Below are 72,089 nucleotides of genomic sequence, written 5' to 3'. Positions count from 1 at the left end.
AAGAGAGAAATTTGATAAGAGTATTTAAATATTTATTATGAGATCTAAGCTTAAAGTAATTATTTTCTTAAATCTAATGAATATGAGAGTGATGTGATCATTTTTTATTTATTTAAAATAAATAGAGTTTTGTTATTAAGAAACTATCTTATTTTATAGAATTAGTTTATACATGGAATACATACTCCAATCAAATTAATTGTAGAAGTAGCATAAGGGAGAAGGGAGGAATCTAATATCTTTTGTTGTAGCTCATAGGTTTATCTTTTTAATTTTGTGGTTTTAATAGAATTTGATATATTTAAATCTCATATGGATCTTGGATAACAAAACCTTTAGATTTGCAACTTTTATTTGGATGAGAGAAGTGGTGAATAATAACTCACTTTATGAGGATTATTTATTACATGGTTATTCTTATATTACATTTCATGGAGTATTGAATCTCAAAACTCATTTGGAGAATAAGAGTAAAAATCACATACAACCATAATATTTGGACAACTTTGAGTAGTATATGTTACAACTCTCTTAAGAATATTTAAGCTATATGACAATCAACAAATAAGTTCTCACTTCTCCTACTTATATGATTAAATTTCAACATATTTTCTATATGCATTCTTTTAAAAATGATATGAATCATATAAAAAGTAAAATAAATGAATTATATATATATTAGAGTATATTAAATTCAATAGAGTTACCATTTTGTGATTCTTAAGAATAACCTATTATTTATAAATGCTAGGTATATTATAATCAAATGCTTTGAGTTAACTCATTGTGTCATGAGCTTTATTGTGTAACAAGATAGAATGAAATTTGTATTAAAATATAATGCATTTAGTTGTTTGTGTTGAAATTTTATTTATTATCTATTGATTATTTTTAACCAAATATATATGATTGCATATATTGTGAAAACTAGAGTCATCTTATTGGCAAATAATGTGTAGTTATGTAGTCATCTTATACATGTAACTATGATATATATATATATATATATAGAGAGAGAGAGAGAGAGAGAGAGGAAAACTCAATTTGATTTTGAGTTTGTGCATGATGTATTTTACAAAGATTTTTATTCTCTTACTATGAAATATCAAAGATATTTCATTTTATAGATGCAATCATAATATATATTATGACGGAGATATGTGAAACATTGGTATTTTGGATGTGTTGATTCATATTTTATAATATCCTCTTATATGCAAACATTATGATGGATACTATGAAAATATGCCTAAAATAGTATGTGTGAGGTGTAAAAAATAAAATATATATTTTTTATGATACTCCCTCTAAAATCATATTTTAATCTTACAAAAAGCTTAATTTTGCAATTCTGTCTACATTTCCTTGTCGACCAGGTATGTTCCGGTCAATTTGAGTATCCATATGTCTATATTTTAAATTCATGGGAGAAAGTTGTAATGAAAATAAGTTGCAAATACTTCAAGCCAATTTAGACTACAAAAATACAAGGAGTTCATGTATATTACTTCTTTTCTTTTAGAGTTATGTATGATTATTTTCTCTTATATTGTTGAGTTTAATTATGAGATTTGAAATTGAATGTAGGATTAAGAGTCATGCGTACACATCTAATCTCATATATCACATAGATTAGAACAAGCTTTTCTTGAGAAATACATTGTTTGAGAAGACATGCAATTTACGGATTCATATAGAAGACAAGTTAATTGAGGTAATTCTTATTCTTCATTTTTATCCGATAATTTGAGATTGTGATTGTGAATGAGAGTGAGTGAGAGTGAGATTCGAATCCCTTATCATATAGATGATATAAGCTTGGGGGTGGTCGGGAGGTTCAAGCGCCATATTGGAGTGCATGTTGTGATCTTTCATTGTTCCTAATCAATAGGCTTGATCAGATATTATATCAATTTCTCTTTTTCTCTACTTTCTCTACATATATATTTATTTATTTATTCAGTTTGATTGGCTATATGTGATTTATCATGATTATGAAGGAGGCATGTTACATTGTTGTATACACTCTATGTTTCCCCCCCAAACCCTATTGTCTCTCTGGTTTGCTTTCACAGTAGTCATATTGTGAAATGACATTAGAGCTAGAGACACTCAAAGAACCAAGAAGATCCTCTGCATCAAAAAGGGAAAAGAGAGGTTATAGGAGAGGCAACATTTTCTGATCCCCCCCCTCCCCAACATTCCATTGCATCGTCGAGAGTTATCTTTATCTTCTTCTCCCTCCCACCCTTTCTTTTATAATCATCAAATGCCACAACCTCGTGAAGACCATTGCAATGTCCTATGGAGGTTTTCTCGACCTATTTTCAGATCCAATGGCTTCCACATCCACAACTTGTGGTTTTGTAGTCCACTCCACTATGAGAGAGTGATTGTCAAATACCATCTTTTCATTAGTCCACTCGTTTGAGAGACAAAGGATGTTCAACTCCTTTTTCCTTTTTAGTTTTGTAGTTCACTCTATTGAGAGGGTGTGTGACTCTTGTCCACCCTTGGCTCCCTAGAAGCTATCCATTTCCTCACCTCCCTTGTCTTGCTCCACAAGCATTGACTCCTATGTCGGTATTGAGGAGATTTTGTGTGATACCCCTCCCTTTAATCCCTCCTCTCTTCAAATTCAAGAGGCCACCACCTAACCTTTATTCCATTAGAGCCCAAGTTGCCTTTTTCAACACCATCAATGGCATTTTCTTTGGTTTTAGATGATTTGGAGGACCTAATTCATGAGTTTCTTGATTCTCTATCTCTCTTGAAGGGGTCACCCATTTCCTCATATTTCCTCCTCCTCTTTTTACCATTGACACCTAGGACATACAAGTTCTTCCTAGTTTGAGGCTTTGGATGTTTCAAACATTGCTTGGTGGCTAGCCCTTTATATACCTTTGAGCATGGAGTAACGAGAGCTTGTGGCTTCTCTCCCAAGGTTCAGTTTCCAATTCTATCAACTCGCTACTTACTTCTCTCATTCTTCATCCTACATATTCATTCCTTCTAACACTCTATCACTCTCTTCCATATTCTTCTCTCCTTTCTCCATCCTCTCTACTATTGTTCACACCCCCCAAAGAGGACATTAAAATCGGTGGCTTGTACATCCCTCTCCACTGGGTGTTTTGTAACCTACATCATCTAGCATCAGCCCTCCTCTCACTAGAGTCCTCATCACGCTTCGTTTGTAGCAGATTCAAGCCGTTTACAATAGGTTACACCCTCTTTATCAGCCCTACATCAAATACCTATGTTCAAAGTTGCATTGGGAAGGCTTGGATAATCTTTCTCCCCTTCATCACTCTAAGGGATTAGTGATAAATGATTAGAAAGGACATGGAAACGACTAGGTTTAGTGACCACCTCAAAATCAAACTCTTGGAACATAAGGAGCCATCTCATCATTCTATCTTTAACATCTACCTTATTCATCAAGAAAGACAGAGCTTCATGATCCACATAAAACTTGAAGTGCATCGAGATAGCAAGTAGTATCGAAACTTCTTCATGGCAAACACCATCACCAAGTACTCAATATCTTTCACTATATAGTTCCACTTTCTATGAATTTTTAGCTTGCAAAATAAATTGGTTGATCCATCTTTGAGAAGCCTTTTTGACAAATAATTGTGCCTAGCCCTTTGATTGATGCATTAGTGTACATATGGAATTCCTTTGTCCAATCAAGAGGTTATAAGATAGGTGCTTTGATGAGGTACTGCTTCAAGGCACTCAAGGCTTCTTTGCAAAATCGTCTATCCAAATGACCTCTGCATCTTCCCTTAGGAGCTTGTGCAAGGGGGTTGCCTTTGTTACAAAATGTGCTATGAACCTCCTATAGTAGCCCACATGGCTAAGAAATCCTCTCAATTGTTTTAAATTGGTTGGTGCAGTTAGAGCCACAATCTTCGCAATCTTGGCACGGTCTATTCATTATGTAGGGACAATGTGGCCCAACAGAATACCTAAAGAGACTCGAAAGTTGCATTTGTCAGGGTTTAGGGAGATCCCATACTCCCACCATACACTGCTCTAGGTGTACCCAATGCTTACAGAGCGGATTGGAGACACAAAAATCATATAGATATACCTCAATGAAATCATGTTAGTGATTTTGAAATGTGACCATCATCACTCGTTAAAAGGTAATAGGGGTGTTACAAAGACCAAATGGCATTACCATGCAGGCATAAATACTCCATTCTATTGTGAAAGTTGTCTTTGGACTGTGGTCTTCTTTTGCAATCTGCACGTCATTGTATCCACAAAAACTATCCAATAAGGAGTAGAGTTCATGACTTGCCATTATGTCTAACAGTCGAATGAGGGAATATAGTTCATGACCTACCAATGTTTCTAATAATTGGTCGATGAAAGGGAATAGGAAAATGATATTTCTTTGTTTTGGAATTCAGCTTTTGGAAGTTCACACAGATCTTTCAATTGTTCTTAGGTGTATGACCACGATGGCAAAATCCACTCACTATTGGCCACTATATAGATGAACTCAACTGCTAAGAGCTTCAACAACTTGAAGGAAGTGAGCCCTAAAGTGGAAGCATAGAGCAGAAGTAAGAGCTATGGTAGAGAGAGAGAGAGAGAGAGAGAGAGAGAGAGAGAGAGAGAGAGAGAGAGAGAGAGAGAGAGAGAGAGAGAGAGAGAGAGAGAGAGAGAGAGAGAGAGATATACAAGATGTGGAAACTCCAACAGTCACAATGTGTGACTGGCCTTCTTTTTATTTAAATGTCACTGAAAGAATAAATAATAAAGTGATAATGAAGGCATTTGCCACTTGTAGTGTACACATATGATGGATAATTAATATACAGTGGTGGTAGTACTGTCAATGTAACTAATACATGGGTGACATACGCTTTAACCCCCAATAAGCTCCCACTAAAAGGAAAATGTGCCCCTAATGAGGCAAGAAAAAGAAAAAAAGTGACAAAGTACAAATATACATAACTACAATAGAATGAGAAAATACATTATATCATGCAATGCCCATCAAATTCCTAAGGAAGGCAAAATGTTCTGCTCAAAGACTTTTAGTGAGTAGATCTGCAAGATTTTGTTTAGTTGATATCTTGACCAGCTCAATGGACTTGTCCTCAATGACCTCTCTAATAAGGTGCTAATACACCTCAATGTGCTTCATCTTCACATGGAAGACTCGATTCTTGGCCAACTAGATATCACTCATAGAATCCAAATGGAGTGTAGAAACCTCATTAGAAATGCTAAGGTTGACCTACCCAAAAAGCCTCCTTGCAAACCTCAGTGAACTGCAATATACTCTACCTCTATAGTAGATAGGGCCATGCATTTTTGCACCCTGGACATCCAAGAAACAACACCTCTAATAAAGGTGAAGATATAACTAGAGGTGGACTTTCTACTATCTGCATGTCTCTTGCATAATTAGAGTTAGTGTATTCCATGACTCATGTATTGTGGCCACCGTAACAAATACACATAGGTATTGTGCCCTTCAAGTATTGCATGATACCCTTGATGGTATCCTTATACCATCGACCAAGTGTAGCCATATATCATGTCACAACTCCCACTACAAATGCTATGTCAGGGCAAGTGGCTATTGTGGCATACATCAAAGTGCCTACTATAGATGCATAAGGGATCTTGGCCATCTCATCCTTCTTCTCATCATCAAATGGACAATCGGCCTGACTAACCAATAGGCTTAACATCATGTAGATAAAACCGCTCAAGGATCTTCTAGATGTACTCCTATGACAAGTAATGGAACCCCTTAGAGTGATCGTGCGTAATGCGCATCCCAAGAATATGCAAGGCTTGTCCATGTCCTTCATCCACAAACTCTTTTTGAGCTGAGCTTTCAAGGCATCCAACTCATCATGAGCATCCCTAGCAACAATCAATATATTATCCACATAGAGGATCAAAATCATAAGGCTGCCATCACGAGCCTTCTTCCTGTATAAATACGAATCCATATCACAATGGGAATATCCATGTGAATGCATAAAGGCATCAAACTTGTGATACCATTCCCCTAGGTACCTGCTCCATGTCAATCTCATCATGCAAGTCCCCATAAAGAAAATCCATCTTGATATCCATTTGATAAAGATCCAAGTCAAGCTAAGTAACCAAAGCTAGTACCAAGCATAGAGTAGCCATCTTTGGAACAAGAGAAAAGACTTCATCAAAGTCCACACCATGTTCCTACTTGAAGCCCTTAGCAACCAATCTGGCCTTGTATCCCAGCTTAGGAAATCTAGGGGTACTTTTGAACTTGTACATCCACTTGCATGGCAAGGCATGCTTTCCACTAGGAAAAGGAACCAAATCCCACATATAATTTTTCTACAATAAGTCATACTTTGACTACATGGCCCTCTTCCAAGTGTGAATATCACCTCTATACATGGCCTCATCATAGATAAGAGGCTCACTAGTATCTATCACCATAACATAATCTATAGAGGGCTCAAACCATGTAAGCTAGCATCTATCTCTAGTAGACCTCCTCAAAATAGGCTGTGGGGCTTGTATATCTTGTGGAGCATCAGGGACCTGGCCCACTAGATCATTAGTTTTGCTACTATTACAAGCTATACAATACCAGGAGGCTCCTCTTGAAATATCACCATGCATACCTCAATGACATGCTCAGGATGCTTATGCATTTTTTTCTCATGAAAAACAACATCATGGTTGTGGATAACCTTTCGGGCATGTGGATCGGTAGCCCATCTCACTTGCATCTCCATAACCAAGAAAGATGCATTTTCTAGACTTAGAATCTAGCCTATTGTGCTTGTCCTTGGGAACATGGCAGAATGCCTCACAACCCACGAAAATGAGCATATGAGGGAGGTTTTCTAGGCCATATCTCCTTTGAAACCTGATAGTCAAGAGCAGTACATGGGGACCGATTTATCAAGTGTACAGCAGTAGTAATTGCCTCAACCCAAAAATGCTATGGTAAGCTTGCCTTGATAAGCATATAGTGGACTCACTCCTGAATTGTTGTATTCATGTGCTTAGCCATACCATTCTAGAGTGGATGTATGGAGTGGTCAACTGATGCTTAATACCCCTTTCATCACAAAATTGCTCAAAGGCTTTGGTGACATACTCACCCTCATTATCGAACCTAAGGCATTTCAGCCTATACCTAGACTAGTTCTCAACCAAAGCAAACCAAAGCTAAAATGTAGCCAAGACTTCTAATTTCTACTTAGTAGGATATGCCCAGACCTTATGCATATAGTCATCAATGAAGATAATGAAATACTTCGTGCCACTTAACGGCTTGCAAGGCATGGAACCATATACATTTGGATGAACAAGAACTAAAGGTCCACCCATGCTTGTCATGCTAAACTTTTTATGTGTATTACATATCTACCTACCATATAAACAATCATCACAAGACTCAAAGCACTTATAGTCAAGGGGTGGAAGATATTGCAAATGGGTAAGCATTTTCATTCCTTTCAAGGAAATATGCCCAAGGTGATGATGCCAAAGAGATACACATGGAACTATATCCACTACCAAAACATAGTCAACTAACCCAGACACAAGTAAGGGGTAGAGAGTATTGGACTTAGCACCTTGTGCAATGACAAGATTTCTACATGTAAATTTCCATGAGGAATCACCAAAAGAGATAGGGCTCTTCGTGAGAGTTGGTACATGATGTACATCATGAAGAGTAAATGTAGTACTTGAACTAATGGACATCACCACTACCAACAATTGCCAATGCCAGGTCATTACCCAAACAGTCAGATCTAGTCAAACTACGATAGGGGTGGAGCCACTCTCTATGAGGGGTTACATGAAAGAAAGCCCCTGAATCTATCACAGCCAATACTAAGTATAGCATGTCAATCAGCTATGAAGTGTCAAGAGAATAAGTTGCAAATAAGAAATAATCATCAAAGTCAGTTTGCATGACATTAATCTCTTGAATCTCAATGCTAGACTTGTTAGGAACAATGTTGCGATCATCATTTTTATCATGTACTTTACCCTTGCACTTTTCTTTGTGCTTATCCTTGCATATTTCATGGTACTATGGCCGAATATGTCCTGCTTTCCAACAGTAATCATAAGCCAATGAGGACTTATAGCCATGGGACTTACTGTGATATTGTCCACATGACTAAGAACGAGACTATTGAGAGTCTCTCCTAATCATTACTACTCCTATCATTATTACCTCTAACTATCAAAGCATGAGAAGTACAGGAAGCATCAACATTCTTTTTGTTAACCTCTTCATTCAAGCATGCATCCTCTACATCCTATAACTTTAGCCCATCAGTAGGCATGTTTACACACATAGCAATATGAAATATATCTCATGATTTAGGCAGTGTAATCACAAGAAGGAACAAAGGGGGAAGATTATCCCTGAATTCAATCCTGATAATAATAGAATGAAACTTAATTAAGTGGGTTGATATGGAACTGTCCTCCTTCATGTGAAGTTTCATGAGTTGCTTCATCCCCAATATATTTAAGAAATGGGGCTTTGCTTGTCATAGACATTGAGAATCTTATCTCATAACTCCCATGTGGACTGCCCACATCAAAGACAACATTATAGAACACCTGCTTAGAGAGGGACAAAATGATTGTTGACTTACATAGCTCATCCTGTTCAACCCACTCTTCTACATCAATATGTTTAGGCTCAACATCCTCATGTTTCAGATGCTTAACTTGCATTTTCTACACTAAAACTTGCTAGATTTGGGCCTTCCAATAGCTGTAGTTAGTGCCATCCAACTTGTCAATATTAAAGATAGCACTATCATTGGAACCAATAGCCATACTGAGACCAAGCAAATGCACAAAAGGGTAGAACAGGATGTTGTAATATTTTTAAGGGCATTCACACATAGTAAGACATAAGACTAATGTACTAATGTCAATCCAAGCCCCAAAAGGAACTCTTAAGTACCTAAACATCTCCTCATGTTGGACTGCTTTAAAGCCTCTATGTGGATAATATGTTGATTGCTGGGAATGCTCATGATGAGTTGGATGCCTTGAAAAGTCATCTCAAGAAGAGATTTGAGATGAAGGATATGGGACAAGCCTCCCATATTCTTGGGATGTGTATTACACACAATCACTCTAAGGGGCTCCTTTACTTATCATAGGAGTACATCGAAATGGTCCTTGATGAGCGACTTCATCTACATGATGTTAAGCCTATTGCCTGTCCTTTATCTTCTCACATGAAGATTAGTTAGGCCAATTTTCCACAGCCGAATGAATAGAAGGACGAGATGGCCAAGATCCCTTATTTATCTAGAGTGGGCAATTTGATACATGCAATGATAGCTACTTATCCTGGCATAGCATTTGTAGTGGGAGTTGTGGCATGATATATGGCTACACCTGGCATATAGCATTGGAATGCTATCAAGGGTATCATGAGGTACCTCAAGGGCACTGTAGCTATGTGCATATGTTATGGTAGCCAGGATACAGGAGTCATGGGATACACTCACTCTGATTATACAAGACATGCAGATAGTAGGAAGTCCGTCTCTAGCTATGTCTTCACCTTTGCTAGAGGTAATGTTTCTTTGTCCAAGGTGTAGAAATGCACGGCCATGTCTACTATAGAGGCAGAGTATGTTGCAGCCCCACGGAGGCTTGCAAGGAGGCTCTCTGGTTAGGCCGAGACCTTGATATTCATGATGTGGTCCCTACACTGCATTCGGATTCTATGAGTGCTATTCAATTGGCCAAGAATCTGGTCTTCCATGCAAAGATGAAGCACATTGAGATGTGCTACCACTTTAGACGAGAGGTTATTGAGAACAAGTCCATTAAGCTTGTCAAGATCTCTCAACTAACCAAAATCCTGTAGATCTACTCACTAAAAGACTCTCAACTGAGCGTTTTGTCTTCCTTAGAAAGTTGATGGGCATTGGATGAGATGGCGTCTTTCCTCATCCTATTGTACTTATATACATTTGTACTTTGTCACTTTTTTTCCTTATTCTCTCCTCAGTAGGTGCACATTCTTCTTTAAGTGGGAGGTTGTTGGTGGTAAAGGCACCTGTGTCGAGCCACCCATGTATTAGTTATACTGACAATACCCACACACATGTACACTACAGGTGGTAGGCACCCATCATTGTCACTTCATTTTTTATCTTACACTGACATTTGAATAAAGGGGAGGTCGATTACACATTGTGACTGTTGGAGTTCCCACATCTTCTCTCTCTCTCTCTCTCTCTCTCTCTCTCTCTCTCTCTCTCTCTCTCTCTCTCTCTCTCTCTCTCTCTCTCTCTCTCTCTCTCTCTCTCTCTCCCCTACCATAGCTCTTGCTTTTGCTCCATGCTTCCACTTCACAACTCACCTCCCTTCATATTTGTTACAATTGAATGAATATAGTTTGTAATATTATCTTTTTTGGAATAGTGTTCTCCTTATGCACTAAACACATGATTATGTCTTAGTGCAAAACTATTGTACTCACCTAAAAATATGAATTAAGTTTTTGCTAACATTGTGAATCTTTTTCCATAAGGCCCATGTGGACTTCCCATCAAAGACAACATTATAGAACACCTGCTTAGAGAAGGACAATATGATAGTGGAGTTATATAGCTCATCTAATTCAACCAAATCCTTTGCATCAATAGGTCTGGGCTTGACACCCTTATGTTTCAAAGGCCTAACATGCATTTTTCACATTAAAACTTGCCATATTTGGGCCTTCCAGTAGCTATAGTTGGTGCCACCCATCTTGTCAATATTAAAGAAAGCACTATCACTCGAGCTACTAGCCATAATAAAGACAAACAAGTGCACAAATTATCAAAGCAAGCTATTATGATTACTACAAATAGCCCTAAAACAACCTGCTAGATCAAGTTATAAACAAGGGGTATTGACCAAGTAATGAACTGTCCACAAACTCAATGCAAAGAACTCAAATGCAAGTGATTGCTCACATAACCAGTGCAATAAAGTGCAGTTACAACATGTTGAAAATGAAGCCAACTAGCAGTGAGTGAATATGTGATTGGCATCGAGAACTATCAAAGAATTAGTGTGTCAGACTGAGATACATCCCATAGGCATAACCATCATGCATAGAGTGGGTCTCATGGTGGATAACAAAATAGACCAACCAAAGGCACAACAAACTAAGAAATTTAACAAAATCTCAATACATAACTAACCAAGATGCATACATCACTGAAAAGCGTGACAGAGATAGGTGCTAGCCCAAGAGCAATGCCAGATCAATTCACTAAGCATCAACTGCATACATAAAGCATGACAAGAGAATGTACATGTCAATAAGTCCTACGGTCTCACTAGAAGGTCCTCAAGCTCAATTGCATAGCCAATTGCTCAATGTAATATCCAAGTGTCAAGTAGTGGCTCCCATTGGAACAAAAGTGGAATGCAAACAAGCACACAAAGCTCAAAGCATCATGTAGAAGGCATCTAGACATCCAAGATCCAAGTAGCATATATTTGGGAGCATTAGAGTCAAGATGGTCAGCAAAGCATCCACTGCAGCATTCGAGACAATGGCTAACAAACCAATGTCACTATCCAAAGCTCTAGAATAACTCAATGCAAGTCAAGACAAAGCCCAAATGTCCATCATGCATAGCCACGACATATAGCATTCATATAAGACATCTAACATCCAAGTCGATAGCCCGAGTATCATCCAAGGATAATAGACATAAACTATCTCAAGCGGATGCCTACTATAGCAAATGACAGATAATGTCGATCAAAATGAGCTCCAATAATGGCTCAAATGCATTCTGAAACCATGAGAAAGTATGTAAGATGAACCATAAACATCTGTATATCAACCCAAGTAGTCGGTAAGCACCCGAGAAGCAATAAGCAAGTATTTCATTGACCAAATGAGATTCAGCCCTGCTTATTACAACAATGAAAAACCTCTGTAAAATTGAGCAAAAAGTGCTCAAATTAGTCCCATAGCATTCCAATACATTGGCGTAAGATCCATAAGTGATCTAATAACAATGGGCATCAGTAGAAGCATCCCATAAGCATGTAGAGGCATTGTAGAACTCACGATAGGATATCCCAAAACTGTGAATAGCAATGACAATGCCCAATACCAAATACAAGTGCCAAGAGGTATTGCCAATGATCACCAAGGTTGCCAAGAGTGTTAGGAATCTTTTAGAGGCTAGAGGAGTAGTTAAACTGATTTGGGAAGATCAGGCTAGGAAGGTGCAAATCACGCAACCTATATTGGGGGTGCTGCAAGGTGTGATGAGGCAAATGGGGGGCAAGGCAAGCTCCAAGAGTTGCTAAGGAAGGTCTGAAAGAGGTCCAATGCAGTTGGAAGTAGCCTGGAAAACATGGAGTATCAAAAGCATATCTTCGAATGAGAAGCCATGGTTGCTCATTGAATAAACCTTCGAATGTGAGCTGTGAGGCAATGCCGTGCTCACAGAGAAGAAATATCTTATGCCAATTGAAGGGAGATGAGCTTTGAAGTGGAAGCATGGAGCAAAAGTAAGATCTATGGTAGAAGGAGCAAGAGCAAGAGAGAGACAAACACACAAGATATGGGAACTTCAACCATCACAATGTGTGGCCGACCTTCCCTTTATTCAAATGTCAATGAAAGAATAAAGAATGAAGTGACAGTGATGGATGCCCACCACCTGCAATGTACAGCTGTGCGGGTATACAGGTATTGTCAGTGTAACTAATACACAGGTAGCTAGGCACATGCACCTTTACCCCCAACAAAACACATCATTCACTGCTTGAAGATTTCTTACAAGTTGGAAGTCCTTGGAAGTTATAATGATACACTTTATTGCGCAACGATAAGCATTAGTTATCAAGTCTACCAAAAAGGCCTCTATAGCACATTGCAAAGCATGACGATATTCTTTTGTGAAGCGATCAGGTCTATCCTAAGCCTATGCCAAAAGCCACCTCTTGCTTTCTGTGTATTAGAAATCTTGCACAATCTTACAAACAAGTCTTGATAAACTCACCTTTAGAATGACGACATCAAAAGAGTGCTAATACTTCCTGATTTCTCTCCGAGCCATTGTACCTAGCTTCCACTTGTGTTTCTTATAGGGATGTTAAGGAGGATCTCTCTTAGGGTGGCTTAAGGAAGATAGATTAGGTTGAGAAGGAGGTGGTCCATTTGCAAGCTGTGAAGTGCCATTTTCCAAGATTGTATCTTAGCCAGTACAAACTTTGAAGGTCTAAGAAGAGGCACGGTTCTATTTCTCTTTAGCACACGACCAAACCCAGCCTTCACACACTTGAATATTTTCTGGTAAGTCATTGTACTAATATCGATCCTGTCACAAATGGATTGTGAATCAACAATTGATGACACATCTTTCATTGTGGACTCAATCACCTTTTTCTTCACAACTTTGAACTTTGGATTGCTCAAAGAGTTTTTCAATGTACTCGCCTTTAGCAATCTTATAATAGATTATCCAAGCTCACCCTCATCTAGGTTTCATTTTGAGCTTTTTTGCATGCTTTAATACATTGCTTCCATTGGCTACTATTTACAATCAACTCATTGATAGGCTTCTTATTTCATTTGTGCTCCCACGTTGGCTTGCTATTGATCTTTCTAAGGTCATCCAATTGTGCATTTGCCTCCTCATATGAGATATCAATATCATGGATAGTGTCTTGCACTGTGACAATCTGATTATTTTATTGAATTATAGTCTCATTTAGTTGCACCACTTATCGTATGAGCTATTGTATTTGAAGTTAATGTGTAGCGATTACAATATGTCAAATTTTTATGATTGCTTGGTAGGTTGTACACACTTTGAATGAGTGACCATTGAGCCACTTAGTGTAACCAAGAAACCCATTATTACCCTCACACATATACTTCAAAAAATTTGTAATTCTCGAGAAAATTGAAGCTTTATTGTTTAGGGGATCAATTTGATAGATTCCACCATCAATCCACAAGTCGATGTGCTTCAATCCCATTTGCATGTAGCTTTGTAGAACATGAGTTATTGGTACGTTGAGTCCTTTTAAACAATGGGGCATATGCAGCCTCTACTACAATATGCAACTCCTTTCGTGTGTGCATTTTACTTCATGCTTGTGCCCCAGTTACAGGTATATGAATCGATTACACACAGATGCTAATGAGAATATAAGCTTTAGTATTTAGAGAGTTAGCATGGAGAGAAGCCAAATGACACACTTATATGTCAATAGGAATAGTGCTATTGATTGTACATTGATAAAGTAGAGAGGCGTAGGTAGAGACATTGAGATAGACACATAAAGATGTTAATGGAAATGGTTGGTTTGGTATTTATATAGAGATAGGTTGGAGGGGATGTATAGGGATATTGATAGAAATGGAGAGTCGGGCTTAGTTGGCTCAAGAGATAGAGTAGAGATGCACAGAGAGAGGCACACAGAAGTGTCAAGGGGGAAGGAGATAGCTTAGTGTAGTAAGGAAGGATAAGTAGACAGTCATAGATAGATTGCATACAGTGGTTATGAATAATTGATTGTGAGCAAGAGAGGTGTAAGTAGTTTTATGTGTTAACAAAGATTTCATAATCACAAAAAGGTCACAGTAAATGGCTTAGAGAGTAGGGTATGCAAGAGTTCTCACATTTTAGAAAATTTAATTTTACCTTCGAAAAATGGAAAATTTTACCAAAAGCTATGATATAAAATGTACCAATCATTTTGCATTGAAAATCAAGCACCACACTCTTGTAAATAACTCCTTTTTTAATATAGAATTTGATTGAAAAAGGGTTCTTGAATGAGGAGAGAGAAGTAATCTGAGTAAATCCTTTGTGGATAATATAAAAAAGGCAAAATGAGATTGCAAAAGTGGAGAGAGGATATGATTATTTTGCTATTGTTCTCTCCTCTTTTCCTTGTTTTAAGGAGGAAGGGGAGGCAAAATGCCCATTTTTTAGTTCATTTTTTTCCTAACGTGACATAGCAACACATCATGCTATTTTGACTTTCGTGCTCTCTTGTGGACATATGGAACATGAAACACCATGCATCTCCAAACATCCCAAATGCTACTTTGTAGAAGAAACCTCACACATCTACGTTGACTCTTTACATATATTGGACTTGAGCAGATCATTAGAGGCATGTACAAGGGACTTATAGCAAAGACCATACACAAATCAACAATGTATCATTCCCACATACCTTGACCTGATGTACACACGCTCTATTGCCTCCCAAAATAGTTGGTATGATGATGAGTGTAGAGAGCTCTCTTACAGAGAGAAGTGGAACTAGGCATTTCGACACACCACCAAGCAAGGATGTTCTTCAAATGCCTTGTACAGAAGATGTGAGACCACTTGGCAAAAGAAGAAACATAGATATATCAATTATTTTTGGGATGGGATAGTAAGAGTGCATGGAAGATGTTTCATGAAAGACAACCCCCCATACATATTACATCACCATATGCTTGGCTTCACTATGGGAGATAGTTGCATGATCTACAAGGATAGCCACCTATGCAGGCACTAGAGGCCTATAGACCAACACAATGGTCCTTTTTCACATGGAAAATAGTTAGAGATGTGATTTATAGATTACAAAATGGGAGGGCACAAGATGAGGATGGGCTTGGTAGAACATTTCTCACATGCTTGTGACATACTAGCATTTAAACTAGCACATATGTTTAATAGAGTAATATGTGAGGGCTTTCCTATGAGTTGGTTAGACAATACTATAATTCCACTCTTTAAGACTGGTGATCCTTTGATCACACTAGCAACTATAGGACTATCATGATTGGCCATAATTTAGCAAAGATATATGGATCTATATTGGAGCATGAACTCAGTAAGTAGGTTAAGATGCAAGGCAAGAGAGCAAGTGGACAAGCAGGTTTCAAATGCGGATAGACCACACTAGACCACATCCTCACACTCAGAGCCATTATTGAGGAGGCTCAAGAGGATGTATTGTTGCTTTGTGGATTTCCACAAAGCTTTTAATATAGTGCCTCATACACGCATTATGCAAAGATTGCAGGATACTAGAGTGTCATAGGGTATATGATGGGCTATTTATATATGGGCCATTGGCAAGTCATGTACGATCACCTCCAGGGCTATCAGAGAGGATTGACAGTACGATAGGAGTGAAGCAAGGATGTCTTCTTTCACCCACATTGTTTGGTTTATATGTAGATGGACTCTAATTACACTGACCAAGGAGGAGTCATAGCCAACCTAATAGAGGTGGTGATACTGATGTTATTGTCTGTAGATAATATTATTCTCATTTCAAATTCACTAGAGGGATTGCAACACCACCTAGATGCTTTGCACATCTTTTATAGAGACAAAAAACTCACAATGAACCTTGGGAAGAACAAAACCATGGTTTTCAATACCTTAGCAACATGGGTAACTAGATCCATGTACCAGTTCACATTTGGGGGAGACATAGTGGAGCATGTGAGAAAATATGTCTATCTAGGAGTCACTTTCACTAGTCCACAATTTTAATTGAGGGGCATCAGAGACGCATGGCATAAGGCTATGCAACATAAGGGACACTTGAGAGCCAATGTGCTCACATATAGTTCCAGGAGCCTCACACCTAACTATGGTTGTTTGACACGCTAGTCACGCCTACACTACTATATGGAGTAGAGGTATGGGGCTGCAGCCTTGCACCATGTGCATCTTATCCCACTCATTGATCAGACCGAAATAGAGAGAGATTATTATGATAGCTAGGATAGCATGGAAAGGCCATTGATCATGATGATAGCACATATGAGTAGGAGCAAGCTCTCCATCCCACAGCCCATTTGTAGAGCAAAGTTGGGGGAAACACCAATATTCACAGAGGCACTCTTCAAGGTAGCAATCATTTCGCACAAATTATGGGAGCTCCCACATCATAGATACTTTAATTTGGTACTAACTTCATCTAGACAACTAGCAGTAGAGGGTGAGAAGAACTATTGGTTTTCACATATGATTATCTGGATGAGCCTACATGGCTTGGATATTGACCACCTTTCACCTTTTGACTAAGACCTTAACTACCCTACATTCTCTCAACCGATTAGAGTTTGTGAACCAACTGATTAGAGTTGATATCTTGAGGATTGAGACCATGAGGATATGGATCCACCCACCACTCCCTCTAGATTGAGGATGGATTTCTACCAGAGTCACTTCTTGTGTCTCTCTGATGATGGATTCACTATTTGGCCATCATACATGAACACCTATCTCTCCCATAGCATATGGGCCACTATTGGATAGATTCACACCTCTCATAGACTACAAATGGAGATAGGTAGATGGTCAAGTACTACAGCAGAGGATAGGACTTGCGAACTTTGTGGCCAAGAGCCTAAGATAGAGGAGCACTACATATGCAAATGTACAATATACGATGACATATGGGGACAGTAGCACTGCCTCTTTTGCAATGGTTTTGGGCCTCTTCGTCATGTCATGGAGTATGAGAATCAAAGATTTCTAGGCCTCTTTCTCCTGGAGCTCCAGAGGTGCCGCATAGCACTACTACAGCACTACTACAAGAAAAGAGGCCAGCTCACCCAAAGGGACCAACATAGAGAGCACTGATAGACTTTTTTCACGAGTCTAATCCTACTAACACTACTAGCCTAGTAGAGATAGAGCCACCTTATTAGACACCTCCCATTCCATGCGATGGAGTCACATTGGATAGAGCCTTTCACTTCATCAAGCAAAACGATCCCATTTACCACGAACACGCTTGAAGAGGCCACACCATTAGGGGAATTTTCTTGAGACACTGAGTCCACATTGGTGTTATGCATATGTTAATATCTCTCTCTCTCTCTCTCTCTCTCTCTCTCTCTCTCTCTCTCTCTCGTAGCTACATTAGTGGCAAGCCACCCTTATCAAGTTCAAAACTTCTTGCTTATTATTCTATGTAGTGTGAAGGAGCTAGTAGGAAAGAGAAAAAATGGGAAGATGGTTTACCAAAGTAGTAACATGTTTCAAAATCCCATCTAATAATCAAATCTATAAAGCCCATGTTATTAAACGAATGCACCTCACATGAGACATTGCCACAGTAATCAAGCTACTTCATGTGCTAATTATACCATGTTGTCTTGAAATACTTGGGTCTTAGAGCTGCATCTATCAAGGTTTTCGATTCTCAATTGTATGATTTTCTCTAGTCCACCAATATTAATTTAATTAACTTGTCACAATTTTTATTCAATTTTATGATGAAGTATTGAGCATTGCTAAGTCATTTTCTTATCTTTTGACTTTTTTCTATTTTTATTGCATGGAAAATGTGATATTAATGCTTTTTAAAATATTAGCATTGTTTTACAATGAAAGAGAGGGCCATCACGTGAGATCTCAAATTGCTATGTTTTGTTTATACGATTATCGATAATATGGGTTGGTCATATGCATACTCCAGTTCGATGACAAGGTGTTCATTAACTACACCGAACTAAACTGAAACCATAACAATTTGTGTGAACCTAAGTTCTATCGTTATTATTCCATGGCATCTTGGATGTGGGTTTCTAGGTCATTTGATGGCACCGAATGGGTAGAGGCTTTTCCTAAAGGACATAGGAAAGAAGAAATTTCCAACTATTCTTTGATTATGTATGTGTATGCGTATACCTACACAGACTACATCTACACATATATGTACATTTACTTCATAGATGTATACACACATACCCTGCTTGATCATAGCTTAATTTTTTGGGAGGGCATGGTCGGATCATGTTAAGACAATAACAGAGATCTAAAATTTCTATATAAGTTGAGAGAGGAGAAATCTGAGGCCCAAAATACATTGTGTAACCACTCACGTAAGGTGAGACACGACATATTACCTATGTAGCACACAGCCTTCCAATCTTCTCATAGTATAACTTGCTCTTATGGCACCTCTAGTCCAAACCAACAGATTTACAAAGATTAATATACCAACATAGACACAAATACCTGCATCTATTAACAAGAGATATTTTGTCCCATACCAAAATTTCTTACATCCAAAGGATGCATCTTCAGACATGATCACAACAATTCCAGTAGAAATTGTATGGAGACTTGAAGTGCAGTCCTTGATCTGATTGCGTCTTTTCTTTTTCAGGTCACAATAAAAGCAGGTGCAAGACGAGGACATGTCCTCACATACAATAAAAGCAGTTGCAATGAGTTGACTATACATCAAGTTTCATCCTATAGACTGGTTTCTGACAGTACTTGGCTACCAACTTTCATTTGTCCCCTAAAACAAACCAGCAAAAGCAATGGATTGACCTATACATCAATTTTCATCTTACAGACTGGTTTGGGACATATGTTTCATTTTTCTTCTAAAATAAACCAGCAGAAGGGTTCATCAACCTTCCCTCCATTGGAACTGGCAATTGTGATTGCAACATTTATAGAAAGTTGACATGGGTTCATCAGCTGACCGGATTTGAATCTGCATAAAGTAAGCTTGACGAAAGGTGCACTTAGGGCAGACAGCTGCAAAAAAGGAGAAGCACAAAAAGCCAGCAGTTGTTATACATTTTCCTTATTTATGTCAAAAAATACTAGCAATAAAAGCAACAATTTACCCTATATCAAAAGTTTGGCATTGAAATAAAGCTGAAACATTTCACATAATAAATTTACACTTCAAAATTTCAGGCGCATGACTTGCGAGTGTAAAGCAAGAAGCATAAATACAACCAAATCATAGCATAGGGGCTTTTGGATCAGCAAAGGAGATTGTGGAATCTCAACTTTACTCAATCCATTAGCAATTAAAGTTAAAGAAATACCAGAAGGGGCATTAGTTTTGGGGCCAACTGGGTGTCTTTTGTCCAAGATTATTAAGGTAAATTGTGCATTTCAACTTACGTTTATTTGCTAATTGATGTAATTAAGTGCTTAATCAGGGAATTACTCCCTTTCCAAGAAGGAAGGCTGGTTTCACAACACGTGATGAAGATAGAGAATGAAGGCATGAGTAGGATATCATTAAACATGGAGGAGATAGCACACAATATGGCCAACACTTACTTGAGCTCGTCTCATGGCATCATCTCATTATCTATAATAGGATAAAGAAGTGGCTAGGATCTAGAGCATTGACCTGCTTTCAGCCCACAAGCTCCAAAACAGTGGATTATGTATGGGGCTTCATTGAGAGAATGCAGCTCATCAGATCCTTCACTATCCCTCCTTGCCCAATTAGTGCAAATCACACCTACCTATCTCTCACCATAGCCACTTCACCACACACATAGGCACTGGCTATCACATCCAACAAACCACCTTTTCAACACTCAACTCCTAACTAGCTTCCATCCTACACTCAGCTACTCTCCACATCTTTCCACACTCCACACACACTGCTTCTTTGGCAACACTCATCTCCCAGCTGACTTCCATTCTACACTCAACTACTCTCCAAAACTTTCCACACTCCACACACACTAAGGGACATGTTGGGCCTGGGGTCATGGCCCAAAATAGATGGTAGGATGAGGAGTGAAGAGAGCTCGACAGAGACCTCCAGATCCAAAAAGGACTAGGGCAGATCCAGGCCCACAAACAAATGAGGACCCTTATCCATTGTAAGAGACAAGCATACGATCAAACGTGATACTAGGATTTGTACAATCTATTCATGAGCAAGGATGTAGCCACCCTATGGTGCAAATTACGTGAGTCACACTGATCCACACCCACAAAAGATCTAAAGATTTGGCACTCATATGCAAAGAGGTTCCCACACCCCACAGAGCCTTGCCCTACCACATCCACCTTCTTAAAACATCATACAGTGAGGAAGTCCAAGCATCTACAACATGGACAAACAATGGATCATACACGTATACATGGTGAGCACTTACATGGTAGAAATCTTGGGGGCCCTCCTTGCACTTATGTTTAATAGGGCACTTGCAGAAGGTTTTCGAGAGGAGTAGACTACACACACCATTGTGCCTATCCACAAATCAAGAGTTACTCTAGATCTAAGCACCTACATGACTATTATGGTGGGGCACACACCAACCAAGATCTATGGAGAAATGATGGAGATCGCGTTGAGCACCTATATTGAGAGAGGGGGGCTGAAATCTATAAGACAAGCTGGATTCAGACGAGGGTTCTCTATATTAGACCACATCTTCACCTTGAGAACCATGATTGAGCACACGAAAGCCAAGAAGAAGAGACTCTATTACTGATGTATGGATTTTTGCAAAGTATTTGACACAATCTGGCGAGACAAAGTACTAGAGAGGCTCCAAACACTTGGGATCCCATCAAACATGATTTACAGCATCTATATGTGCTGTACTAGAGAGGCTCTAGACACTTGGGATCCCATTAAACATGATCCAAGCATCTACAACATGGACAAACAATGGATCATACACATATACACGGTGAGCACTTACATGGTAGAAATCTTGGGGGCCCTCCTTGCACTTATGTTTAATAGGGCACTTGCAGAAGGTTTTCGAGAGGAGTAGACTACACACACCATTGTGCCTATCCACAAATCAAGAGTTACTCTAGATCTAAGCACCTACATGACTATTATGGTGGGGCACACACCAACCAAGATCTATGGAGAAATGATGGAGATCGCGTTGAGCACCTATATTGAGAGAGGGAGGCTGAAATCTATAAGACAAGCTGGATTCAGACGAGGGTTCTCTATATTAGACCACATCTTCACCTTGAGAACCATGATTGAGCACACGAAAGCCAAGAAGAAGAGACTCTATTACTGATGTATGGATTTTTGCAAAGTATTTGACACAATCTGGCGAGACAAAGTACTAGAGAGGCTCCAAACACTTGGGATCCCATCAAACATGATTTACAGCATCTATATGTGCTGTACTAGAGAGGCTCTAGACACTTAGGATCCCATTAAACATGATTAGGGCATTTATGTGCTGTACAAGAGAGTAATAGGCCAAGATAGCACCATTGGCATGAAGCAAGGATAGCGCCTCTCTCCTATACTCTTTGGACTCTACATCAACACGAGATAAGAGGAGCACATCACACAAGTAGGAGGAGACAGGGTCGACATAGCATGTACATTATGTCAAAAAATGATAGGTATGCTCGGATACCATGTCAAAATAAGCAACAATGCAGAGAGACAATAGGGTTTGCAGAGAGTAACACAAATTGTGTACAGCAAACACTGAGAGAGAAGAGAAACTCAAAAACACAAGAAAAACACGGTGATGATGTCGAGAAACCCTTCACCCATAGATTTGCATATTGCATTCTGCGTTTAGGATTGTGTTTTGCGTTTAGGGTTTCCTAGTGGACAGCCCCAAAAAGGGGCTAGGCTCCCACAATGGAACACCACCCTAGATAGCCGGTGCCCTCCCTCCGGGCGCCACCCTAGACAATCTCTTGCCTATTTATAGACTACCTTTGTCACTCATTTGACACGGCTAATTCATTCAGTCCGTCACCTCTTCTCTCCAGCCTCTCCACTACCCTCACACCCCTTCAGGAGGACATTGCGGTTCGTGGTTCGTGGCTATCTTCATCATCTTCCTTGTGCTACGGCACCCTTGTTCCCTTGTATCACATTCACTCCATGATTCAAATCTTCATCATTCCATTCATCAGAGTTTCTTCTCTCTTCTCTTCCCTTCTCAGTGTTTACCAAGTTCACTCCGTGTTCCTCGCAAGCCCTACTGTCTTGCTAGTACATCGTCTTTTAACATGGTATCACAGCTAGATCTGCTCAAACAGAGGCAAAGATCCTCCACTCTAGTGAAGGCAAAGAGCGGTGGCAGGTTCGGTATCCACTTCTCTTCTTCTTCTTCTTCCGCTGCATCAACACCCTAACCAGCGGCTGCTCCCTCCTGCATTTGTTGTTTTCCAATCTACGTTCACGGTTGTTGCTGCCGCCTCCAACTCCCAGTCTGTTGGCATCTCCTCCCTGCTGCTAGCGGCTCAGCTAGACTATTGGCAATTGTTCTCTGCTGACGGTGGCTTAGCAGCCGCCAGACTGCTGGCGGCTCCTCCCTGTTATTGGTGGATCAGCCAAACTACTAGCGACTATTCTCTACAACCCGACAGCTCCACCATACTATTGTACCCTGCGTTTTTCTACTAGTTGCAACCTCTTACTGCTGGTAGCATCCTCTTCCCATTGGCAGTTCACTTCCAGCCCTTGCACTGCCCTCACACCCCTTGAGGCAGACATTGTAGTTGATAGTTTGTGGCTGACCTCTTCCTTCTTCAACAAGGCACACTGGTACCCATGTCTTCTTCCCCAACAAATGACCAAACTACTGGGTGCTTCTACTGTGGCATCACTGAACACACCATCGATGCTTGCCGACTTCGACCTTTGCTCCCTACCCCTCCCCCCCCCGGAGTATATGTGTCTCCCACCTAGCACTTCTTGTGCCACCTTTCCTTTCTGGGTCCCACAGAGATCGTTCTGCATCAGCTATCAGTGTATTATGCTCAAGGCAATAAGCCGCAACCGACGCGTACTAAGTCCTTTCGAGCACACAGGGTCTAAGACCTTATGAGGCAATAAGCCCTCCTGGAGACCACCCCATTGCGCGGAGGTTTCCCCTACCCACTTCCGGGTATAGTGGCTTCCACGGCCCACATCTCCTCCATAGTCCACTCTCCTGAGAGCCTGCGCCTGTTCCCCACCCTTGGCTCATCTTGAGGCTCCTTCTTCCCCACCCTCTTCCACTCAGGTCCAAGAGGACACTTCTGGGTGCTTTTCGACTTCTTCTTCCGAGCCCCAAATACCTTCTTCCGCACGACCAGCAGCACTTCCTTCGTCATTAGATACTTTGTAGTCTATGAACCATGAGTGGTTGGATTCCCTTTCTCTCTCAGGCTAGGATTTAGAGGGGGATTTTCTTACTTCACCCTCAAAGGGGGTTTCCAATTCTTCTTCGACTTTAGAGGGGCCTTCTACTTCTACTCCTTCCGATTCAGAGAGGGACCCTATGTGCCATGAAGTTCTTCACACACCACCACCTTTCACTTTCGAGGAGTGACTCTCCTTTGAGCAGTCATTTCCTCTACACTCATACCCAAGATCTAGAGAATCTACCTAGATCATGGCCTTTGGGTCTTTAGCAGCAACTTACTGGCTAGGCCTTCATATTCCTTCCAGCATGGAGTCACGGAGCTAGTGCCTTCTCTCCCAAGGTTGAGTTTCGGATTGTACAACTCATCCAGTCTCTTGACTATCTTCAAAGGTCTCCTTTCAAGTGGTATTCTTAGATTACAGGATGGATCTTCTTCGTCCCTTGGTAGCATGGAGCCAACTCCCAAGATGGAGTATGAGTATATCCTTATGGTTCTCGGCCCCACACAAAGTCCGACCCTATGCATTGCTTGTTTTCATCATCTTTGTACTAGGGCGCTTAGGCAAGTGAACAATTTTCCCACGAGGGACACTGTCCAAGTGGCACCTACTATATGAGCATTCTTCCGCATGTAGCATTGCATCTCCGCCTCTCTCTTCTCTTGTTCCCCTTTTTTGGGCTTGAGAGGGGGTGTTGAGAAACCCTTCACCCATAGTTTTGTATTCTGCGTTTTGTGTTTAGGATTGTGTATTGCATTTAGGGTTTCATAGTGGATAGCCCCAAAAAGGGGCTGGGCGCCCACAGTGGGACACCACCCTAGACAACCATTGCCCTCCCTCTCTGGGCACCACCCTAGACAGTCTCTTGCCTATTTATAGACTATCTCTGTCACTCATTTGGCACGGCTAATTCATCCAATCCGTCACCTCTTCTCTCCAGCCTCTCCACTACCCTCACACCCCTTCAGGAGGACATTGCGGTTCATGGTTCGTAGATGTCTTCATCATCTTCCTTGTGCTATGGCACCCTTGTTCCCTTATATCACATTCACTCCATGATTCAAATCTTCATCATTCCATTCATCAGAGTTTCTTCTCTCTTCTCTTCTCTTATTAGTAATTACTGAGTTTACTCCGTGTGCTGTCTTGCTGGTACATCGTCTTTTAACAGATGATGCACTGAATCATGCTATGAGAAGAAAAGCTAATACAAAGCAGCTAAAGCTCAAAAGATAGCTACACTGTCCTGTCTGAATCAAGCAGCAGCACACCTATGGAAAATCTGAACAGTGAAGGGAGCAAAACGCAATTCTCCAGATAGTGGGCTATCGAACTAATCACTAGAAGATGAAAGACAACTCTCGAGGAAGTAGACTGCTGCCAAAGGCTAGGATGCTGACGCCAAGCTAGAGTTGATGACAGCAGGCAAGGAGAAGACCTCCAAACTGAAAAACACAAGTGAAGGTGGAGCCTGATGGAAAAGGGTGTTGATGCAAAGCAGATGATGGTGACGCCAGGTGAAAGATGCTCCAAACACAAGGCCTGATGATAGAATAAGGCACCTAAAGCAGAAGAGGAAGGGTGAAGGCAGCCATGAGCCACAAACCGCAATGTCCTTCTGAAAGGGTGTGAGGGCAGTGGAAGGGACTGGTGAGAGAAGAAAAGGGTGTCTGATGACGAAGGAAGAGGGGTGAAGAATGATTAAAGAATAGTAGGAGTAAAAAATAAATGAAGTGATTGCCTATTTATAGGTGTAAGCTATCTAGGATGGCACACCATTGTGTGGGTGCCCACTGGAAAAATGGCCAAAATGTGGACACAACCCTTTTTGGGGCTGTGAATGTGAAACCCTAAATGAAGTGTGTAAACTAACGTAGCGGTTTCTCAACACCCACTCTCAAGCCCAAAAAGGGATGAAGAAAGATGAGCAAAGAGAGATACGATGAAGAAGAAGAGGATCCTGGAGATCCAAGATTTCCACATAAAAGGTAACCTGTAGTAAGGAGCAGTAGACAACAAGGTGACCTGTAGAACTAACTCCAACTCGGAAGAGAAGCCGCTACCTCCATAACTCCATACTGGAAGAAATTCAAAGGCCTCATCACCAAGTCACGGCTGAACCTCCAAGGCCCCGATCTAGGCAGGCTTTGAAGATCCTAGGTATCAATCGAAAAAATGATTGCTTGAAGACAGTCATCCCAAAAGAGTAAATGGAGGGTGACAAACTTCAGGATGAGAAGGTGCCCCCCCAAAGGGTGGAGGTGCAAGAGACCCCTGTGAAGCAAAAGAAGCAGAAGCCCCCTCTAAGGGCAAAAAGGCTACACTCCCCTTTGAATCCCCCTCTACAAGAGATAGGGAATCTAAAAACTCATGGATCATGGACTCCAAAGAAAGTGCCATCAATCTTGCCAAAAAAGGTATATAGGGTGTTGAACTCACAAAGGTGGCCTCTCAAACCCAAGTAGTCGAGGATGGGGAAAGATGAGGTATGGGCAATAGTCGATGTCTCTCAGTGGAGTGGATTGCGGAGCCAAAGTAACAGAAGGGGTCGAACAATCATTGCCTCTCAAAGGAGCAAACTACTGAGGGGACAGTATCCAACAATCATTCTCTCTCAAGGGAGTGGACTACATAACCGCGGGTTGTCGAGGTGGCATTCTTGAAACCCTAGAAGAAGTAGAAGCAACCTCTATAGCGCATTGTGGCAGTCATGAGAACGCCATGGTACCAATTGATCCTCCTATGGCTTGAAAGGGTTTAGTGCGCATTAGATGCGTCTTATTGCCTTGGGCATAAACTCTGAAAACCGGTGCAAAATTAACTCTATGGCCCAAAAGGGAGAGGTGGCACAACGAGTGCCGAGGGATAGACATATATACTCCGGTGGGGTAGGGAGCAAAGGTTCATTGCAGTGAGTATCGGTGGGGGTTCCGGTGATTCCAATAGAGGAGCACCCAATGGTCTGTCCATGTGCCTATGGAGAAGTCATAGCACTAGAGTGTCAACTTGTAAAAGGGTGGGTGGGTGGGAGAGGAAGAGAAGGGTATCTCTATCTCTTGGTGATGCAGTGAAAATGAAGGGGGAAATCGGTATATGATGCCAAACCCACAACTTGCCTTTGCCTTCTCTGATGAACAAGGTCTTTAGCTCTTTGAGCTCCTGCATTCTGATACCATGTCAAAAAATAATGGGACCCATTTTTGCATCACCTCCATCACCTAGCGTCAGTCGTTTGTCACAAAGGCTGCTAGGACCTACGTTTTTGCAGCCCAGGTCATCTTCCATCATCTGGAGTCATCATTATCTATCTGGCGTGCATCTGGGCTACTCTTCCCACGTTTGATAGCTCTGACACTCTATGATTTGCATTCTGCCCAGATTACTCCCCGGTATCATAGGACTGCAGCTCGCTCTCTCGATAGCTAGTGATCATCTTCCACATCTCTGACGGCATCAAAGGACTACAGTTCACCACTCCCTGGACAATTGTCTTTCACCTTCCAGTGATTACTTCGATACCCATTGCCCAATGGACTGCCGAAGGAAGAGGGGTGAAGAATGATTGAAGAGTGGTAAGAGTAAAGAATGAATGAAGTAACTTCCTATTTGTAGGCATAAGCTGTCTAGGATGGTGCACCATTGTGTGGGCGCCCACTAAAAAAGTGGCCAAAATGTAGACACCATGCCTTTTTGGGGTTGTCAATGAGAAACCCTAAATGAAGTGTGTGAACTGAAGAAGTGGTTTCTCAACACAGTGGTCTCTATTATGCTTTATGTTGATGATATTGTGTTGGTCTTTGCATCACAAGAGGGCCTACAATGACATCTCCATGCCTACATGGCTTAAGCATTGAACATGGACTAACTGTGAAACTTAGGAAAACCAAGATCTTGACCTTCCACACATCATCCCCAATACGTAGGAGATTGATCTTCACTCTAGGAGCAGGAGAGGTGGAGATAGTGGATTCATATGTCTACCTAGAAGTCGCATTTACCACGTCTATTGGGAGATTCACCACGGCAAAAGCAGCTATAGATCAACTCACACAAGGATATGTTGCACTATACATGCTAGAGAGATAGTGCCATCAAGCAAACTTCCATAAGCCTCACACATGGAGGTGGTTACTTTCACACATTTGTCGCACCAGCCATGATGTACGGAGCACCAAATTCTGGACCCTTGCCTTGAATACCTACCTATGGACACAAGTTGAGAGACCGCAGATTCTGGACCCTTGCCTTGAATACCTACCTATGGACACAAGTTGAGAGACCGCAGATTACATGCACTCACGAATAATCTACAACAAACCATCAGTATCACATGAGATTATGATAGGAAAGTTTGTAGCACCCCCCATGATGATGGAGGCTCTCTTCCAAACCATCAACTTTATACACAGAGAACAAGGCATGCACCCAAGGAGATTACCAAGAAGAGATTGCAAGGCTTCCAAACAACTAGAACAGGTAGGACATGAAGCTCATGGTATGCACAAAGAGAGCAGTGACTCACATGATATGGGATTGGCATGGAACCCACGCCCCCCTTCCCCACTTCCAATAGGACTTAACTCTCCCTCCATACACCTCTCTCACATTGAGAGGAACATGGCTATACAAAAAGATCTCTATCAGCTACACATCTGGCATACATGGATCTCACCCCATTAGTGCTTCCCCCTGAAGATGTCATACTACAAGGACCACTTCATGAGGCCAAAGGTGGGCGGTTTCATTGAGACATAGATACCTAGGCGTATACATACCGCATGAGATGCGAGTACCCATTGGTCAACTCAAGCTCTCCTATTATCAGCTGGAGATTGAGACAAAAACAACTGCCCACATCCCTAAAGTCAAGAGGTTTGATAGATTATGTTGCGAGGAGGTGGAGAGTCGTGAGCACTACATCTACAAATCCAAGTCCCATAGTACAATCTGAGCAAGATACCCCACACTTTTCAAAGGTGACACCTCCCTAAGACTAATCATGAAAATCTAGACCACTAACGCTTGTGCCAATTTTTGTACTTGAGATCCAAAGGCTCTGCAAAGCATTACTCCACTCAAACATCCTATAAAGAGGGGGCAGACCATCATAACTCACTGATTTTTTCCAAATAGCAACCACACGCACTGCATCTACACAAAGAAGGGTGACAATCCAAAGAACAAAGAAGATCAAAGCTACACATTGACCGAGGATATAGGGGTACCAAACACAAAGTCTACATCACATAGAGATTATGGAGATCCATCGATGGCACGGGCACCACATGACAAAGCTGAGGTTCTAGCCCAAATGTTGACAATATACTCTCTTGTCAAGGGTGTATGGCATATTATAATCAAAATCAGGTAAGAGGCTGCCCACACCTCACTTGGACTTTATCTGCCAATGCCTCAAGAATTCCATCATCCAAGAAATCTGCCAAAACCACAAAAGCATTCTGCCCTAGATGAGTAGATTTCAAAGTGAAAGGGCCAGATCCATTCGTTGGGGCTGAATGAGGGTATCTACGATCCCATGGGGTGATGACCTTGCTTGTGTGGTCAAAGGCAAGGCATGCCGGCAAGTCCTTGGGACATTCAGTAGTTACATTAGCACCTAGCACTCTGTTCGGAGTAGGGGAAGAAACATCAAAAGGAACGTTATCAGAAGGGAATGCAGCCTTCCTTCACACGCAAGTGCGCAAGGAGTTTGGGGCATTGGAGTGTTGGACCAAGCCTCCAAGCTTTTGGTCTTTTTCGAACGCACGTCTGTCCAAGCAAGTGCTGATGACTGATCACCTAATGCATAAGTTGTTTACCCTTATCCATGGTCCTCTATAGAGGAGTTTCACTGTCCTTCGGCTCCTCAGCTATAACATGTCCACATCTCCCGCAGGGGCTGTAGTGACAGGTTAGGCACAAAGATCAAGATAGTAGGTGTTCGTTACGCGCAGCGAGAGAGAGAGAGAGAGAGAGAGAGTGTGTGTGGGTTAGAGCAAAGCAGAGAGTGTGCACGATTTTTTAGATACAATTACGAGTGTGTACCTAGGTACACACAATGACGAGTGTGTACCTTTAGGTTTTTAGATAGATATATATGTGTAAGTACAAGTGCTAAGGGTGTGTTCACACTCGAGCACATTTAAAGGCACAGGCCTTTATTCCCAACAACCTCCCATCTAAAGGCAATGTGCCTTAAAAGGAGAAAAGAATCAGCTAAGTCTAGGTATGTACAAAGCTGAAATACATATATCTATCCAACTCCCATCATCTGTCGGCAATGAGCAAACCGCTCTGCTAGAAGACCCTTCGTGAGAAGGTATGCAGGATTATCATCTGTATGCACTTTGACAAGCTCAATGCTCTTGTTGTCAAGTACATCTCTCATGAAGTGGTACTTCACCTGTATGTGCTTTGTCTTTGCATAAAAGACAGGATTCCGTGCTAGCATGATAGCACTCTGACTATCACAATGGAGAACAGGTAACTCTATGATGCCAAGCTCTCCCATCAAACGTGAAAGCCATAAAGCCTCCTTGCATGCCTCAGTAGCAGCCACATACTCTCCCTCTGTAGTAGACAATGCAACACACTTTTGTAGCCTGGAGATCCAAGAGACTGCTCCTCCTGGGAAAGTAAGCACATACTCAGAAGTAGACTTCTTGCAATCCGCATGACCAGCATATTCTGCATCCATAAAGCCAACAACAGATGCCTTCTGCTTCCCAAAGCAGATGCACAACTCCTTTGTGCCTTTGAGGTATCTCATAATACTCTTTACTACATCCCAATGCTTCTTGCCAAGGGTTGCCATGTACTTGCTAACCACTCCCACTGCAAAGGCAATGTCAATATGTGTAGCAACCATAGCATATATCAAACTGCCAACAGCTGAAACATATGGTATCTTGGCCATTTTAGCCTTCTTATCATCAAATGTAGGGCTGTCCTCTGCACTTAGTTTCACATAAGGAGGCAATGGAACCCCAATCATTTTCCCCCCCTCCATATTGAAACGTTGCAAAACCTTGGAGATATACTCCTGCTGAGATAGATAGAGTAATCCTTTCAACCTATCTCTAAGTATTCACATGCCAAGAATGTGATTTGCATCACCAAGATCCTTGATGTCAAAATTGCCATGAAGACTTTGCTTCAATGAGTCCAAGGCATGAGTATCCCTGCCAGCAATCAGCATGTCATCAACATACAGAACCAAGATAATCAAGCTACCATCTGGTGCCTTCTTGGTGTACAAGCAATGATCCACTTGACTTTTATGAAAGCCTTGAGACTGCATGAATGTATCAAACTTATGATACCATTCTCTTGTGCTTGTTTCAGCCCATACAAACTCCTTTTGAGTTTACATGTCATCTTTTCTTTCTCTTTTTCCACAAACCCTTCAGGCTGTTGCATATATATGTCTTCATGCAAATCACCATGTAAAAATGCAGTCTTTACATCCATTTGTATGAGTTCCATATCTTCAACTGCAACCAAGCCCAAAATGGTTCTCAATGTAATCATCTTGACTACAGGAGAGAAAATCTCATCAAAGTCAATTCCTTGCTCCTGTTTGTACCCCTTTGCAACCAATCTTGCTTTGTACTTTGGTAAGGAACCAGAAATGACCTTCATCTTATAAACCCATTTGCATGGAAGTGTATTCTGCCCTTTAGACAACTACACCAAGTCCCAAGTGCCATTTTTCTTAAGAGATTCCATCTCTAACAACATGGCTTTATACCATTTCTTGTTGTCTTGTCTGTCTATCGCTTCCTTGAAGCAAGACGGTTCACCACAGTCGATCAATATGACATAATCAGCCACATTGTTTGCACCAGGAACAAATCTATCAAGTTGTCTAGTAGCCCTAGACGATCTCCTAACCCAATGATCATTGTTTGCTGGTTGTTGAGCATTTTCAGCTTGCTGTCTTGGCATCTCAGCCTGCAAATCAGCATTGACAACTTGCTGTCCTGGCTGTTCCTGCACATGTAGTGGCTCATTATCATGAGCAATAGCTGGCTAATCATTTCCAGCATTATTTTTTGCATTTACAGGTTCATTTACAGCAGGTATTTGCTGCTGTACAATGGGCACATTTTGCTGTCCAAAAGGTATTTCTTCCCAAAAAACAACCCTACAGACCTCCTCAGTCTTTTCGGGCTGTTTATGCAATGCGATCTTCCAGGAAGATAACATCATTGCTACGTACTACTTTCCTTTTCTCGGGATCCCATAATCTATACCCCATTTCACCCTCGTCACCATATCTTAGGAAAATGCATTTACAGGACTCTGGCTCAAGTTTGCTGCGTTTTCTTTACGAATGTGCACAAAAGCCTCGCAACCAAACACTTTCAAGTGAGCATATAAAGGTGCCTTGCCCAACCACGCTTCTTGGGGAACTCCCCCCCCCCCCAAAGACCTATTTGGTGACCGATTAATTAAGTGAACGGCTGTCATAACTGTTGAGAAACCCTTCGCCCTTCATCCTTCCCCCTTCACCTGCAATTTGCGTTTTGCGTTTCTGCGTTTTGCGTTTAGGGTCTGCAGTCCCAAAAAGGGGCGCCATCCTAGATTGACTGTGCCTATTTATAGGTCACTCTCTCATTCATTCCTCACAGCTGATTCATTCAGTCCGTCACCTCTTCTCACCAGCCTCTCCGCTACCCTCACACCCCTTTAGGAGAACATTGTGGTTCGTAGTTCGTGGCTGTCTTCATCATCTTCCTTGTGCTACGGCACCCTTGTTCCCTTATATCACATTCACTCCATGATTCAGAACTTCATCATTCCATTCATCAGAGTTTCTTCTCTCTTCTCTTCTCTTCTCCATGTTTGCTGCCGTGTTCCTCCCCGCAAACCCTACTGTCTCGTTGGTACGTCATCTTTTGACATGGTATCAAAGCCAGATCTGCTCACCTAGCAGCGAAAATCCTCCACTCCAGTGAAGGCAAAGACCGGTGGCAGGTTCGGCATCCAATTCTCTTCTTCTTCCGCCGCATCAAAATCTCATTTTTGCAGTTTCAGGTATTTTCAGCTTGCTGCCCACACCCCTTTCGCGGAGAACATCGCAGTCTTAGCTGTCCCTTGCTGTCATTTACAGTCTAGCACCTATTTCCAGCCTTCCACCCGCAGTTTGCAGCTGTTTACAGCAGAACAACTACTGTTGATCACTCTCCATTCAGAAAAAAATCTCGTTTTTGCAGATTTCAGGTATTTCAACTTGTTGCCCACACCCCAAACATAGAGGACATCGTGGTTCAAGCTAGCCATTGCTGTCTACAATAGTCTGGCGCCTGTTTCCAGCCTATCACACACTGTTCGGAGAGCTGATTTCAGCATATTGACTGCTGCTACTGTTTTTTTCCTGCGTTTTTAGTCTCTCTCTCTCCTACATGCTATCCTGCCTGCGTTTTTAGTCTCTCACCTACTGCCAACGTTTTCAGTCTTTCTCTCTCCTGCAAGCTGTCCTGCCTGCGTTTTTAGTCTTTCTCTCTCCTCACCTGCGTTTTTCTACTGGTTGCAATCTGTTACTGCTGGTCACATCCTCCTCCTACTAGCAACTCACTTCCAGCCCTTCCACTACCCTCCCACCCCTTGAGAGGGGGACATTGCGGTTCGTGCTTCACACTCCCCTCACACCCCTTGAGGCGGACATTGCGGTTCGTGGTTCATGGTGGCTGACCTCTTCCTTCCTCAACAAGGCACACTGGTATCCATGGCTTCTTTACCAATAGATGTCCAAACTACTAGGTGCTCCAATTGTGGCATCACCGGACACACCACCGATGCTTGCCAACTTATAATATCGCAATAAAAGTTACTTGATTAGTTTAAAAGTTAGTTAGTCAATTAATAAGTTAGTAAAATTACTAACTAAGACTAACTAAGGTAAAAACTGACTAGCTTTAATAGCTAATAATTTTCATTCAATTAAAAATATATTTTAAAAAATCAAGAGTCATAAATCTGACATTTTTCTCGAATTGATAAGGACCGTAGCCACCGTTCACGAAAAGTACAATGTGAACGGAACTTATGAGCCATATTAATCACTAGTATTAATGTGTATAGTTTGAATGGTCCAAAAATATTAGATTCTTAGAAAAAAAAAACTATTATATTTTAGATATTAAAAAGATAGAACTAAAAGTCATTTAAAAGAAAAGACAAGTGATGTTTTAGTTAGTTTTGGAGATTTTATAAAAAGAGAAATAAAGAAAAGTGACTGGCAAAATCGCGCGCGCCGCGATCGCAGTCTACAGGCAGTAGACAACACTTCGAACAGAGAAAAAAATGAGTGAACTAAGAGCTTTCTAAGCAAGTGTCTTGGAGTTTTACCCCCCTTTTGGAGCCAATGCAACCATCAGATTTATAATCTAAGCATCAGATTACTGAGTCTTCTAAGAGCCCCTCCACTCTTGTTCTCAAACTTATCCCCTCCTCTCTAATTCATTATAAATATGAGGCATGGGAAGGCACAAGGGAGCATAAGGAGACCCCGAAAGGCTGCAAGAGAGAGGGAGAGAGAGAGTATACCCCTCCAAGAGATTGTGAGAGAGAGCTTGAGAAAAAGAGAGAGAGAGAAGAGTTACTCCGAGAGGCTGCACAATTTCCCTCTATCTCGATCCTCGATTTAACCATCTTCTCTTACGCTCTCCCATCTCGAATCTATTCCATCTTCTTAATCTCTTGAGTCTACTTGCGAACGATGGCATTGCATAGTAGGAAAATGCTAAAAGATAATTGTCACTTAGAGAAGAGACATAAATGCTCTTGCTAGATTGATTAATTTGCATTGGAATGATAGGACTTATGTCATGTATAGTATTGGAACCTTTAGCATATGCCTTAGGCTAAAGGAGGGAATATTAAGTAAATTCTACTCTTTGGCCCCAAGGGGGAGAGTGAATATGCAATGGAATTATTGTCGTGCATATCCTATTCTAGATAAAGAATGGAAATTTCGGTGCCATGAGATTTGGACCGGGTATTTCTGTTGGACAGAAGGGATACATAATTCTCCTGTATGGGCAGGAGACAAAGATTAACTTAAAGATAAGTTAAGGAACTTGTTTGATAAAAGGACTGCTTGTTTTTTTTTAATGTATGTGTTGTAAATTACGTGAACGAACTCTGTGCCCTAAAAGGCTTAATTAATGAAGCTGATTTTAAATGTCGCACATAAATGTGGTAGGACCTAATTAGACAACTAAAGCTATCGAGGAAAGTGCAGTGGACGTAACTTGGGTCCGTCCTACGGAAGGGTAGTCCCGGTTAGCTGGGAACTTTTCTCAAAAGACGTAATAACCAAACTGTGAAAACCTAGAGCCAGTAGAGTTAGAATCCCGATTTATGTTGTTTTAGGAGAACGGAATGGAACTATGCCTTATGGGCAGAGAGATTGAGCTTCGCATCCCTCTCGTTTCCCATTCTCCATGAACCAAGTGCAACATAAATCCACTTCGACTTTGTTGTTCCTACGCAAAGTGGTTCATCTGGAACTGGACGCTAGCTACTTCCTAGAGACTTGGCTGACAAGAAAGAAACCCTGACTTCAGGTTGGTCCTAAGTGGGAACGGCCGGATACTTCCGCTTCGGGGCAGACTCGGGAAGACCTAGATCGCAAATCCTGTGACATTCCTTGCGAGTGCTAGGTGGCGCTTTCTAGACTTCCCTCCCGATGGGCTGCTAAGACGTGTCCCACAAGTGGACAAGTGGACACATTACAGTTGGTATCAGAGTGAAACTTCATGATGATACATGATTGATTAATGTTCGGTTCATAGACATATCCTAAACAAAAATAACTTGAGTGATATGGCTTTATCAGGCACCTTTTGCACCCATGAATGCTGACATGCAAGAGAAGAAATTTCTTCTCAAGCAAATTAAGGCACCCGAGTTTGATGGAGAAGGGTTAGACATCGCAGCAGAAGCAGAGATATGGATTGAGACGATGGATGACTATTTCTTTGCTTCGGGAACTGCCTCCATGAATCAAGCAATGATTGGAAAACTGAAGTTAGTTGGCCACGCTCGGTTATGGTGGAAGCAATGGTGCAAAGATCAAGGTATTTCTGAAGCCGCTGTTACGTGGACTCAGTTGAAAGATGTTGTACGCGGACAATACCTTCCGCCAACCTACCAAACCTTAAAGATGAATGAATTCTTCAAGCTCAAGCAACTGGAATTAACCCTGGAAGCTTACTACTCAAAGTTTGTAATCCTACTAAAATATGTGCCACCTATGGATATTGCACAGCAAGTATCCAAGTTTTGCATGGCCTGAACACTCCTCTGAACCATCGTCTTGAAGCAATGCATCCAACGGACTTGCAAGACGCATTATTCCAAGCAAATCCAATCGTCCAAGAACTTAAATCGGGCAATTGTAGCAAAGATGACTATGGAGATCAGGATAAGAGATGCCATACGTGCGGAGAGATAGAGCACATCCATAGAAGATGTCCCTACCGTCAATGCTTCCATTATAATGAGCTAGGACACATCCAAGCAGGCTGCCCTGATCTAAGTCCAGAAGACATTGAGCCTCCAAGAAAACGAAGCTACAAAGGTGCAGTCTATGGATATATAGACAAATCAGATGAAGACGAAGATCTAGAGCCCTCTAAACCTTATTAGGAAGACTAAAATTCCTAGAAGCTTAATCGACATGTAACACAATTGAGAATAAATCCCACTCTTGTACCTATGGTTAATTCGAATAATATGAGTGCACTACTTGAAACATTAAGAGTAGCGCAGCGGATGCATGGTGAGTCTTAACCCACAAGTTATAAGCCCCATTAGTGCTTGTCTTCCCCAGTTTCTCTCAAGATGAGGACATCTCGATTTTTCTAAGGGGGGGAGGATGTAATATTTCCACGCAATAAAAGTTAGTTGGTTAGTTCGAATGTTAGTTAGTCAATTAATAAGTTAGTAAGATTACTAACTAAAGACTAACTAAGGTAAAAACTGACTAGCATTAATAGCTAATAATTTTCATTCAATTAAAAATATATTTAAAAAAATCGAGAGTCATAAATCTGACATTTTTCTTGGATTGATAAGGACCGTAGCCACCCTTCACGAAAAGTACAATGTGAACGGGACTTATGAGCTATATTAATCACTAGTATTAATGTGTATAGTTTGAATGGTCCAAAAATATTAGATTCTTGGGAGGGGGGAGGGGGGGGGGGGGGGGGGAAACTATTATATTTTAGATATTATCCTAAAAATATAGAACTAAAATTCATTTTTAAAAAAAGACAAGTGATGTTTTAGTTAGTTTTGGAGATTTTATAAAAAGAGAAATAAAGAAAAGTGACTGGCAAAATCGCGCGCGCCGCGATCGCAGTCTACAGGCAGTAGACAACACTTCGAACAGAGAAAAAAATGAGTGAACTAAGAGTTTACCCCCCTTTTGGAGCCAATGCAACCATCAGATTTATGATCTGAGCATCAGATCACTGAGTCTTCTAAGAGCCCCTCCACTCATGTTCTCAAACTTATCCCCTCCTCTCTAATTCATTATAAATATGAGGCATGGGGAGGCACAAGGGAGCATAAGGAGACCCCGAAAGGCTGCAAGAGAGGGAGAGAGAAAGTATACCCCTCCAAGAGATTGTGAGAGAGAGCTTGAGAGAGAGAGAGAGAGAGAGAGAGAGAGAAAGAAGAGTTACCCCGAGAGGCTGCACAATTTACCTCTATCTCGATCCTCGATTTAACCATCTTCTCTTACCCTCTCCCATCTCGAATCTATTCCACCTTAATCTCTTGAGTCTACTTGCGGACGATGGCCTCCAAGCGAAGAATGTCCCGTGCAAATGACAATCCTACAACCAACAAACAGAGCTTCGAGCGAAGGCATCACTGTCAATCCAATTGCGGTACCAGTTGTAAGTAATGTATTTTCAAATTGATAGATACTTGTTTTAATACTCACAAGAGATACATTAGGCTCCATACCTTGTGGTGCTAGAATAGGTCACTTAAAAGGATAAATCGCATCTCAAATATTCAAAGATGAAGTTGTGAAGTGCTTGTATCAAAGGGAGTTAAATTGCACCTAGTTGCTATGTGATGAATCTATGCATAGCATAAGCAACATATGGGACACTAAAATATTGAGCATCGATGAGTCTTTGATTAATCTTTGCCGAGGATAATATTGTTTAAAGTTCGCAAATGCATATACACGATACATACATGGGAGAGATTATGTAAACTTTACATCGATGACATGCGACTCCTTGTATTAGGAGAAAGGAAAATAAAGCCAAGAAAAAAAATGTTGCATAGTAGGAAAATGGTAAAAGATAATTATCACTTAGAGAAGAGGCATAAATGCTCTTGCTAGATTGATTAATTTGCATTGGAATGATAGGACTTATGTCATGTATAGTATTGGAACCTTTAGCATATGCCTTAGGCTAAAGGAGGGAATATTAAGTAAATTCTACTTTTTGGCCCCAAGGGGGAGAGTGAATATGCAATGGAATTATTGTCGCGTCTATTATTGTATTGTTTGGGAAAAATACAATTAGTTTTGTTGGTTGATTGAACAACACCCTAAATGTTTTTCTTTCGATCAAGGAATTGTTGCATTGTGATTTGGATAAATATTCCAAGGCTTGTGTAGATGGCAAATGCATGGCAAGGGTCTGTAATGACAAGTTGCCATGGGAATAAAGGAATGTTTTTCTAGAATATGATATTAGGGCTGATTGCTTTGATTGTGCTTGAATTTTAATTGGATTAATTAAGGAATGATATTTTGCACGTGTGGATCATCTCCAAGATCACATTGCGGATTATCTCGAGAGGGCACTACTCGATTCACAGGCCGATGGTCGAGTGGTGAAAAGGCCAACCACGGAAATGGCATTTCACTCCTAGACCGCTTGTGGGTCAGGTGGAGCTCTGGACATCCCTTGCCTGTCCAGAATAGAGTTGGAGATCTCCGTGAGCCCAACGTCTGGGACGTTGGAAGATCTTATTCTAGATAAAGGATGGAAATTTCGGTGCCATGAGATTTGGACCGGGTACTTCTGTTGGACAGAAGGGATACATAATTCTCCTGTATGGGCAAGAGACAAAAATTAACTTAAAGATAAGTTAAGGAACTTGTTTGATAAAAGGACTGCTTGTTTTGTTTTTGTGTATGTGTTGTAAATTACGTGAACGAACTCTGTGCCCTAAAAGGCTTAACTAATGAAGCTGATTTTAAATGTCGCACATAAATGTGGCAGGACCTAATTAGACAACTAAAGCTATCGAGGAAAGTGCAGTGAACGTGACTTGGGTCCGTCCTACGGAAGTGTGGTCCCAGTTAGCTGAGAACTTTTCTCAAAAGACGTAATAACGAAACTGTGAAGACCTAGAGTCAGTAGAGTTAGAATCCCAATTTATGCTGTTTTAGGGGAGCGGAATGGGACTATGCCTTATGGGCAAAGAGGTTGAGCTTCGCATCCCTCTCGTTTCCTATTCTCCATAAACCAAGTGCAGCATAAATCCGCTTCGACTCTGTTGTTCCTAGGCAAAGTGGTTCATCTGGAGCTCAACGCTAGCTACTTCCTAGAGACTTAGCTGATAGGAAATAAACCCCGGCTTCAGGTCGGTCCTAAGTGGGAACGACCGAATACTTCTGCTTCGGGGCAGACTAGGGAAGACCTAGATCACAAACCCTGTGACATTCCTTGCGAGTGCCAGGTGGCGCTTTCTAGACTCCCCTCCTAATGGGCTGCTAAGACGTGTCCCACAAGTGGACAAGCGGACACGTTACACAACTTCAACCCTTGCTCCTCACCCCCCCGGAGTAATGCGTCTTCCACCAGGCACTCCTTGTGCCACCTCTCCTTTCTGGGCCACAAAGATCGTTCTACATCGGCTATCAGAGTACTATGCTCAAGGCAATAAGACGTATCCGATGCGCACTAATTCCTTTCGAGCACATGGAGGATCGATTGGTGCCACGACCTCCTAGAGATTGTCGCAATGCTAGCGGCAGTCTTCTCCCACTTATTTTCAGGTACAGTGGCTTCCACGACCTACGGATTTGTAGTCCGCTCCATCGAGAGACAATGATTGTTTAATACCGTCTCCTCATCAGTCTGTCCTTCGAGAGACAGTGACTGCTCAACTCCTTCCTCTTCTTCGGCTACCCAGTCTGCTCCACTAAGAGACCGTGACTGTTGCCCACCTCTTGCTCATTGTGAGCCCCACCCTTTCCCACCATCGACTACTCAGGTTCGAGAGGCTACCTCTGGGAGCTCTTCGGCACCCCAAATACCTTCTTCGGCACAAGCGGCGGCACTTCCTTCGTCATCAAACATTTCGGAGTCTGTGATCCATGAGTTTTTGGATTCCCTATCTACTTCAGAGGGGGACTCCGAGGGGGATGTTATTTCTTTGCCCTCAGAGGGGGCAACTACTTCTTCTTCGACTTCAACGGAGGCCCCTCCATCTCCTCCCTCAAAGGGGGAACCTACTCCACATGAAGTTATCCACCCATCCTCTACTTTCTTGGGGTGGCTGTCTTCGACCAGTCATCTCTTCTATTGATACCCAAGATCTTCAAGTACCACCTAGATTGGAACCTTAGAGGTTCAGCCACGACTTGGTGACAAGGCCTTCGTATTCCTTCCAACATGGATGCAAGGAGCTAGTGCCTTTTCTCCCAAGATTGTGTTTTGGATTTTCCAGTTCACTCTGTCTACTAGTCTTTACTGCAAGTCCCCTTTCCGGTGGAAATCTTAGATCTTAGGGATCCTCTACATCTTCTTCCTCCTCTTCTTCTTGCCTTCGTCCCTTGGTCAGCATGGAGCCACCTCCCGAGATCGAGTCCGGGCATATCCTTATGATTCTTAGAACCACACAAAGTCCGACATTCCTTCTATCCATTGCATGTTTTCATCATCTTTGTACTAGGGTACTTGGGCAAGTGAACAATTTTCCCACGAGGGACACTATCCAAGTGACACCTGCTGCATGAGCATTCTTCAGCATGTAGCATTGCATCTCCACCTCACTCTTCTTGTTTTCCTTTTTGGGCCTGAGAGGGGGTGTTGAGAAACCCTTCACCCGCAGTTTGCGTTTTGCGTTTAGGGTCTGCAGCTCCAAAAAGGGGCCACATCCTAGATTGACTGTGCCTATTTATAGGTCACTCTCTCATTCATTCCTCACAGCTGATTCATTCAGTCCGTCACCTCTTCTCACCAGCCTCTCCACTACCCTCGCACCCCTTCAAGAGGACATTGTGGTTCGTAGTTCATGGCTGTCTTCATCATCTTCCTTGTGCTACGGCACCCTTGTTCCCTTGTATCACATTCACTCCATGATTCAAAACTTCATCATTCCATTCATCAGAGTTTCTTCTCTCTTCTCCATGTTTGCCGAGTTCACTCCATGTTCCTCCCCGCAAACCCTACTGTCTCGCTGGTACGTCATCTTTTGACAATAACAGCCTCTGCCCAAAGACCATGGGGTAATGCAGCATGAGACAGTATCGTACGGACCTTATCCTGTATGGTCCGATTCATACGCTCTACAACTCTATTTTGGGGTGGATTATGAGGGGCAGTGAGCTCCCTTTTTATCCCTTTGCTGTCACAAAATGCCTGAAAGGCCTTGAACACATATTTCCCATCATTATCAGAGCAAAGACACTTGAGTGTCTTATCAGTTTGATTTTCAACCAATGCTAAGAATTTTCTGAACCTGTCAAGCACTTCATATTTGCTACGAATAGGATAAACCCATACCTTTCATGTAGCATCATCGAAAAAGGTGATAAAATATTTCTTTCCCCCTAAAGATAATCCTAGCATCTGACATACATTTGAATGTACTAACTCTAGAGAAGAAGATTTTAGCGAAAGAGACTTTTTATGAGACATCTGTGCATGTTTGCCATAAATACAATGCTCAAAATCAGCATAATGAAGACAAGGCAAGTAACCCAAACGAGAAAGCACTTTCATTCCTGTTTGACTCATGTGTCCCGACCGGCCATGCCACAAAGAAACACTTGGCTGCTCGGTCACGGCAACAACATGGTCACGCACACTGGATACATGAAGTGGATACAAAGTATCACTCTTGCAACCTCTCACAATAACCTTAGATCTTTGGAGTTTGTTACCCACCCTATTCCGAGTCTCGTGGAGGATCCCATTGTTGGATCATCGATGGATTGTGCCGCCTTGTGGAATCAGCTCAACTCTAGAGCTCAGTCTTTCCTCTTTATGAGCTTATAGGATTCTGTCCTAGTACATGTGGACAGGTTGCAGAAAGCAGCAGGCGTGTGGACAAAGCTTGCTTCTTTATACCATTAGAAGAGATTTATCCATTGGATTACTCTCGAGAAGAAATTTTGGATGCTTGTTGTTGATGATTCTCCTTCCATAAAGGATCATATTAATAGGCTGGAGGATATGAGGGATGAGCTTGTGTCTCTTGGCATAATGATCTCTTCAAAAGATACGGCTATGACTCTTTTGACTTAACTGTTATCTCCTCAATTTGATGTCTATTATACTAGTCTTCTTACATCGAGGACCCATGAGAAGCTTCTATGGGAGGAGCTTGCCCTGCTTGTTTTGGAGTATGCCAAGCATGCCAAAGAGGTTGCTAGTGGTTCCACCTCCACCAAAGCTTTTGTTGCGAGATGGAGAGAGGGAAAAGAAGAAGAAAGGAAAGTCAAAGGCTACAAGACAAGAGAGTTCTTCATGTTTTGACTCCAATTCAGAGAAGCCTAAATGCCCATACTATGTAGGAAGAAAACATATCCAGAGGAGAAATGTTGGAAGAAGTACCCTGACCTTCGTCCGGGAGCGAAGGATGGAGCTTAATCATCCGAGCCTTCTACCTCTACTCCAGCGGTTACCCATGATTCGGTGTTCCTTCATATTGTTGAGTTGGAGGAGCCTTCTTCAGTGGTTGCCTCATCTTTTGAGAGGCCTTGGTTGGTTGATAGAGCTTCTAGTCATATGACTCCATGAGGTGATTTATTGCAAGATCTATGCCCTTCTAAGGGTTCAATCACTGTTGGTGACATTGTGTCGGTGCCTATTTGTGGTGTTGGTACTTTGCTTTTGTTTCACCGAGCTTCAAGCTCCCTTTCACATGTCCTTTATGTCCGGGACTTGTGCTTTCCAATCCTCTCAGTTTATGGCCTTACTAGGCTTGGTACCTGGGTTGTCTTCACTGAGCAGGTCGTTTGTATTGAGGATTATTCTATAGGGGTTGTTATCACAACAGGTTGGTAGGAGAGTGGGCTTTACAGGCTCCATTCATCTTCTTTTATGCAAGGTCCTTCGAGGCTATTGCCTATTGCTGCACCCGTTCCCGCTTCTTGTGCACCATCTATTTCACAGGTTCCTTCCCATCTCCCACTATCTCCTCGGGGGGTTCCCTCGTACTCCCCATCCCTTTTAGAGGGGGATGATGTCGATGATGTAGCTATGGATTCCTTGGCCCCTAGTGTTTTAGAGGGGTTTTCCCAGGATCGTGAGAAGCTTCTTTATCGATACTCTATATCAACAGACTTCATCGATATTGGTATTCCTTTTGCCACCCCAGGATTCTTTTTTCCTTGGCCTTCTGCCACATCCAGGATCTAAGAGGGGGTGTTAACATTATTGTCAAACATTGTCCACCCTTTCTAGGATTTTTTTTGAGCATTTCTGGCATTTTTACCAAATGTTGGTTGGACATATTTTTTGCCCTAGATTTTAGGTCGGCCAAATTTGGGGATATTTTGTTATTTATAGCCTTCCCCACTTAGTTGGTAGCTCATTCATCTCATCTTCCTCCTTCCTTGGTAGATACACACATCGATTCCGTCATCTTCCTCCACCTTCAGTGCTGCCGTCATCATCAGCATGATTTGATGCCCTTACTGACGTTGTGGGTTGCATGCAAGGATTGATCAGTCTTCTTCCGCTTTTCCATTTGTATTAGCATTCTTTCTTGTTCAGTGTAGATTTCATTATTCTTTCCTTGTAGTCTCTCTCTCTCTCTCTCTCTCTCTCTCTCTCTCTCTCTCTCTCTCTCTCTCTCTCTCTCTCTCTCTCTCTCTCTCTGTGTGTGTGTGTGCCTTTGTCTCTATGTTTTCGTTCTTTTCCGTTGTGCACTCTCACAACTTCTACGTAGGGATTCCCATGCTTTGTTTTATGTGTCCCTATCCCTCCACCATGGGCTCCTCATACGGTTACTATGCCCATACCCAGTCAGCCCATGCCCACATTTGGATCCATTGTGCACACTTCTTGTATGCATGGTGGGTGCTCTGGGATTACTTCCTAAGTGTATCCCCCCCCAACCCCCATTACACACCTTATCCATCTCCTAGCACTACCACTTCTGTTGCGATGGCCAAGAATGCCTTCATGGATAAGACTCTGTTTAACAGGTTGAATTTCACTCCTCGGTCAAACTTCATGCAACAAGTGCTTGAAACTCGGGGAGTTTTGGACCTCGTCGTTGGTCTAGAGTCTATGCCAGACCCTCAATTAGCTCACTCTGATCTCAACTGTCAATGGAGAGTCTGCAATGGGACAACCAATGTTGAGTTAGTGTGGGGATTGCTTCCTGAGTTCCGCTCTCAGTTACAAAATTTTTCCCTCGTATCTGAGTGTTGGAGTCATCTCATTGACCGCTATGCGACACGAGATCACATTGATGTGTCAATCTCGATTTTGAGCTTCAAAAGTTTTCAATTAAGGAAGGGGATGATCTTAAAGTCAAGTTGGCATCAGCGGTTACTCGCCGAGTTTGCCACTACTAGCTTCCCAAAGACAACAATTAGGTCATGTTTTTCTTGAACAAGTTGCTTGACAAATACTTCCATTTTATCCAACATATTATCTCACTACCTAGATTGTTGACCTTCTACGAGTTCAAGTGTCAATTTTTGCATTATGCATGGCTACACGATCAACTCTACAAAAGGGTCTCCACACAACCTTACTTTGAGCAAAGGGGGTTGGTTGCCTCTTCTTCATGAGGAAAATCAACAACAACAAGAACTTGCAATGTGCAAAGGTAAGCCGGTCAAAGGGTGACACCTCTTTCTTAGATGGAATTAAATAAACAAAACCCATTTGGCAACAATTTCCTAAGAAAAATAGGTTTTGCACACATTGCTAGAGGTTGGGCCATGTGGACGAGGAGTGTTGTATACAAAGGCCTAGGGTCTTCCACTTAGAAAATCATAGCAAAGTGCTACGTCTACCTCCACACCGGCTGGCCAATCCAATGGGATTACGTCTCCTATTGCTGCACCATTTGCTTCATTTTTCCCACTAGCTACTAGACATGTGGCACACAGAGCCTCTGTAGCCTATATCTTTCACCAATATTGAAGGATTAGCTGATTGGTTTACTAGTACAATCCTATTGAACTTTATGCATCCACTTTACATTCACCTCCATCTAGGACTACCTCACCACCTCGTCAAGCATTTTATTGGCTAAGCCTTGCTAGTGGGCATATGTGATGGTGGCCACATCCTTACATTCATTCAATCTTTGCACTCTTAGGTCTTTCGGCTATTGAGTCAGGCCCATAGGATTTTGTTCTTAGATTTTTATTCTTAATTCTTCTGTCCCATTTACTCACACACATACACATTTGCATCATTGCATTGTTCATTCCGTTAGCTTTTCCTTTCTATTTTGTTTTGTTTTTTGAAGTATCTCAGTATTGACCTTTGTACTTGTAGATCTTCCTCTCTTTTGTAGGGTTTTGTTTTCACTCTAGGGCTAACATGCAGGTTTGCATTGGTCCTACTTGGGTTGGAGACTTGGGATGCATGCCATTCCATTCATGGTTTTATCATCCTAGGAGTTTTACTCTTCTACCAGCACGGAGGCTTTCCCTCTCGAGGCAGATCGTGCAACATTTCTCTTGATGCTATCATGATGGTGACTTCTATCTTGTTCTTCCAGTTGGGATACTTCCTCACATCATGGTTCTTGGCACCACACGAAGACTAACATTTGGCTCCTCTTCCTTCTTTGGCATCGACATCCATGGTTGAGAGGGATTGCTACTCTTCTTGGTATTCTCTAGGTTTCAGTACTTGTCTTTGCCATTGGCCTTTCCTCCCCTGTTGTACCTTCTCCTTTCCATTGCATGATTTTATGATCTTTGCAAAGGTGCTTGGGCAAGTGAACGGTTTCCCCACGAGGGACATTGTCTAAGTGGCCTTTGCATCTCATTGTGCGGAGCATTCCTAGGCGAATCTTGAGCTGTCTCCACGAGAGGTTCTTACACCACACCACACCACCACTCCATCACCCCTTTCCTTGTCATCGACACCCTGGAGTGGATGGGTAGCTTGTTTATTTTGTGACGGGTTGGACCTAGCCATCCCTTCTTATTCTCCTGTATCGTACAGTTACTTAATTGACCACCAACTCTCTCTCCAAACACCTTTATATTTATTTATTTTTTAAAAAAACCACATAGTTCATTGTGGTTCCATCCACCTTTGTAGGTTGGGAGGTCACTTGGCAACCAATGAGCACCCTTTGTGAGATGCCCTGTCCTCTCTTGGGTGACTACTTAGACTCCCTTGGTAAGATATCCATTGCCTTTGTAGTCTTGGTAGGCCATTGGGCAGCCATAGTGCACCCTTTGTCCCTTTGTCCAATGACTTGGTTGCTTTGGGGTGGAATGCCTTAGGTAACCTCCATTTCTAGCCTTGTTTTGGGCCTAAGAGGGGGTGTTGAGCTAAGAAATGCATTCCCCCTTCATAGAAGGCGAGCTTTCCCTTGTCCCTAGCTACCTTGATTCTTGGCATGCACTCCCTCATGTGTCTAGTTGGGTTGATGTGAGGTCATCACCCAAAAATACATTGGCCCCCTTCAACGTTTGTAGTTGAGCTAGGAAGTCTCTCCCAGCCTCAATGGTGGGGAAGTAGAGGATGAGAACATGAGAAAGAAAGAAAGAAAGATATTTTAATGTGCGTAAAAGGCAAATGTGGCCTATGAGAGGAAAACCAATATATCTATATCCAATGTCATCTCATTGTAAGAAAGCTGAAGTGAAGATAGATGAAATAAATGTATCCTAATATGAGGCTAAGATCTATTAAAATAAAATAAAATAAAATGTATCCTAATATGAATGAGAGAGAGAGAGAGAGAGAGAGCAATGTTGACATGCTTGTGCTTCCACCCAACAACCCTTGTCGCTTGACGACTAGCAACCCTAGCTGCTTGTTGACCTGCACGCTGCTGCCTTGCTTCTGTAGCCTGTCAGCTAGAGAGGAGAAGTACAATGGTGTGCATGTACCTACTGTCATCTACCTGACCTGTGTGCCTTGGGGTTCGTGTGCCCTGGGGGACCGCTGCCCTGCTTGCCTGGGCTTTGACCTGTAAGTTGTCTGTACCTGGCGCGTTTGTCCCTGACCGTTGATCTATACGCCCTAACCTTGTGTAGGTATGGGGCCTTTGTCCTACCTGCCTGCTCTTTTACCCTACTTGTCACCCGTGCCTTCAACAATCAGGGCAGATTGCGAGACATGCGCACAGAGAGAGAGAGAGAGAGAGAGAGAGAGAGAGAGAGAGAGAGGAGCGAGCTTGAGAGTTCGTTCCTTTTATCAGTGGGCAGACTTGCATATGCAGTTGGGGCAGAGACTCTAGACTGATTACAAACCTGCATGCACTCAGCCAGATGCAGCAAGAGAGAAGGAAGAAAGAATGAAAGAAATATTAACGTCTACATAAAGCCAATGTGGCCTATGAGACAAAATCCAGAGGACATCCATGTCTAATGTCATCTCATTAGTAAGGTAAAGATAACATTAAAATAAGTAAGTGGCCTATGAAACAATGCTGAGAATACTTGTACGATGGGACTATGCTAGGGTTGAACCATGTCTAGTGTTGTCCCATTGGTAGAAAAGAAAAGAAAAGGAAAACCAAATCTGATAGAAACACGTACAAAAACTGTGGTGGAGACTACAGGTTGTAGCTGATCTCAAGATCTGCACATGATCTCAGCTATGATGCCGTCCCTAATTGCTCCAATGATATGCCTAATGGTGAGTCTTTGGTGTCTTGTAATCATGGCTCTAATTTGGTTGTGGTGCGGCCTCCTTGGACATGGTCCTAGTAGACGGGGTCATCGTGCTCGACAAAGTGAAATGGCTCTATCCAATGTGACTCCACAGTGTGGAATGTAAGGTGTCTAGTGAAATGGCTTTGTCTTTGCTAGGCTAGTAGTGTTAGTAGGGTGAGATTTATGGAAAGTCTGTCACTGCTCTCTGTGTGGGTCGTCCCTTTGGGTGAGCTCGCCTCCTATCTTGTAGTAGTGCTATGTGGCACCTTTGTAGCTCCAGGAGAAAAAGACCTAGGCATCTTTGGTTCTTGTACTCCATGACGTAACAAAGAGGTCCAAAACCATCACGGAAGAGGTAGTGGTACCATCCTCATATGCCATAGTACACTATACATCTGCATATGTAGTGCTCCTGCATCTTAGGCTCTCTGCCACAAAGCTGCTAATTGTATCCTATGCTGGGGTATCTGTCCATATGCCTGTCGACATCTGTAGCCTATGAGAGGAGGTGCGAATCTGTCCGATAGCAGCCCATATGTTGTGGGAGAGATGTGTGTCCATGTATGCTGGCTGAATATTGAAACCATCATTAGAGACATAAGAAGTGACTCCTGTAGAACTCCATCCTTGATCCTAGAGGGAGTGGTGGGTGGGTGCATTTCCTCACTGTCTTAGTTCTCAAGATATCAGCTCTGATCACTTGATTCAGCTCTGGTTAGTTGAGAGAGAGTGTAGGGCAGTCAAGGCTGTAGTCAAAAGGTGGAAGGCTGTCAACATCCAAACCATGTAGGCTCATCCAAATAGTCATATGTGAAAACCAATAGTTCTTCTTGCTTCCTGCTGCTAGTTGTTTAGATGAACTTAGTGCCAAGCTTGAGTATCTATGATGTGGAAGCTCCCATAATCTGTGCCAAAAGGTCATTGCCCTGAAGAGAGAGAGAGAGAGAGAGAGAGAGAGAGAGGGAGGGAGGGGGGGCAGCGCCTTTGTGTAGATAGAGATTTGCAGCACAGAGGAGAGAGAAAGAGAAGGTTCCTTGGAAGACCCGCTCAACCTTTAGCTTACCCATGTGCTCGCAATCCAAAGACTTGCATTGTAGACTGATAGAGATAGAGAAACAAAAAGAGGAAGGGGAATAGCTAACATGGTTGACCGTAATACTGTGTTTGTGGACCGACCAGAGGCTACACTTGTTCCAGATTCCATGACTAGTGATGAAGAGGAAATGGTTCCATACACGGAAGAAATGGTACCTTGTTTAGATAATTAGCCAGTAGGCAAACGTCCTAAACATGCTTCTGATGGACCTATGGGCTTTGTAGAGGCTTCTACTCCAGTGCGCACTCTTGTCCGCTCTTATGCGCAAGTGGTCACCGTCTCTAAGGACTCCCGAGAGTTGGATTGGAAGCACATGCTTGAATTTGTAAACAGTTTGTTGGGTCATTATGTTCACCAAAATCTTTACAGTGCCGTAGACAAGGTTGAGGAAGATGTTGTGGATACTAAGGCTGTACCGCGCTCACTTTTTGCTTTTTATGAAAAGGGTGTCATATTGTTTTTAACAAGCAGAATTTTGATGCTTGCCCAGATCTGTCAATGGCTGGCCTCTTTGATGCAACTGATTGTGTGGATGAAATTTTTGTAGGCCCTAGGGGCTTTTGTGAGGAGCTCTTGCATTCTTCTCACATGTGGGATGCTTTATTGGCTAAGCTACCTTTGTTTTTCGATCACGGCTTGGTACACATTGTGCATTGGCAACCCTTGGCATATTTTTAATGTCTCCTTTATCATGAATGTCCCATCTAGGTGGAGGTTGAAGCTTGCCCATTGGTATATTGGCCTTTGTTAAAGAATGCCATGGCTGCTATTGGCATGGTTTTGGTGCCACCAACCTTATGTGCTGTTAATTGGAACATATTATGTATGTTGTGGGTGCACATAAACTGCTGCAGTATAAATCCATTTCTCTTTCGGCTCAAATGGGGCTCTTTTGTAGGCCATTGCTTTTCTTGTGGACAGTTGGGTCACTTTATGTCGGAGTGTTTGGACAAAGTGGATACCAATGTTGCCCCTGTTGGGAATAAAGGCCTCGTGCCTTTAAATGTGCTCGGGTGTGAACACATCCTTAGCACTTGTACTTACACATATATATCTATCTAAAAACCTAAAGGTACACACTCGTCATTGTACCTAAAAAATGGTGCACACTCTTTGCTTTGCTCTAACCCACACTCTCTCTGTCTCTTGCTGCAAGTAACGAACACCTACTATCTCGATCTTCATGGCTAACCCGTCACTACAAACTGGTATCATAGCCATCAGGTTTTGTGTGCTTTTCCTGAGATCTGACAAGACTAGCAGACAACTGGAGTTCTTGACGACCTGTGTGTTGAGTTGAGGTAGAAGACTACGTGCACAAAGGGTGACCAACGTGGTGACTAGGCAACGCGTGGCATCAGGCAGGCGTAGATTGCCAATGGTTCAGGCGGGCTGGACAGGTGACAACAGTTGTTGAAGAGTAGTCGCAGGCGAGCTGATGGACGGTGCCTGCAAGGCAGTTGACCTGTGTAGAAACGTGACGGGTAGCAGTTGACGGGACTGGAGGCACGCTGCACGGTGCTGACGACACACGTGGTGGCACAATCGACCAGGTCAACGGACCCGTCACAACTTTCCTCTTAAAATCTTTTTTTTTTTGAAACTCCTTTTGCCCCCCTCCCCCCTTCCTCTTACCGGATGTTCACACCTACAAGCAGAGAAGGCAAATCTGTGTCTTGAAATTTGGGGGTTTTCCCAAATTTGTGCCCGACACACATTGCAGTGTTCTCTGGACCAGAAATTGCAGACATTGAATGTGCAGCTCTAAGAAATTTTTTGGGGATTCTCAAATACAAGTGAGATTTTGCTTGGATGAGTCAATTTCACTGAAATTTGTGCAATCTTGATGCGAAAATTTGGGGCTCTTCCCGAATTTGGGGATTGTGATGCATGACAAGACAATTTGTTTCAAAAATTGCAGGAATTTTGTGACATTTTGCCTCCGACATTTGGGGCTTTTCATGTACATGCACAAATTGGGCTGAAATTTACCCAATTTCTCAACATTGATGCACATTGGACCCCGTGCAATTTGGGGCTTTTGCAGTTTGGGCAAAATCTGTGCAGCATTTGATCATTTTATGTACATGCAAGTTGAATTCCACGCAATTTGGACATCAACACTTGGTAAAATTTGGGGGTTTTGCTGAAATTGCTCTATTTTGGCAAAATTGGCCTGTTCTATGCATGACAGAGAAAATGCAGATGTGCGGTTGATACTTTGAGTACAAAAATCTTGGGGCTTTTGACCGTGCGTGTCAAATTTTATGCCCGTGGGTACATGTACAACAGAAATTGCAGCTAAAATTTGGGATTTCTCATGTAATGTGATGCATATGCCCTTGGAACAGTTGTAATCAGTTGTGGAATGCTGTAGCACATGGTTTGGTGCTTCTGAAAATTTAATTACAGATCTGAAAACTGTGCTTCTACGTGGTTATTTATTGCTGGTTGGTACTTGTTTGTACCTTGGTCACTTGGGTGACAGTTTGGGCCTGCATTTGCTGATTTTTTTGTCACATTTGGGGTAAAAATCATGGCTAGCAGCAGTGACAGCAATAATCTCATACACATAAAGATGCTAGAAGGAGCACATAACTTTGTAGTTTGGCAAAAACAGTGCTACAATATCCTGTTGCAAAAGAAGCAAGCAAAGCCGATTAAAACCAAAGGGGCAAAGCCTGTGGACATGGAACAGAAAGATTGGGATGAGTTAAATGAGCTTGCACGCCCAACCATCGAGCTATCGATTTCTGATGCCTTGCTATTTAACATTGAAGGTTTGGATTCTGTATATGCTATATGGACTAGATTGGAAGAATTGTATGCACAGAAGAGTGCTACAAGCAAAGTATATTGGCTGAAAAAGCTTATGGATTTGCGTATGAAAGAGGGTACAGCAATGTCTACTCACTTGAGTGAGTTTAACTCTATTTTCAGCCAGTTGGTTGCCTTGAAGTTCTTGATTGATGAAGAATTTAAGGCTACGTTTTTGCTTTGCACTCTTTGAGAGAGTTGGGATACGTTCAGGACTGCTATGAGCAATTCCAATGCGATTCTTTTGTATGCTAATGTAGAGAGTGCTTTACTCATGGAAAAAATGAATCGGCAGAACAATGCATCCAGTAAGTCTTCTAGTGCTTTACATGCTGGGGGCAAATCACAGTAGAAAGGCAAATGTAATAGCAAGGGACGCAATAAATCACGTGGCAAAGATGTTGAATGCCACCATTGCGGTAAGAAGGGTCACTTTAAACGTGATTGCTACAAATGGAAGAAAGAGAAAGGAAAAGGCAAGAAGACAAATTTTAGCAAGGAAGAGAAGAAAGACAGTCAGCCTAAGAAGAGCAGTGTCAAAGCATAAATCATGTCTAAAACATCAATGGCATCATAAGATATGTTGCTGTCCACAAAACCGGCTAAATACCACTAAATATTAATGATCATACGATGAAAACCAACATTCGATAATCAGCCCCAAAAGATTATTAACGGATGCTACACCAAGCATAACCAACGCCATACCAAGCATAACTGATTACACACCGAGCATAACGGATGCAAACATACAGTTTCAGAGCTGCAGTGAAAACCATACCACTCTGCATACCAAACATAGTAACAAGTATACTGAATAGTGATCTCCTGGCAAACATATTGTTCAACTACAATACCCTAAATGTATGATGAATACATTCGAGATCCACTACTTCTAGAGCTGTCCATTACTAAGGAGCGGAGGTGCTAGCTCCCTCACACGCATCAGGTAATACTCTAGACCTCTGCTCTGCTAAACCTGATTGAGCCCAAACTAAAGTCGGCTCTAACTAGAAAGCATCAAGGTAAAGCTGCAACAACTGAGGATGGTCTACCAAGTCATTCTCCTCCATCCATTTGGTATCCACTGGTGAATAATTCTGAAACTTTACCAAGTACCTTCTGGAACCCTTACCCCTGATCTTCCTCTCTTTGTGTGTCAAAATCTGCTCTGGTACCAGTATTTCATCAAGCTCTTCAACCTCCGATTGAATTTCAGCAGATACATCCTCTGACACATCTCCATGAAAAGGTCTAAGCAAGCTCACATTAAAGGCATTGTGTATCCGCCAATGTGGAGGCAATTTCAGCCTATAGCATGCATCACTGATCCTCTCCAACACTTGAAATAGCCCATAGTATCTCATAGACAGCTTTGGATACAATTGCTCTTTGCCCTTCATCTTTTTCAGCCATGCCTTTTCAAATCGCAGTAATACATAATCGCTCTCTGCAAAGTGCAAAGCACGCCTATGACGATCAGCTGCTCTCTTTTGCTTGTCCTGTGATCTTTGAAGCACATACTTAACCTTTCGATAAGTTGCATCCATGCTTTCCACATAGTGATCAACCTCAAAGATCTTATCTTTTTGTGTGCAAAATAGGGGGTAATTTCTTAGCACCCTCTACCACCTCGAAAGGAGCCTTACCAGTGGAACTATGCATTGTGTTGTTGTATGCAAACTCAACCAATGGCAAATACTATTCCCACCGTGCTTTGTCGTCTGTCACATAGCACTTCAAAAGATCTAACACTATGGAATTTGCCTCCTCAAACTAACCATCAGTTTGTGGATGGAAGGATGAAGAGAACTTCAGCATTGTGCCCATGTTCTCAAACAATCCTTTCCAAAACAAACTTGTCATCCATGGGTCACGATCACTAATGATCGACTCTGGCATGCCATGATACTTAAACACATGCTGCATAAAAAGCCGTGTCATATGCCTTTCCTGTTCACAAATATAGCATTTATTTGCAGCCATCAGCTCCCTACTTCGTGCATCACTTTTCCCACTCTTTCTTTACAATTTGTTCCTCTTTCCAGCCCTATTTTCAGATCTGCCCTAATTTGGGACATATGTTTCATTTGTCTTCTAAAATAAACCAGCAGAAGGGTTCATCAACCTTCCCTCCATTGGAGCTGGCAATTGTGATTGCAACATTTATAGAAAGTTGACATGGGTTTATCAGCTGACCGGATTTGAATCTGCATAAAGTAAGCTTGACGAAAGGTGCACTTAGGGCAGACAGCTGTAAAAAAAGAGAAGCACAAAAAGCCAGCAGGTGTTACACATTTCCCTTATTCAAGTCAAAAGAATACTAGCAATAAAAGTAACAATTTACCCTATATCAAAAGTTTGGCATTGGAATAAGGCTGAAACATTTCACATAATAAAAAAACACTTCAAAATTTCAGACGCACGACTCACTGACTGTTACTTACCCTTTTTGCAAATAGGGCATTGATTTCAGTGGGTACATGCATACAATGAAAGATTGAACAAATAGAGCATATGCAATTGTAATCTCTCCAACAAAAGGAATTAAGCTTAGCAAGTGGATTAAGATGAAAGATTAAGATTGGACCAGCAAATCTCTTCAATTTTTGGGGAAGATAGATAAAGCATGATCCGCCATGATGCCAATTTCTCTAATAAGCAACCTGATTGATTAGAGCACTCCAATGGATGAAGCCTTCAAGCATTCGAATGCTTACACTGATGATGGGGGCTCCCGTATTTATTTCTGAGCTTGAACTTCAAGAATGAAAAGCTTCAAATGGAACTTTCATGGCTGTCCACAAGAAATCCCTGCATGCTAAGCTCCATATCTTCAATCCGGGTAAGAGAGGTCAAGAATGGCTGAAGGAGCTCTTGAGGACTGAGACTTCAAAGGTGGGAAGGCTTGAGCTGAGCTTTAATGGCTGAAATAGCTTCTGGTGAAGAATCCATGGATGCTCAAACTATCCAACTGCTGCCCATCTTCTAGAGTTTGCTCCAGGACCAAGAATGCCAGGAGAGGAAAGGAGAGTGATGAAGGAAATCCCCAAGGGTGGCTAGGAGCTCCAGTCAGCAATAGGAGCTCAACGGGAGGACTAGGGCAGACAGGAGCAGCCAGCGCAAAATGCGCCGAAAATCACGGGCTGCTCCTTGGTGGCTATTGCTGGTCTCACCCAGTCAATGGGGTACTCTATGGGTTGCTGGAGATGTGGGGGTCAAGCGCAAGTGGTGACTGGTGTCCTGGAGGGAGTTGGAGCAAGAACTTGGGGTCTATAGGAGCTGGCAACCATGGCAGCTGCAAGAGAAGAGAGAGAAGGAGAGCTAAGGCAAAAAGTAATTGAGATTTTTTCCTCTTCTAACTCCCGAGTCTCTAACCTTGGTCTTGGAACCCCTAAAAATTGCATGAAAAGGAGTGATGACTTACTAAGTTTAGCCATTTTACCTCTAGATATGTTTGAGTCTCCAACTATAGCTCCTACTTGCTCCAAAAAGCTAAAACTAATTGTGGTTCTTCTTGCTATACCTGTAACTATGACTTGAGTAACTAGGGTTTCAGATTTGAAAAGGGGGACTTGGAAAGTTTCCCAGACATTTTGTATGTAACGTTTTGGTCCCATAGGCCAACTTGGCCTTTCGTAGACGTTAATATAACTTTCTTTCTTTCTTTCTTTCTCTCTCTCTCCACATGTATTCCTTTGATACACCACCATCTCTCACTTTGGGCCACTCAAAGACTGGCAAGATTATCAAGTAGAACCTTATTCAGTTGGATACTAGGAGGACATGGCTAGCACCAATACACAAGTTGGAAACGTACCTAAAATGCAAAATGCAACTCAAGCAGCTTGTTATTAAGGACTTAACACCGGGAATACAATGGACAAGTTACAAGCTATGTGGTATAAGGGCGAGGCAAAAGAAACAAGGTGCAATGTTGTGAAACTTTCATAAATTAACGGTTTGCACCTTAGAACTATGTTATATTAAAAGTTTCAACCAGTAAGCAACTCACTTAACTTATAAAGCAAGCCTGAAGCTGAAGTTTGGTCCACTGAGTGGCTCATTAATGATTACACCCAAGCATTACCTAGCCCCTAATCACATTCAAATTTTGATTAAGACTCATTTAGAAGTTGATTTCGCAATTTGGAGTCTCTGTCTCATTTGAATGGTCCAAGTTTGAAAGACGACTATTCTTATCTTCTTTGTTGTAAAAATTGCGAGTTTCAACCATGGAACATAACCTGATAGTATATCTGAATTGAGAATACCAACCAATCTTCTCCTCTTAGAATAGGGAATCCACTTGCAGCTGTGTAACTCCATTTACAATAAGGTATGCTACTATTTTTAATATAAATATCATTAAAAAATGTCACTACAATACTATGGGCTGAGATCCCCTCTTCTCCTCTGAGATCTTAAGCCTTGTGCACTTTTTCAACAACTTTGCTATGAAGAAAGTGATATTTCGACTCCTGGAAAATCCATCTATTTGAAAGAGAAGTGGTGTGGAATTACATGGCATCTGTGCAATACAGCTGTTAAAGAAATTCTTTATGAAATTAGACTCAAATGCAAATTGTCATTTTTAGGGTTTGGTAGACTCAAGTATTCTTTTGCATATTTAAATACTTTAAACTTATTTGGAGACCAACATCAAAGGTGACAAGGTCACTAAGCACATGCAAATTAGTTGTGTTACTTGAAATCACTAAAATACAGCCATTTATACTAATTTGGAGCATAGAAAGTGAGATAGAAGCTCGTCACAATAAATACATGAGAGAGACTTGCAAGTGAGAATAACACCAATGTATATAGCAAGAATCAAAGCAATTGCCCTTTGGTTTTAAGCAAACTAAATTGGATTGAGAATAGCATGTATTCATATGCACCAAGATCGATGCATAAACAAGGCTGGGGCTTTGTAGAAGTTGACAAGTTGACACCTCCAATATCACTTTGTATGTCATTGGACTGAGGATAGTATGTATTCATATACACTTTACTTAGAGTATGAATGGACAAATTTTTCATACATGTGGTCAAGGTTGGTGAGAGCAACTGAGAAAACCGTGTTGAAGAAAATTCTAGGCTGATTCAAAGCGCAAGGCACACCCACATCACTGACGTTAAGAGAGTGCTAGTTTGTGATAGTAGGTCACTTGAGATTTGTGCAAGCTTTGAAAAAGATTACCAAAAGGTGCCAACCTTTGGTGCCTATCAAGTGTTGTCTACTATGTATGAGCATTCTAGCTCTTATGTTCAATGAGTCTTTTGTTTATTTGTTGATTTGTTTTATGTTGTAAGTTAGTTTATAATCACTGGATACACAGCTGTACAAACTCAACAACTACAAGATACAAAAGATGAGGCATTGCTACATGCCAAGCATGTCATTATGCAGAATGATCAACGTTGGTTCTACAATTAGGCAACAAAAGCTATACAAAAAGGTTGCTTGTCCAAAGTTTTATTTAAGAGCCTTCATGAGTCTTGACAAAAGGAAGATATTCACAGAGTCAAAAAATGGGTTGGCCACTTGGCACAATCTCTAATGGACTTGGAATGTTGTTGCAGGCAGCATTATGCTGATTTGTTGGTTGCCCTTGCTTTTACTACTACTACATTGTTACTACAGTTTGTTTAACAAAAGTAGCTCTAGTCTATTATGCACTATCAGCCAGTTTGGCACAAAATTAAGGATCTTCTATCTGTGTTGGAGCCCATTCCTCCTTGGGATCTGATTCCCAACTATGAAGTTGGAGTTTGCAGCGGGATACTTTAAACTTTTATTTCTAGACCTTTGCCTCTTTCTGAAATCAGTACTAAATAAGCATATATTCTTGTCTTCTCTCCAACATGGATTTGGGAGCATGTCAATGCATTGTGACATATGGATAAGACATTGAAATGGTGCTGCACACACCTTTACAGAATTTGGAAAAGCAAGTTTCCTCTCTGATTGAGAGTTTTCCTTTTGCATTGTTTGATTGGTGCCTTGACAGTGGGCAGTTTCATTGCTATGTGTGGTTTGGCATGATTGAATTGTGTATGTTGCATGGCACCTCATGAACCAGTTGAGAACCACTTGAGCATGTTTCCTCAGGCTGCCCTATCTCTCACTCCCTCCTTGACTATTGGCTCAAATTTGTGAGCAAGGGTGCAAGAGAGAGAGAGAGATGAGACACACAAGACTGCTCAACAAAATGTTGTTTCAATCAATGTACCATAGAAACACGAAACGGCTGGAACGGTCCCCCCGGCACGCGGAATCGCCGTCCCTGGCCCGAAGCCGTCATGGGACGCGTTGCAAATCAATGGAACGTTCCCTATCTGAAACGGGACAGGGAATGCCACATGGCACCCACTTACCTTCGGCCGGCCACTGCTCCCACCCAATCATCTGCTGACTGTGACTGTGCGTTTCTGACCGCTTCGTCTTCCCATTCCCACCCCCAGTGACCAGTCCACCAGCCGCCAATCCCCCCATCTCCTCCCGCCTCCAACCTCTCTTCTTTCTTCTTCCTTCTCTTCCTTCTCTTCTTCCTTCTTCCTTGTCTTCACTTCTCCCTTCTCTTCTTCGTTCTTCCTTGGACCTTCTCCCTTGAACCTTCCTAAGTTCTCTTCCTTCTTCTCCAAGTTCCAAGTTCTCCATTCTTCTCCTCTTCTCTTCTTCCTTCTCCCTTCTCTCCTTTTCCCCTCTCTCTTGACTCTTGACTCTTGAGCCTTCTCCCTTCTCTCGAGACTCAAGTTCTCACTTCTCTCGAGCCATTTTTATTTCAATTTTCAACCTGAAATGGCTTCATCTTCCCGCTCTGCTCGTCGAGCTGGTGGTCAAGGAAGAAGGTCAAATGATTGGTAATGGTGGGAAGAAGTAAATGCTGACCGCCCATTGAGTGGTGGAGGATCTCAACCATGGACTTGCGAGCTTTGCCCATACAAGCAAACTAGTAGAGCAAGCAAGGTAATCCATTGAGCCAAGCATTTGTATTTCGAATTTTTATTGATTTTAATTTTTCAAAGTTACTTAAATATTAAAATATGGAATACCAATTGCCACTTGTTCCGTTTTATGCATAATCAGGTCCGAGCTCATCTCCTACATGAGCCAAATTCAGAGGTACAGTTTTGTCTGAATGTGACCTTGGAGAAGCAAAGGGAGCTTCGTAACCATGTAGCAGGTCAACAAGCTTATCTTGCATCTAGACCACAACGTGTTGCAGTTAACCCTACAACTTTTGTGACACCATCCCCATCAGATGTGTCTAGAGTAGAGTCAGTATCAAGAAGTGCTACCTCCACACCTACTGCAGACATTGCATCGGCCATGGCATCAACAGCGCCACATGTTGCACGAATGCCAAGATATTATAATCATTGATGACAATGTGACACTACACTTGGGTTGTTGTGCCATACCGATATTATATTTGTACTTGCAGTCTTGCAGTTGCCCTGTGGGCTATTTTGGCATGCCGCATTTTGCTTCAGTCTAGAGATTAGACTTTATATTTATACTATTTTTTGGGCCAATGAGCATGTTCTTTCAAAGATTAGACTTCATATTTGTAATGTTTTAAGTTTTTTGGCAATGGTACCATAGGCAGATTCTTTCAACTTAGACTTAAAGTTTAGTTCATTGTTCATTGTTTTATCATTTATGGCATATGTATTATGCATTTTATAATTGAATAGCTTATCTCTTGAGACTTGTAAGTTGCAATTCAATTTCTAATGAGTAGTTTTGGAATGATGCATGATATCTTAAAGTTAAAACTTAAAATGATTTGTCCTTGTGGATTATATACCTTGGTTTTAACACTCCAGAGTCCACATGGATTATGAGTAAAATATTAAATTTTTATCATGAATTTTAATTTTTTAAATGTCGTTCCCATTCCCACGTCCCCATTCCCTAGGTTTGGCATCCCCATCACCATCCCCGTCCCTATTCCCATTCCCCGTTTCATGTTTCTATTCAATGTACTCAATTCAAATAAATTGAAGTACAATGAGTCAATCAATAACCCTCACAATAATGAATCTCTCATAATAAAGTGCTAGAAGCGCAAAATTCCTTTAAATAGGAAACCCAATTTAAAGGATTTTGAAATGTGTGAGCAATAGTGCAAGAGAGAGGAAGAGAAATCAAACACAAATTCAACACTATGTTGTTTAATTAAGTACTCTATTGAAATAAATTGAAGTACAATGAGTCAATCAATAACTCTCATCATAATGAATCTCTTGTAATAAAGTGTTAGAATGTATACAACTCCTTTAAATAGGAGAACCTAGGACTATATATGCTAATTGTCCCAAGAAACCCTAGTCGTAACTGTGCTAGACCAAGGGAGAAAGGGCATCAATAAGAAGTTCATCAAATGGTCAACATTGACCATGCATCAGCATATTTGAGAGCTCATTTTCCCTCTGCTACTTTTGGGAAGTTCTTCTAGTCTTTGGCATTGTTCATGCTGCCTTACATTCTCACCTGTACTTCTTTGACTAGATAAGATACTAGGCTTTATTGACAGTTTGGCAATCTTGCAATCATGTTGTTTTTAGTGACCCATTACCTGACGCTTGTAGTTTCTTCCTATGCATTCACTTGTTTCTTAGTGCTTTTGATGTGTGTTGTGTTCTGACTAAACACAGGACCTATTACATTAATGTAATACATTCCACTCTTTTCACTAGGGAAAAAAGAAGCGTGTGTAAATCACCTCACCTTCAGTTTTATCCACGTTCTTCCATGCTTCCTCTCCACCCAATACATCATCGACCTCCTTTTTTTGGAGCTGAAGTTTGTTAGTTATCTGTTTGGAGGGAGGGGAGAGAAACTTGTGTTAACAGACCAAACAGGAATTAACCAAACAATATAGCATTTTATGCATAATACATGCTCGAACAACAGTTGCAAAACAGATAAAATAGGAACTTCTGAAAATTGAGAGATTTGGAAGTAACCTTTCGCTCAATAGGGAACACATAAGGGCAAGTGGGGCAAAAAAACCGAAGGCTTCTTCCGAGAGCTGCATGTTCCACAAGCAGAAGATTGCCACAGGAGGGACAGAAATCCATGACGAATAGCTGAGTCAAAATGAGTCGCACCGAGTGTGGATAATGCAACCAGTCACCGAGAGCTAAAAGAACTGAGTTGCTCAGTCTTTCTTGATGCCTCTTCTGGAGCCCACAAACCTGCAAAACTGATTCACATGTAAGAGGAAAAGGTGGCAAAAGGTCACTGTGTGTAGAGAGAGATCTAGTACTATCTTCCAAAACACCTTCTAACATATGAGATCAACCCAAACTTTTAACTGGTCCGTACTACAAAGAACTCTTCGACAAAGCCATTTGGTCTCCATTTGTCTGAGTTTGGCAATCCTAGTCTCATCAATGGTCCATGGAACTTAAAATGTCTCCGATGAAGAGGTGAACTGCCTCTATAAAATCCAAATCTTCGACTTCCCACATGGATTTCCTAATTGCTTCCTCGTACTGCCTTTTGGCACTAGTGTCTTGGACAATGAATGTCTAACAAAAGAGGTAACTCAATTTCCACTACTAGCCATGCCTCTAGAACACCAAGTGGTAGCCACACTAATCCCCCTTGGCAACAAAGAGAGGGTTTTGTTCCCACATTGTTACATCCTTGGATATCTAAGTGGGCACTAGTAGCATTAGTCACAGTGGTCATAAACTAACTTAATATGAATGCACTAAGGAAACTTCAGAGTTAGGGTAATTGAGTCCTATTTATTGGACTCAAAATTGACCAAGCAAAAGTGAGGAAGAAGAGATTCAACTGTTGCTTTGTGGATTTCCACAAAGCCTTTGATACAAACTATAGTTCCACGAGACATACTACTACAAAGGCTGCACATGCTAGGAATCTCGTCTGACATGATTCATGGCATCTATGCACTGTACAAGAGGGTGATAGGCTAAGTGAGATGCTCAAGAGGACTTCCAAACGTGATCTTTAGCACCATCGGAGTGAAGCAAGGATGTTCCCTCTCCCCTACACTCTTTGAACTCTACATCGACAAGATAGAAGATTACATCACACGAAGAGGAGGTGATGGGGTGGAGATAGTAGGTATATTGGTCACTATTATGCTTTATATCAATGGTATTGTTCTAGTCTCTAGGTCACAGGAGGGTCTACAACAACATCTTCAGCCCCTTCGTGACTTTTGTACACAGCATGGATTAGCAATAAATCTTAGGAAAACCAAGATCATGATCTTCCACACATCAACCCTAGTGAGAAGACCAATCCTCAACCTAAGAGGAGGACAAGTGGCAGTTGTGGATTCATATGTCTACTTAGCAGTCACATTCACTATATCCACTAGAAGATTCACCATGGAACACATAGCTAGAGATCGACTCCCACCATAAGGATACATAGCATTGGCCATGATGGAGAGACAATGCCGCCGAGCACACTTCCAAGAATCTCACACATGGAGGTAGCTATTTCTCACATTGATCACACCAGCCATGATATATGGTGCACCTATTTGGAACCGTGGCTTGGCTACATACCTATGGACACAGATTGATAGACCTAATGATCTATAGCAAACCATCAATACCACATGAGATTGTGAGAGCCAAGTTTGTTGCACTTGCCATGATGATGGAGGCCCTTTTTCAAACCATCAGCTTCATACACAAAGTACGTCGCATGCATCTAGATAGACTACCTAGGAGAGCCTTTGAGGTCTCTAGCCAACTAGCTCACAAAGGACATGAGACTTCATGGTATGCACAAGTAGAGTAGTGGGTCATATGATACAAGATTGACATGGGCCACCTCCCCCCCCTTTTTGTACAACCCTAACTCCTTCATACTCCTCTCTCACACTAAGAGGAACTTGGAAACCTCGTAGGACCTTTACCAGCTATACATACAGCATACATGGATTTCACCCTGGTAGCCCCTTCCCCCGAAGATGTTGTACTATAGGGACCACTTCATGAGGACTACAACAAATGGCTTCATTGAGACCTAGATACCTAGATGTATACATGCCACATGAGATGTGGGTAGCCATTGGCTAGCTCAAGGAATCCTCTTAGTAGCTTGAGATTAAATCGAGCTAAGTGGATCTACAAATTATACCAGGTGGTGGTGGAGAGCGAGAAGCACTATATTTGCATATACAAAGTCTAGAATACAATCCGAGCTAGATATCCCACATTATTTGGAGGAGATATCTCCCTTAAACTAGTCACGAATTCTTGTATATCACTTTAGGTTCTTTTCACACTACATTACTAATCATCTTTTAGCATGTCACACTTTGGTAACTAGTGACAATTAGCATTGTATATGGTTTTTGTCTCATAGGCAGATTTTGGCCTTAGAAAACATTAATATCCTCTCTCTCTCTCTCTCTCTCTCTCTCTCTCTCTCTCTCTCTCTCTCTCTCTCTCTCTCTCTCTCTCTCTCTCTCTCTCTCTCTCTCTCTCTCTCTCTCTCTCTCTCTCTCTCTCTCTCTCTCTCAAGCCTACAATTCTCTTATTTGTATGATCATTCATGTATGATGTATCTATTACCCTATCATTTTATTCTATCAGTATTTCATTAATATCCTCTCTCTCCCTCTCAAGCCTATAGTTCTCTTATTTGTATGATCATTCATGTATGATGTATCTATTACCCTATCATTTTATTCTATCAGTATGTCATCTCCTAGTTGTAAGCTCCATCAAAGTCTATCGGAGACATTGGAGCTCTAAATTTGATTTCCACTCCATTTAGTGGCATTTCCTTCTTTAGAGTCAACTTTAGGTGTGCATTTCCTTGATCTACTAAATGCCTATTAATCTGGGATGCTTTAATAGGCTGTGATCAGCCCCTCGTGTGTTGTGATTTCCCTAGTGGCTGCCACATTAGCATTTTTCGCTACACTTATCGCAATCAGACATCTTTTACGAAGTCTGTCCACATATTTTATTCCCTATTTTGGGGAGTTGGACTATTTATAGCTGCACTTGTCAGCAAATAGACATCATCTTCTATCTTTTGCACCTTGCTACTGGTTGCACACTCTGTCTCCATTGCCATCTTTGATGGTGCCATCATTTCCAGCCTGATCCAGTGCCCTTGTTGAAGCTTTGGGCTAAGTGCAGAAACTAATCAATCCATCATTGTATTCAACATTATTTCTAGATTTAGCGCAGATTTCTCTTCCATTCCTGCAATCTCTTCTCTTCTCCTTTTCTCTCCATGTTCATGTTCCTCTTCCATTGCACACTCTCATATGCTATCATCATCTAAGTGGGGACACAGAGGTTTCCTTCAGAGAAAGCCATCCTACTACTGAAAATGCGAATTTTCAGCTTACTGTTTGCTCATTTCTTGCAAGTATAGCTGATTATCCTCCCTATTTGGGCTCTTCTACAACTAGATGTAGCAGATTTAGTGTGTTTGCAGGCCTATATACATGGATTGTCGCTAGTTCCACGGCTTTGATAGCTCACATGAGGAGTCTATTCCTACTCCCTCTCATAGGTAGTGTGATTCATCAGGAAGGTCGGAGGTCTAAGCCCCATTTTGAATGGGAACCATCTCTTGATGGATCATAAAGATCAGAGCAGCCATCTCCTAGACAAACTTGAAGAACCTAAAACCATCTAACAACTAACACCCTAAAAGAATAGATTTTGCATACACTACCACTACTCAGGCCATGTAGATAAGGAGTGTGTACTAAGGTCCAAGGTCTCCCACCTAAAACTTCACAATAGGCTTTGATTGCATCCACTAGCAGTACTCTCTCAAATAGCTATTGCATCTGGTTGGTCATGCTCCTTGTGTGCAGCAAACTCAGTGGCACACCATTAGACATGCCATCTCACTAGTACGTGATTGGACATGTAGCATTAGATTTCTCACCACATGCACTTCTAGCCACTATTTTAGGGTCTCCTAATGCCCTCCACTTAGGTCTACTTCTCAAATGGCAAGGCATGAAGGCATCGATTTGGGTTTGATGGATCAAGAACCATGTGTGACGATCAAAATAACGGATGGATCCTAGAGTGACTACACTCTTTCTCAAAACAACATGAGTCATGATATTCTCACAACATAATGTTTAGCATGTACTTGGTTCGACCTACTATTGAGAACTTTACAAGATTTTCATGGTTTGATACATAGTGGTCACCTCCACAGCTCCATGCAGTTGACTTATTTGCAAACTCTAGCTCTCTCAAGTTGAAATGCAACACCCATTTTATCATTGCTTGGTTATATCAAACGAGGTACAACTGTAACTACATTGTTAGATCGATTGTGACTCAACTAGCTTTCCTTTTTGGTCTAGAATGAGTAAAGAAACCAGCTAGAATGAGTAAAGAAACCAGCGCCCAAGGTCAATACAGAATGCCATTAAGGTTAATAGTGACTCGTTTTTTCAAGCTTACATTATGATATTTGGTTCGTTCATAGGCATGGCCATATTAATACTTAAATAATATTTTTTAAAGTGACATGAAGCTACACTCACATTCTTAGACATTCAACTAATTCATTTTTAAAAGTGATTACTTAAATACTACTAGCATTTTGTCGCTTGGTGGTAGCTTCATAAAGCGGCAAGCAAAGCTGTAATTCTCTTTCCTCTTTTCCCGCTTTGTTTCTAATTTTTTTCTTCTCTCCCTCTCTCCTTCAATTTCCTATGTCAAGTTTTTTCTCTCTATTTATTTTCTCTCATCTCCTTGTTCTCACACACACACACACACACACACACACACACACACACACATCAAACATAAAAGTAATAGTGATTCAAAATTTTCATTTAAAAAAAAGGTCAGATATACATACAATCTCTTTTATGCATCAAACTTATAAAATTTCATCCATACATAAAGTTGGTACTAATTGGACCTTACAAATTTGAAGTTCAAGTCAAACTCTCTCTCTCTCTCTCTCTCTCTCTCTCTCTCTCTCTCTCTCTCTCTCTCTCTCTCTCTCTCTCTCATTTTTTCTCACTTCTCTTTCACCTCCTCTCTCTCTCCCCTCTTTTCCCTCCCCTCTCTCTATCCTCTTTTTTCTTTGCCTTGCTCTCCCCTCTTTCCCCTTTCTCTCTCCCCTCTTTTTTATTTTTTCTTCTCTCTCCTAAATTTTCCTTCTCTTTACTCTCTCTCTCTCTCTCTCTCTCTCTTACTTGCCCTCCTAAATCTCTCTCTCCAATATTTTTTCTCTTCTCACCCCTTCTCTCTCTCCTCTCCTTTCACTCCCTCTCTTTGATCTTTTTTCTCTCTTCTATTTTTTCCCTCTCTCTCCCCTCTTTCTTCTTCTTCCTCTTCTTCTCTCTCTCTCTCTCTCATTTCTTTTACCTCCTCTCTCTCATGTTTTTTCTCCCTTTCTCTCTTACCTTTTTTCTCTCTCCTCTTTTTTCTTTTCTTCTTGACTCTCTATCTCCCCTCTTTTTTTCCCTCTTCCGCTCTCTCTCCCCCTCTCCCTGCTTTTTTAATTTTATCTCTCATATTTCATCATTGCTTTTCCCTCTCCTCTCTTTTCCTTCTTTGTCCTCCTCTTTTTTCTTTTTTTTCTCTCGCTTTTCCTTGTTTATTCTTTCTCTCTTTGCTTATCTCTCTCCTCTTTTTTGTTCTCTCGCTTCTTCTCTACCCCTTTCTCCCTTCCGTTTTGTTTTCTTCTCTCCCTCTCCTATCTTTTCTTTTCTTCTTTTCTCTCTCTCCATTCTATTTCTTCTCTCTCTCTCCCCCTCTTATTTTTTCTTTTTTCTCTCTGTATACTTCTCTCTTGGTTTTTTGCTCTCTCTCTCATTTTTCTTTTCCTCTCCAATTTTTTTCTCACTCTCTCTATTTTTCTCTTTCCTCTCTTTTCCCCTCTCTCCCCCTATGTCCTCTCTCTCAACTTATATATGTCCTCTCTCTCTCTCTCTCTCTCTCCTTTTCTTCTCCCCCTCTCTCTTCTCTTATCATTCTCTCTCCCTCTCCTCTTTTTTCCTTTCCTTCTTCTTCTTCTCTCTTTTTAAATTTTTTTTCTTTCCTCTCTATATAATTCTCTCTATGTTCATATTCTCTCTCTTCTTATTCTTCTTCTCTCTCTCTTTCCTTTTCTTCTTTCCTCCCTCCCTCCCTCCCTCTTTCTCTTCCCCCTTTTTTCTCCCCCTCTCTCTAATTTTATCTTTCCTCTCTCTATAATTCTCTATGTTCATGTTCTCTCTTCTTCTTCTTCTCTCTCTCCCTTCCCCCCTCTCTCTCTCTCTCAAAGTATGCAAAAACTATATAATTTTTTTTAATTTAAAATAATTTAAAATATTTAATTAAAATGATAAAGAAATTTTAAAAAGACTTAAAAATATTTAATTAAAAGAAGAGAAAAAGAAAAAAAGGAGAGAAGTTTAAATTAAAAGGTTATCTTTCCTCTCCCTCCCCCTTCTCTCTCTCTCTCTCTCTCTCTCTCTCTCTATTATTTTCCTCTCTTGCTCTCTCTCTCTCTCTCTCTTCTCCCTTCTATGTTCTTTCCTTTTTTCTCTATATCTCTCTCTTGGTTTTTTGTTCTCTCTCACCCGCTTTCTCTTTCTCTCTCATTGTTTTTCTTTTCCTCTCATTATCTCATCTACTCCTCTTTTTCTTTTCCTCTCGCTATCTTGCACGCTCCTCTCTCTATATCTTTCTCTCGGTTACTTGTCCTCTCTCTCTCTCTCTCTCTCTCTCTCTCTCCTTATTTTTCTTTTCCTCTCTCTTAAGTTTTTTCTTGCTCTCTTTTCTCTCTATATATTTTTTCTTCTCTCTATTTTTTTCTTTCTTCTCTCTCTCTCTTCTCGTTAAAAACTATGTCAAAAAATGTTTAATTTAGAAGAGACTTTTTTCTTTCCTCTTTTTTCCCCTCTTTCTCTCTCGGTGGAGTCAAGAGACCAGCGCACAGGCCTGTGGGCACAGTGGCAACGAATAGGCGCTCCCTCTCTCCCTGGTTCTGTGGCACACTGCGAGACTACTGCAGGGCAGCGCATGTGCAGGTCAGGCCAAGACAGGCGCAAGAAGTCAGGCTGAGATCGCAGCCAGGGAGGGCTCTGCAGGATGGAATGATGCACAACAGTTCACAAGACAGTTCGAGCAGGCTGTTTACAGATAGCGGAGGCCAGGGCTTGAGAAGGGAAGAAAAGACCCTGCGCTGGTCTGACGAGAGGTCTCAAACAGATCAAACAGCTGTTCACAAATAGACGAGAGCAGGGCTCAAACAGGGCAGAAGAGACCCTACACTGGTCTGACAAAGGTGTCAGGCAGCGCAGGAGGCAGGCGACATGCCGCTCGAGCTCCATAACGTGGAGCTTCTAATCAGCCAGGCTATCAAGGAGGCGAAGAAAGATTTCAAGAAGGATGCGGATAATGCCTTGAACCAAGAAACCCACCGGCTCCATGAGAGGATCCGACGACTGGAGGAGATGGTGAAGACACTCACGGAAGAGAAGAGGGATCTCAAAACCGACCTGGACAAGCTACAAACGGAAGTTTCACATCTACGGGAGGCAAGAGAGGACGCGGATTTCAAAGCGGACCTCCGAGAGGCTATCATGAAGGAATGCCGAGAGGACCTCCAGGTATGCATTAAAACCGAAGTTGAGGCTTCGAGAGAGGGATGGGAGGAAAAAATCAAAGCAAACATGAAGGAAGAATTAGAAGGGAATAAGGAGGGGTGGATTGAGGTAGTGAAGAAGAACATTAAGAAGGAGGTCCAGGAAGAAAATAAAAAGGAGGAGGTAGTCCGGGTTCAGGAGACCTTAGAGGAGGAGAGGCTCAGGAACGCGCGTAGATTGAACGTGCGTATTACCGGGCTCCCCGAAGGGGCCTCTCCGGAGGAGGACGCACGTGGGCTATGCACCCGACTAGGGTACACGAGCATGCCCTTTACTCAGGCATGGCGTGCAGGACAAGATACTACCAAGGTCAGAGCTCTGATATTACATATGAGCACACCGGAGGACAGAGCCGCTTTCTTTCGGAAGCGGATTTCGCTTCGAGGGATGATTGGGGCTCCCATCTTCATGGATGAGGACCTGACTCAGATGCAGATTGCACACAGACGAGCATGCATGCCACAGATACTCCAAATTGCACACAGACGAGCATGCATGCCACAGATACTCCAAGCATGTAGAGAAGGCCGTAAGGCCTTCTATTGAGATAACTGGATTTTTATAGATGGACGCCCCACCAAATAGGGGGGCGTGGCCTATGAGACGGGGCAGAGGACTGTACAGGAGATCCCAATACGTGTGGCAGTTTGGAACTGCAACGGCTCCCTATGGTCACGACCGGACAGACTTGAGGAGATTTTACCCGACCATGATGTTATATGCCTCATAGAGACACATGAGAGCCCAGAGAGAGGGCTTCCACGCATTAAAGGATTTGAGTGGGTATCTGCATACCGGGCTACTACTAGGCAGAGTACATCTAGGGGCTCATGAGGGGTGGCAGTTCTATTCCGTCAGGGGATACAGAGACATATCTAGTTAGTGAGACGAGATGAGGAGGCCAGTTACATATGGATCAGAGTGCAGATATCAGATGAGAGATGGATCTATATGGCAGTATGCTACTTTTCACCACGAGGGTCCAGATATGCTACTATGCAGGGTGATATTCAGGCCAGATATTCCCCCTTCCCTTATTCACAGCTCTCAGAGGACATTATTCTGTATTCTAGTTTGGGTGAGGTCTTCCTTATGGGGGACTTCAACGGGCGCACACAGAGCCGACAGTGGTGCGCAGATCGGACGCAGGTAGCTCACGTAGTGAATTCCCAAAGGTCCCCAAAAACAAAGCACTCTACTTTTTAGCACAAAGACCAATGTAAAAACAAGCACGACATGAGACAAGAGACAAATTGGGTTGAATCTCCCCCATGCCTTGTGTGAGCGCTTCACAAAGCATGTATTTAATATATATTTTCAATCTTTTTGCTCAAAAATAGCCCAATTACAAAAATATGACAAGCTTTTAGCTTTTGAGTTTGCTTTCTACCAAAAATAGGAAAATAAAGCTAATGGACGGTGCCCAAAGAGTCTGGCACGCCCAATCTCAATGTCCAAATAAAAATAACATATCCAGGCGCATAAGCGCATACAAAATAATAATAAATAGTCGATGTCTCTATAGACATAATCAAAATATAGGCGTGGCGCCTATCAAAATATATCCAAAGGTCGGAAACCCGCTAGACTCCAATGCTTTCCTCCGCCACTGCTGCTATCTCTACACATCAACTGAAGCATTCACAATCGTTAGTAAAATAACACAATTAAACCGACAAAAGTGAATACCTAGCAGTCTTCAGCTACATAAATAAATCAGCTGGTTAGAAATAAATCCTAACCTTAATTTATTACGAGTGCGCACTCTAAACTCATAAACGTTTATTAATTTAATATGCATTTTGCGGAATCACCCGCTATGGAATCACCCATGTACACACTAAATTAATGAAACGCCCGAAAAGGACAGGCGTCCCCATCAACTTCTCGCACAAAGAATCCTCTTTGCGTATGAGCCCCGGTCATCTAAGTCTACGGAATCCACCGTAAAACCTCACGAAATCCACCGTGGAATATGCCTCCTGGCATCATACACCCGGGGTGGGATAGCAATTGACCTCAATTGCTATTAGCTCAATGTGGAGCTAACAGAGTGGGGAAAGCATTTAGGTCTCTAGCGTGCATCCATTGTGCTTCTTCTACAGGATGGTTCTTAAATTTTACTAGATATCTAGAATACCTTCGGCCAGTTCTAGTGGTCATGTAGTCAGTGTCTATAATGGCTTCTGGTTCAAGTATTTCAGTCTCTTCTTCTAGTAAAGGTGGGTTTTCATAGACAGGGTGGATAGGTAATTGTCCTCTAAATGGTCTCAATAAACTAATATGAAAGGTATTATGAATTTTCCAATGAGATGGCAGTTCTAACTTGAATGCATTGTCATTAATCTTATGAATGATTCTAAATGGTCCGTAGAATCTAGGGGCTAATTTGACAACTGGATGTCTATCTACACTTTGCAGTCTACGCTTTTCTATTCTAAGCCAAACATAATCATCAACTTTGAAATTCATGGCTTGTCTTTTCTTGTTGGCTTGTTTGGTATATGATTGTTGGGCTTTAGCAATCATATCCTTTACCTCATCAAAAATAGTGTTATGCATAACAGCAATATCATCGGCACTTTGTATTCTATTAGACAAAGATGCAACAGGTGTAGATAATCTATGTCCATAAATAACTTCAAAAGGTGCTTTCTTTGTAGATGTGTGCGGTGTATTGTTATATGCAAACTGTAATAAATGTAAATGAGTATCCCATGTTTGAGGTTTAGAGATAGTGTATGCACGTAAAAGATCTAAAATAGTGCTATTTGTGGCTTCTGTTTGTCCATTTGTTTCTGGATGAAATGCAGATGAAAAATCAATCTTTGTGCCTAGATTTGCAAACAGTGTAATCCAGAAATTATTACAAAATCTAGAATCTCTATCTGAAATAATCACTTTCGGCAATCCATGGTTAGTAAAAATAGTTTTCAAAAATAATTGTGCTGCTTGTGATGCTGTTAAAGTTTTCTTACATGCAATGAAATATGCTTGCTTACTAAATCTATCTACAATTGTCCAAATCATGTCATGATTAGATTTAGTATTTGGTAATCCAGTAATGAAATCCATAGATATATGTTCCCAAGGTTTAGATGGAATAGATAAAGGCATTAATAACCCATATTGTTTACCATGATGTCTTTTTATTCTTTGACAAATCAGACATTCAGAAACAAAATTAGACACATCTGCATCCATATGCGACCAATAAAAATCTTCAGTTAACATGCGTAATGTAGAAATGATACCTCTATGACCTTGATATGGGGGACAATGAATTTCATTTAAAACAAAAGATCGGAATGGAATAGTAACACACAGTCTCTTTTCAAAGAACATGAATCCATCATTATATGACAATGAATCAACAGGAATGAAATTATTTTGAACTAATTTTTGCCAATCAGAATGAAAAGTAATATCCTGGTGATATGTGTCTTTCATAGCAATCAAAGAATCAAAAGATATGATAGAAATGTTATGAATTGCAGGTCTTCTACTCAATGCATCGGCA

The 72,089-nt window shown here is 41.6% G+C and overlaps 1 protein-coding gene across 5 annotated transcripts; it reads right to left on the bottom strand.

Annotated features, from left to right (window-relative positions):
- Positions 1 to 19,019: 19,019 nt before the first annotated feature.
- LOC148032871 (uncharacterized) lies at positions 19,020 to 61,470 on the bottom strand. Of its 5 annotated transcripts, none has more exons than XM_087684191.1 (4): positions 61,270 to 61,464; positions 60,909 to 61,139; positions 60,670 to 60,757; positions 19,020 to 19,580 (listed from the first exon to the last, which is right to left on the bottom strand). In XM_087684191.1, the coding sequence occupies exons 1-4, from the start codon at positions 61,333 to 61,335 to the stop codon at positions 19,450 to 19,452; spliced, it is 516 nt and encodes a 171-aa protein (XP_087540317.1). In that variant the 5' UTR covers positions 61,336 to 61,464; the 3' UTR covers positions 19,020 to 19,449. The 5 variants fall into 5 exon arrangements, with proteins under 5 accessions (XP_087540317.1, XP_087540313.1, XP_087540312.1 ...); XM_087684187.1 differs by having other exon boundaries at positions 19,021 to 19,580; positions 60,665 to 60,757; positions 61,270 to 61,465; XM_087684186.1 differs by lacking the exon at positions 19,020 to 19,580 and adding an exon at positions 54,007 to 54,183 and having other exon boundaries at positions 60,665 to 60,757; positions 61,270 to 61,470.
- Positions 61,471 to 72,089: the final 10,619 nt, after the last annotated feature.

This window comes from Lygodium microphyllum, chromosome 8 (genome assembly GCF_053477565.2).
Source record: "Lygodium microphyllum isolate KBCC chromosome 8, Lygodium_microphyllum_v1.1.10, whole genome shotgun sequence".
Lineage (NCBI taxonomy): Eukaryota > Viridiplantae > Streptophyta > Polypodiopsida > Schizaeales > Lygodiaceae > Lygodium > Lygodium microphyllum.
Note: the sequence above shows the minus strand (reverse complement) of the source record. Positions and strands in the feature narration are given on the sequence as shown.

Coding starts and splice junctions, on each gene's coding strand:
- LOC148032871 (XM_087684186.1), bottom strand. CDS start 61,335: ATGAGACTAGGATTGCCAAACTCAGACAAATGGAGACCAAATGGCTTT. Junction 61,140..61,269: donor TTGTCGAAGAGTTCTTTGTA/GTACGGACCAGT, acceptor TCAGTTTTGCAG/GTTTGTGGGCTCCAGAAGAG. Junction 54,184..60,664: donor TGGATAAAACTGAAGGTGAG/GTGATTTACACA, acceptor CTTTTTTTACAG/CTGTCTGCCCTAAGTGCACC.